The 72,089-nt window shown below is 44.6% G+C and overlaps 1 long non-coding RNA gene across 1 annotated transcript; it reads right to left on the bottom strand.

The window, feature by feature from the left end:
* Positions 1 to 27,999: 27,999 nt before the first annotated feature.
* On the bottom strand, positions 28,000 to 64,465 carry LOC147125001 (uncharacterized). Its single transcript, XR_015080985.1, has 2 exons — positions 64,381 to 64,465; positions 28,000 to 28,148 (listed from the first exon to the last, which is right to left on the bottom strand). It is a non-coding gene; the product is annotated as an uncharacterized LOC147125001 (long non-coding RNA).
* Positions 64,466 to 72,089: the final 7,624 nt, after the last annotated feature.

Below are 72,089 nucleotides of genomic sequence, written 5' to 3'. Positions count from 1 at the left end.
CTGTTTTAAAAATTAACCTTTCAGTTAGCCACTTGAAGTTGAATCATATTTACATCTCACAGATCTTCTGTTGCCATCACCTAAAGCGGAGTAACGTGCAGCAAACTGTCAAGATCCCTGTCTCCACAACTTCAGGCTGAGGTAAAACAGTGAAATAACCTGAGCAAATTGTTCATCATTCGCACTCAGGAATCTGGGAAACATTTGTCGAACCTCAGCTCCTTAATCTGCATATGCCTTCAATGCTGAGCGCATCCTTGGCATTGTACCTACTTAAAACACTCACACCCAGCCCCAAAGCCAAAACTAACCCCCACCCCCTCTCCCCGAAACTTAAAATGAGCTTTCCCCACCCGTCACCAAGCAGAATTTCAAGCTCCAGGCTAGAGGAAAGATTTAAACTCCACCCACAGTGACCAGAATTTTGTTAGTGGTGGTAGGACAGTGTCCCTGCTCCTTCACCTCCCCCGCCAACCCCGGCCCCCAGACCCTCCCATGAGAACATTTTGTGTCCTGGCTAAAGGGTAGCCCCTACTCCAAGCAGAATTTCTGGTCCTGGCTGGAGGGTAGGCCAAGTAGGTTGCCCCTCCCTGCTTAGAAAAAATTCCTGATTTCCTTCTCCTCCATTTCCCTCCTGCTGCCTTCTCCATCTCAACTCCTCTATTCAGGCTGCAGTAAGGTTTCAGGGCTTTGGTAGCACCTCCTTTATCTCATACAAGGGACCAACCTTCCTGAGTTAGACTAAGCAGTCAGCATTGGCAGGCTTGGTTATCAGAAGTGAGCCAAAATCAGTCCTTGACCAGTATCCATTTTTGTGTGCTTTCCAGGAGGAATCATTGCATGGCAATCAGGAATGGGAACCTTGGTGGAATTTGTTTTTTTTGCATTCCTTATCCCAGACTCTAAGGAATTGTTCTGTCTACACTTCTGTCCTAACTGAAGACAGACCAGGGATCAAACCTGCAGCCTTCCTGGACTGTATAGTTCAGTAAAACTAAAGTTGTGTTTATTTTTGAGAATAACATACATCAAAATAGCTTGCATTTGTGGACCAAAATAAGCAATTGTCACTCCTAATTTAGAAGATGTTTAGAAGATCAGCATCAGTCATTTGTGTCCATAGCTGGTGTCATGGATTGATTGATTGAAAGCACTGTCAGCACTCAAAGCTGAAATGGATATGCCTAACAATGTACTCTCCATAGAACAACCCAATTAAACACAACTGCTATATACCAGGATTAATAGAAGGCATTTTTCAAACATTTTTTCTGATTGTTGTTGCCTGGACAATTCCACTTGCTGATTGGCAGGGATGAAATCATAGCCATGCCTCAATGTTTCAAAGAAATCTTGTCAGAGAGATGTGATACTGTATGTATGTTTAGTAAATTACAAGCTGAACAACTGCCAAAGGTCTGTGATCTGGAGAACACTTCCCAATAAATGGGTAATATTCCCAACTTGTACATTGCAGACCTGCTGGGCTCAAAATATAAGATGGGTTGGGCAAGTAAAGAAAACAGCCAAAACACTCATCTTCCTTGTTCTTTCAACCTCATGACTGAATTCTCAGTGTGTTTTTATTCTTTAGACACAGCTCCAAAATAAAAGAATGCATTGGAAGAAGAAATTCTTAAATCTAGTAGTCATCCATGTTTGAAGAATGTCAACTTTTAATGATCCTATTTTACAGATTCATATAAAGGTTAACCCTTACATGAATATATCTCTCTCCCTCTCCCACAGCACACTAACCAGCCTCCAAGATCTACTGGATCTTTTCACTTCCATATTCTTAATTGCTTGTCCTGAGGAGGATTCACCATCATTTCTAAAACTAGAGTACTCTAATGCCTGTAACTCATGCCTTGAATGGGTAGGGGCAGGCCTGAAAATTCTGGTTGCTGTGTTGTGAGATGATTTACCGTTTGCATCTGCCCTGTGCTCAGTCTGAGACTCTACCATAAGTAAATTAAAATCCAATGCCCTGGAATTTAACTGGTCAAGATGAACTGCAGCAATGTTTTTCAATTGTATTGTACACAAAGGCCGGGAAATTCAATAAGGCCCGAAAACGGGCAGGGGCACCACGGGGCCAGATTTGCTCATGCCCGTTTAAAAGGCACAGGCAGCACATTAATTTGGTGCTGCCTGCTGATATAAATAATTTTATTGCACAGCCCAGCGACTATTGCGCTGCTGACAGGCTGTGCACTCAGCTGGCGGCCCAAGGTTGTGTTGCTGGAGTGACACTACATTTACTTAAAGCTAGGCTGTTAGTTTTGAAGGCAATCTCGAGCCCTTAAAGGTGATATGGCTTCTGGAAAAAAAATTAAAAATCATTCAAAATTAGGCAGTCTGCAGCTCTTAAAGCTGAATTGCCTTCTGTATATAAAAAAAATAATAAAAGTGCTTTGGTACTAACACAAATGGATCAACAAGCCAGGGAAAGGGCTTCCAGGGTCTCGGACACAGCACTTGAGCTTTGTGCAGGGGGTCAACACTGGAAGAGAGGTCCTCTACCCACAGGAGACCCTCCAGAAAGAAGGATGTGGAACTAGATCGCCAAAGCCATCACTACCAGCAGTGTCACCTCCACGACCTGGCTCCAGTGCCCAAAGAAGTTTTATGACCTCAGACGAGTGGTCAAGGTCAGTGAATGCATCTTCAAAAGCCATTTCCTACCAACTGCACCACTAGCCTCACACACTGCTCAATGTACAACCCCCCCACCCTTAACTCATCTACCAACAATCTCTACTAAACACGAGGCACACCTCACCCCCTTGGAGGAGACAGTGCTGGCCATTCTTGGCAGGGGCTTGGCTGAGCCCTTGAACAGCAGCAGGCCTGAAAGAATACAAAATGCTGGTATCCCCATACGTTATCCTCCTTCTCACATCTCTCTTCCCCTTCATCCCACAATCTTTTCTGATGTACAAGCTGCACATGGTGTAAGCATGCACATCTTGCTTTCCAGCCCTCCCCTCACTACAATCCTCCCCTTGTGCCTTCCTCATTTCGCACAGCCAAGAAATTCAGACTGCCCAGCCAGTGGTTGACTGAGAGGAGAGTGAAGAAGAAGAAACAATACTGTCTTCACACTCCCAGCCACCAGCTCCTCAAGATAGTCTTGTAAGCCCATCTGCAGTGTCCCCCATTGAAAGTCAGCAGCCTTCCACCAGCCATGCTGCAGCCATTGGGGTAGCACTGTGTAACATCACTAGGATAGGCATACAGATGCAAGACACTCACTAAGGGAATGCACAAGAGTGATTAGTTGATTTTTTGATGTCATATTGGATGCATATATGGATAAAGTTGGATTGGGAAGTTTGCTTTGTGATGGCCTTTATTTCATCATTGTGGCCAAGAGGACACTGTGATGGTCAGTAACAGAGGGGAAGGTAAGGTGTGAGACAAATGATGAAAGGGGAATTGGAGTTATGTTCACTGATACTGCAGACGAATGATTCGATCCTGGATATCCCAGCCAGAAAGGGGCTGTCTGGGTTGCCTCCTTTCTTCCACTTCCTCCTCTTCTGTTTCCTCCTCTTCTGCTTCCTCTTCTTTTGCTTCTGCCTCTTCTGCTTCCTCCTCTTCCTCTGCGAGCAGCTTGTCCCCTTTGCTGCCTCTGCTTCATCTCCACGTGATGTTGCAGCCCAAGGGGGACTGCAACTAGAGCCTCAGGACTTTGAGCAAGTGGTGTTCTCAGAGGCCTTCCTTTGACATCCAAAGCCTTGCAAGCATCCAGCAGCACTCCCTGCACACTTGAACAACTTTTTAAATGTATTCCACCAAGCCACTACTCCAATAAAATGTAGAAAATGTTCAAAAGCTGAAATCAAAACTTACCTGAAAGATGTATGTGTTCCTTTCGGAAGTGCTGGCAGCATCTCTGTAGTACTGCTTCACACACGTTCTTCCGTGCGTGGTTTGGAGAGGGCAATATGGAGAGCGACGACGTCCAAAATTGCAGTTGTGCGTCAATTCTAGCATTGCACGTCGATTGACATCATGATCTGCATATTTACATGTGAGAGGCAAGCCTTCTCCAAAATGGCGGCTGCCGGAAACAGGTGGAGGTGAGGCAGCCGCCATTTTTTCAACAAAACTGGCCTTAGCGGCCGGCGCTACACCCCCGAATTTCGCATCCCAAGACTTTTTGTTGAACAGCAATCCCTACCAGTGGTTGATCAGGGTCCTCAATCCCTTCTTTCTCATCTATGTGTTCATTGTGCAACTTGCAACTCTCCCTTACCTCTACATAAAGGACTTTCGAGATTCCTCTTTAAAGGAGATAACAGATTCTCGAGGTGTGTAAACCTGTTTACATTGTACTGAATTGACTGAAGATGAGAGCAAGTCTGGAATAATTTTGTAGTCCTACTGTTTCTAGTATTACTCTTTGATTTATAGTTATTCTTGTTGCTGTCAAGACCCTCGGATTTGTGTCTCCCTGCCCTTGCCCTCATTTACCATTAAGCTGCTTTCAGAATATTGTGTCCCTGAAGTAGGCTTTCCTGAACGAGTTTCATGGTGATGTCTCATGCAGGGCAATTTTCGTCATCTACCTTTTTTCTACCAGTACTTAGCAAATCTCATAATTTTTCATGATAGACATTTTTTGCACACTGCACTTATTAAATGAAGTCTTCTCCTTGCCACATTATCAGTGGCTGAACTGTTGTTAATTTTGAGTTACATCTCACCAGTACTTTCACACAAATCTATTGACTTTGCTGTCATGACGAGAGAAGCCCTGCGAATAGATACTATGATAGATTATTTTTGGAAGTTTGCCAGATCAGTAAGATCTTAGTTGAACCGCAATTGAGCCTCTTCCTCTTTCATTTTCAATTTTCTTGCTGGTGGATTTTCTCTGAGCTTTCAGATATTCACCACAAAGTTGAAATTCTGCTGTATGATATTTGTGACAAATTGGTTAATGCTACTTTAATGAAGTTGTTAACCCATTTAAAATAGGGGAGAAAGGAGTTTGATATGAATGCAATAATCAGTGTGTGACTAATATAAGGCAGCAGAATTTCAAAACCAAACGAGGTCATATCTATCCACATGAGCTTCATTCTTCCCTTCTGTCAAGAATAGCTTTTACCACCATCTGGTTCTTCAACTCTCATCCTTGCCCTCCAGCCAATCTAAGTATTACAGTCTATGGAATGCCAGCACCCTTATTTCACTTCATTTGATAATTATTCTAGATCATTTAGATATTTAGCTGCTAACTTAACATTTCAGATGGCCTTTTTGTGGGCCTCAGAGATTCAAATCTTGATGATCTTAAGATTTTTTACTCATGGCTTTGGCTTTCCACATTGTAGCCAAAAAATAATCTTGGGTGGAACTGGACCTACTTGGTAAATGACTCTTCAGATGCATAATTTGGTGATATATGAATATATACACGACTAAGACTCTCCCCAGTTTCACTTACTGGTGCATGCACTGGTACTTTTGCTTTTAGACTAAGAACCATCAGGTATGGTCATGGTCATCAGGGCTGGGAAGGGATATTAACAACATTTTGACTGCTGCAAGCAGGTAAGTTCTTGATCCTTCTATTAGTTCTAGAGGAGAAAAACTTCCCAGAAGAAGTTTTGTTTTGCTTGAATAGTTGTCGGGTTAATATAGGGCGGGGCATCTCACTGATCCAGTCTCTATTTCAGAATCTCTCATCTACTACTAGGACCTGGTCCAGAAATTGTAAAACACCTGTGGGGTACATATTAATTGAAAGCGATGATGCGTGAGCTTCGGAAGTACTGAGCAGTCTGTGGACCCTTCTAAGAGGCCGACATGATTCAAGGTTCTTTCTCATAAACACCCAAGGGAAAATCGTGGAGTAAAAACATTAGTTACAGCAATCTCTTGCTCGAAATCTGCCTGAGGAAGAAGGCCTACCCCTGCTTAAATGCAGGTCTATGTAGGCAGGGCACCTTAAAATACAAGCCTGCTGAACTCCAGAAGGCATAACCATATTGGCTCAACCTTAAAAGTGCATTGCTGCTAGCATATGTACAACAGTGCCAACAATCTTAATATACTCTTCTACAAGTACTGTGAAATGAACCTGAATAGAGATTTCAGAATATATGCCTGTATGATTTTCTCATAAAAAAAAAATTCTGACTTAACAATAAAATTGAACATGGGATATTCCTGTTTTATACAACTCAGTTCTACAGTGAACAGTACACTTACCAACCGAGCTTATAAGGAGAGTTGATGCATGAGAGGAGTTGATGCAGATTTTAGAATGCTGCAACGAATGAATAATGTGGATGCAAGCAAGCTACTTAACTTGGACAGCTGGAATACTGAACTACAGTCAGGATATAAAGTTAACAAGCGCCAAGGAAGCATTCAGATTAGAATAATTCCCCCCCCCCCAATGGTTTATGCATATGTCGAATATAAAGCAGCCCAGAAAATGAAGTAGATTAATATACACTTAGGAATGGAAATTGGGTTTTAGGGATAAGTACAAATATTAATAATTAATGCTATGTGGAACGTAGTAGTTCGTGAGACCTTTTAAAAACATGCTAAGGAAGATAACTGGTTCAGGATATATAATCCGAGGTGTTGGAGTGGTGTTTAGTTCACCTGAGGACGGTGACATTTCACAGAACCTTTCCTCAGGTGATTACATGGATTGAACAGAATCCATGATAGAGCAGATTGTGTACAGTGTGTGCAGAAAACTAGCCTGATGTGCTGTGAATGACCCTTTTGCACCTCTCATTTTGTGTTTTGTGTGCAATTCCGTGACTTGTAAAGACTAGACATTATTTTTCATTATGTTAACTTTAATACTTTGAATTGTAACAAAAGGAGGATTTTTAACTTTGGGACCCGCCGGGAGTTGGTGGGTGGCAGGGGCCAGGGTGGGGGCCGGTGGTGCTTGGGAAACCCAGAAGTCCGGTTCTCCCCGCACGCTCTGGAGTTTTAACGTGCGATGTCATTGACAGGTTCCCTGGAAGTTAGCTTGATTGACAGGCTTGGCTTCCAGTCGGACGGGGAACACTGAAGAAGAGGCCGCAACCTCCGGTAGATTCGAGACCCGACCCTGGGGGGGGGGGGCTCCGATCTCTGACCTCCGAACCCGGGGAGGGGTCTGACCCTGCTGGGGGCGGGGGGCAGGGCTGATGGTGGGGGAGCTTGGGGGGCTGGGGAGGAAGCACTCCTGCTTCTCTTGGCCCACAAGGAGTGCTCCACCAGGCTGTCCTCTCCTCACTGCCGCTGCCGGGATTCCTGGGGGCTGCGAACCCTGGCTGGCCACAGTTAAACCTACAAGGTTAAATCTGAGGCTTCCAGCCTCGTTGTCATAGTTAAAGTGCCCACCCACTGTCTGGGAACAGGTTGGCTGCCCACTAATGTTGTCGATAAGCTGCGTGGCGATCTGGAAGTCCCACGCAGGCTGCTCACCGGCTTTTCAAAGCAACAAATCATGCACGTGCAAAAATTTGAATGGGCTCGCAGTCAGTTAAAGGAACCATGCACCCCAAAAAAATTAGAGGGAACATTGCTGCCCTCCCCCGTCCCGCCTCCGTTAGAACCAGAAGTGGGTGGGTTGGGGTTCAGATTTTTTTAACACTTTCACCTCCCACCCGACCCAAACCCGAATGTTTTTGGGTTTAAAATTTCCCCCTAAAAATCTAGGAGGTACTTGCAACAGTAACCAGACTGTGACTCTCACAATTTAGGCTGAATGTATGATGGCATTTGCAAACTTTGTGAATGAGTATTGGGTTGGCGAGATCGAAATGCTTACTGTTTTCTGAATAAAGTGTATTATGGATTAGGATGGTGCAATAAGTAGACAGTAAAGACTAAATGACAGACTGGTAAGCAACAGCTGGAAGAATGAATCAGGCAGTCACTCTGTATTCACTAACTGGAGTGCAGCAGCTGCTAAGACGAGTATTTTCTTTTCATAATTGACAGAACATTTTATCCCAGTAGATTTATTTAGAATTTTCTTTTTTATTGTGCTTTATCTTGTAAGTTCTCAATATATAAACTAGTCGCTTAATTTGAATACTGTAACTTGCAGTGGACAAAAACTTCAGACAATAATGTCAATTATAATGTATCTGAATGATAATGTATTTTGAATGAAACTGTCCATTTTTACATGATTCAACGACTTCATGATAAATCAAATATTTTAGGTGGTCCGTGGAAAGCAGTTTCAATACTAATCTTTCTCGTCTGGGGCCTGGATATGAATCTTGCATTGATTGATGGAATTAAAGTCCCCTGTCTAATGGCCGTTTAAGGCCATAACTGAAATGGGTTTCACCATGGTCTCAATTCAGTTTCCAGGGGACATAAATTCACAGCAAAATTAGGCCTCAGCTTATATTAATATGATGACAATGTCACCTTCAGACACACGAAGGGAAGAGATAACGGTACAAGGAGTTACCATATTGGTACAGCAGGGAGCGCCGTTCCAAGGTTTGGGTAAAGAACATTCTTATGACAGCATGTTGAATGCAAAGTTAAGGACACTTACATGTGCACCTAAACCAAGATATATCTAACTTGGAGCTGATTGCTCGTACTGTAACAGTAAAGGATTCAGAAATATATTTTTCAAGTACTGCTATCACTCCCCCACCATAAGCATACACAACGCTTTTTAGAATTTTATTTATTAACCCTGCCATTTTCAGTCTCTTTCGGACAATAACCTCCAAAGCCTGGTTCTAATTATACTCTTACACAGCATTAAATCACAGCATCCAGGAATACAATGGCTGCATGCTCTTATTCAAGTGAACTTCCCTCACAGACGTATTCTTAGTTGTGGTCAGCAGCAGGTTCTTTTGTCTTCCACACCTTATATCTGTATTTTCTTTGCGATCAAGCAATTCAAAAACTGTTTTGTGAATTTTGTGGCTTGCAGAAGGTTATTGAGTTTAATTTTGTAACTTAAAATTGCAAAATTTTCATAATTTTTTATGCCATTGTGACTTGTGGCCAATCGCAGCCTAATTCAGTAAGACCAACCGCAGTCAACTTACACTGCAGCTGCTGATCCATGCTCGTTCCTGGCTGTAAAATTTGCATTGAGTGCCACAGATTCTTTCCAGTGACTGACTTTCATGACACCTGCCTTCTCCTCTTTCCATCAATGTACGATCTTTTGAACTGTGAAGCTTTTCTCAAGACTCAGCACAAGTGGTTGACGTGACTGACTTATCTACTGGAAGGAGATCCTTGCTATTAGAATGTCAAAATTCAATTCCTGTTAACGCTCGAGATGTCAGGGTCCAACTCAATACAGAAACACACCAACATTCCCATGCCAAAGAAAATTGATTGTAAGCATTCATAAGGCCACTGCGTTGATCAAGCTAGGCTCTGCAACTATCCACAATAGGAAAAGCGATGTTGGGCAACCTCACAATCTCTTGAAACATCTGTCATAAATTGGCTAAGCTCTTGGGTTCAGTCTCTACTATTAGCTGAGTGTCTAGAGTGCCTGATCCCAACGAGTGCACCGCTACTGGTACCTATATTGCCTCAACTGGTACAGATTCCAGCACCAACTAAAGTAGACATCTTGGTGCCAGATCGGATGTCAATCCAGTTTAACTGTTACACTGAGCCCCAGGTAATCATAGCTCCGGCCACAGGCATGCCCCAATCTTCCAGGAAGGAGAAGAGCAAGGTATCAATTGAGGAGTCCTGCACACCCCCTCCTCCCAAGAGATTTCTTCAAGGGCCTACTTACTGCAATTTCGTCAGCCCTTGAAAGTCTTCCAATGTTTGTTCATATTTTAAAATGGCTGCTGCTCTCCTTACAATGACAAAACCAGAGGTGCCCTTCTATGTGAATCACACAAAAGTGAGCAGAATTTTTATTTGCTGCATTCTATATAACATGACCACACAGCAGTATTGATATTAGTAAAAATAAGAACAGAGCATCTTCAAGAGGTGATGGTGATGAGAGGAACAAGGACAGATTTAGTAGATGTACAGATTATTTAAAATGTCAGAAGTCTAAACAGCCTGAAATTGAAGCTATCTTCAAACCTTGAAGAAAAAAATACTCATGATAGTTGGAAACCAACAGAAACAACATGACTGGGAAGGGTAGAGTACACCTGTGTTGGAACAGACTTAGATTTGATTCCCAGTCTGTGCTGAGTTAGCTGAACTCAGCCAGGCTGCAGTTATGGGCACTACGGCTATTTGATTGAAACACCCTTGGGTTAGGGAAGGAAAAATTGGCCAGGACTTCCACGCCTGATCACTGTTAAGTGTACATATGAGGATCTGAGGTGAGGACCTCCACAGCTGGATAACTAACATGCTTACTGTCAAGGCTGCCACATCAATGAATGGCAATTTGGGGTGAGGTACCAGAGGGCAAATGCAGCCCTCTGTAGCCAAGTAAGGGAGTCGGTGCCTACAGGAAAGGGGTAAATTGAAGAGAAGAAAAGAAAAATTAAATGCTCACAGTAATCTTCAATGATCATAAATGAAAATAAACTATGTGGTATTGTGGATTATTTTAATCAGATTAAAACATGGAAAGTAAGAAACGAGTGAGTTTTATAACACAAAGAAAAGAACATTCTACTCAGCATGAAGGTTGATGTACGTTTGATTCTAACGCCCTGCTCTCTGGAGGGGGTAGCCATCTATTATTTGTAGCCACTGAATCAGCATGTGCTGACTTAGCCCTGTAACTTGATATTTTCCTTTCTTCAGGTGCAAAGAAATCCATATTTTCTTTAAATTAAGCTCTGGGGAATACATAAACTTTTTTTCAATGTTCCAAGATTGAGTCCATTGTAACAAATGCACTTCTGAGGTAGCTTATTCTTTTTGCAAACCCTTGCACCTCCATTGATCACGTGTATATATAAGTGCATGTTGAAAGAGTTAAAAGGGCTAAAATAAGGGAATTTAGGAACCGAGCATATGTCCAATGTACATGTCCCATAGGGAAGTATGGTGGAATGTGGCCAAATGGTCATACTGTCAGCTGCTACCTGAATAATGTGCACAAACCGTCAGCTAATAATTGAATAATATGGTCAAACTGTCAGTTGCTACTTGAATAATGTGCATAAACCATTAGCTATGAATTGAGGAATGTGGTAAAGATAACATATGGGGCCACAGGACTATGTAACGGTCAAAATGTGCACACGGGTCGCAAAAATTTGCACCCAAAATCAACTGTATGATGTAAGCCACGACTTAGAACAAAAAACTGTATAAAAGGCAGGGATCTTAGTGATCGGAGAGCATTCATCCCAGCATGAGTGTCTCCCCTGTCGACTTGTAAATAAAGTTGCTTTACTGAACAAAGCTCCGGACTTCGAGTGATTGATTGGGAATAAGGTGGCCGTCGAACCTTTATATCAGAGGGTCCATCTCGGGGAGAAGAAGCTCTTCCAGTTTACCCTTACAACTTGGCGTAGTCGGCAGGATCTACCGGACAGGCTGAGTAGAGACATTGGGCTAGATTTTTGTGGAGCCGTCAGGTCGGGTTTCAGGCGTGTGTAGGGGGGGGGAATCCTGAATTTGGGGGTCCCGACACCATCCTGCCCAAAACCCCACCCCACGTAAGTTTCAGGGGCAGCGGGTACCCACCCTGCACTGGGACCTGCCGAAACCAGGCGGGAAGGGATTAGTGCCAATTAACTGCCTGTAGTTAACAGGCAGTTTTTAGCCTAATCCCTATTTTGAGGGGTTTTGTGTGGGTTGCCCGACGGCTCCAAACCACGCCAGGTTAGAGCAGGCGGGCCGTCGGGTTGAAGGAGTTGGAGGGGTCACGATGTCGGTGCTCAGGTGAGTGATGGGTGCATGAGTGTAAAGGTAAGTGTGTTTGGTGTGTCTAAAGTGTGTAAAGAACTTTGACTTACCTGTACTTACCTTCACAGCCTTTCTTCCTGTAGCCGTCGGGAGCCCATCACTCACACGGAACTCAAAGCTGAATGGCTGCAATCTGTCAAAAGTGACAGCCTGCAGCTTTGAGTGCTGGTAAGAGTTCTAACTGAGTCTGTGCAGAATGACTCATGGTAGAACTCAGACTGTCAGTGTTTCACAGCTTCAAACATCTGTGAAACGCTGATATTTCATCTGTCAGAAACTCTTGACAGATGAAATTGCAGTCTGTGACATCACCTGTTGCCAGGTGGCCCTTAATTGGCCTGCTGGGCAGGCTCAACAAGGTCAATCAAGGGAAAATCGCGCGGATTGGCCGGACGTCGAAGTAGGCGGGTCAAAAACCCAAAAGTTGTAGTCCCGCCTTCTTCCCGACAGGTTCGGGAAAATCTACCCGATTGTATCCTCGTATCGAAGCCCAGGACCGGAGAGCCAACGAATCTAGGCGGTGTCCGGATACGTAAGTAAAGCAACTTGGGTGCATGCTAGGACATTGTAGAAATGAAAATGTCTGAATAAGCTGAGGAGCTCGAGTTACATAGGATTGGATATAGGGAAAATCCAATCTAGGCGGAGTTAAAACCGCGTAAGCAGGGAAAGGTCCCTGAAGGTCTGGGGGCATCCTGGAGGTAACAGGTCCAGGGGAGTCCTGGAGGTAACAGGTCCAGGGAGTCCCGGGTGTCCGGGGGAGTCCCGGAGGTAACAAACGAGGGGGGAACGAGCAAATCCACCATAAAAGGATGGCGAACAAAAAGGACGCCAAAAGATCCAAATGCCCGTACTAGTTTGTATGCGATAGTATCGGATAACGGAAATTCCGATAGGGATGGGGTAAAAAGACCCCGGGGAAGTGAGGAAACCTCACAGAAATTCCCGAGCGGCTAGAAAATGACCGGGAAAAAATCGACGGATAACAGGACAGTGTAACGTAACTTGCCGTAAGAATTTGTGCGTGATAAGTATGAGAAAGTTAAGGAAAAGATAGTAAAAAAAAAGGGATATGATGACAAGTTAATAAAAAGAATGGGAAAGGAAGGTGGGATCCTGAATGGGTTCCCGACCGACAGAAAGAATGGTGGAGTAAGGAGAGCAAGAATAAGGAGGAGAAAACCATAGTGGTTCGTTGTCAGGGCCACCTGAAAAATGTGTAAGATTGGGGCCACACGGGAGAGGGAAAAAGAGGAGTTAGTGGAACAGTTAAAAAGGTAGGCGCCAAGTGTGCCGCTGTATTGAAGACAAGGTCAATGCATAGTGGAAGGAATGATAGTGAGGAGATTGATTGGGATGGTTCAGAAAGAGAAACCTAAAGTTTTACCGACATGGAAGTTATTAACGTCTGTGCTGAAACAAATGAAACATGAATGCTGAGTGAAGGGAACCTTAAAAAATGCTGGGATCTCAGTTAGTGTGAAAGTGTGTGTTAGAGTGTGAAAGTTTTCCTGACTATGGATGTTTAAGATGTTACAGTATTCCGTTTGTCTAAAAGTCATTCCTTAAAAAAAAATGCCTGTTGTGTGTTTTAGCTCCACCCACTCTTTTGTACAGAGAGCTAAAAGCTGTTTAACCCTTTGAAGACTTGTCTTGAAGGATGGACAAGCATGTGTTGTTTTAAGTTTGTTAATTGTTTTACAAAAGATAAGCTTCAGCCTTGAAGTCACAGTTGCCAGTGTGCCTGGAAGAAAATGAATTTGAATGTTTACAAGGCATGGGTAATTGTTTCTTTGTTAATGTGGCTATAGTTTCTTTCTTTTCCAAGTGATACTGGTCAGTTTAAAAAATTTTTTTTTTTGATCTGGATTGAATGGGAGTTATTGAGGTTAATTAACCTATTAAAACCAGACTTTCATTGTGGCCATGGTGAAATTCTGTTTGGTGTAAATTTGTGTAGACCGTATTGAATAAGATATTTAATGGTCTGAAACCAGACTTTAAAATATTTACAGTCTTGGATATAGCGAACAGGTTCTGGTCCATACCATTGGCAGAGGAATCACAAGGGAAATTCGCCTTTACTGTCAGGGATAGACAGTATACATGGACCAGGGTCCCGCAGGGGTTCCATAATATTCCAAATATATTCCACCATGTACTGAGTCAAGCCTTAGACGAGTTAGACCTATTAAAGTATCAGAGCGCCCTATGTTGATGACATAATGGCCCAGAACTTGGTGTCGGGGGCTTGCCGTGCGTGCAAGCCCCCGATCTGCACTCACCCTGCGCGCTGACATCGGAAGCCCGGGCCTGCTTGCATTTCCTGTCACAAGCCCGGTTCAGATGTCAGCGCGCAGTGCTTACCTGATCCAACGGCGTAGTTAGTGCGATGTGCCGGCTGGGATCAGGTGAGCACTGTACAACCAATCAGGGGAGGGGAAGGTTCATTCATGAGTTTGAGAGTAAGAACTGTCAAACTCATGAAAGCTACGGGGGCCCAAAACACTATTTAAACTTTAAATAAAAATTTAAAAAACATCCCAATCATTAAATTAAGTATAAATAAGTTAAAAAAAATAATTTAAACAATAATGTTTTTTTGAATTTTTTTTTTTTTTAATAAAAAGGGTCTACAACTAAACTTACCTTATTGTAGATTCTTTAAAATAATAAACCTGTGGAAAAAAAATCTAAATTACACTAAATCACCACTTACCTGTAAAAATAAATACTTACGTGTGCTTTTTACAAGCGTAAAGACCGGAGGCCTTTAGACATGCGCAAATCCCCCAAAACAGAGGAAATCCAAGACGCACGCGCTGCCCCCTACAGCGCACGTGCTAGCCTCTTCACCTCTTGGGTTAGAGGAGAGGAAATGCCGGTTTTCAGCGCATGCGCTGTGCATGCTGAAAACCGGCATTGCCTCCGGCCAGACGCATGAGTACCCCTTCCGTACTCATGCGTTTGGGGAGGAATTTCTGCCCCATTGATTGCATCAAAGGATGCCAAAGGACACATGGGAGCATTACTAGCCACCCTCCAGACACTTAAGAAAGCTGGCTTTAAATTGAACCCAAAAAGGCACAGGTTGGACTGTCCGAAGTAAAGTATCTATGGCATGAAATTAGCCAGGGGTATAAGGCATTCCCACAGGAACAAAAGGCAGCCATAAAAGACATGCCAAGGCCAGTGACCGTCTGGGGAGTGAGGAAAGTGTTGGGACTATTTAATTACTGCAGGAATTTTATATCAGACTTTGCAGGGAAAGCAGAGCCGATTCAACGGTTAGTTAAAGAGGGGAGACCCACCACTGATAAGATAGAATGGGAGACGGAGCAGGAGGAAGCATATAGGGCCCTTAAACAGGAATTAATAACAGCCCCTGCCCTAGGATTATCAGATTCCACTCGACCCTTCCACCTATATTGTGATTTAGATCATGAGAATGATTCAGCCGCGGTAATGCAAGATCACGGAGGGGAACAGAGACCCGTTGCGTATTATTCTGCAAAAAAAAGACCCAGTAGCGAAGGCGATGCCACAATGTGTGGCTGCAATAGATTGCGCCACCTGGGCGGTGCGAGTAAGCGAACTAATAGTGATGATGGGAAAGGTAATTTTGCATACGCAACATACATTAGTGGAACTACTCAATGCAGGAAAATTGCAGACTATATCGGATAGCAGGAAAGCTAAATGGGAAGCTATATTACTCCCCAGGGATGGAACTGTGATAATACAAAAACATACTGGGGTTAATCCAGCCACAGGCATATTAACAGGAGAAGAGCACAGTTGTCAGATGAAAATGGAGGAAGAAATAGGTAGTGGAGTAAAGGAAGACCCACTAGAAAATCCCGATATGATAATCTAGGTAGATGGATCCCGAAAGTATATCAACGGAGAACCCAGAACAGGGTGGGCAGTCGTAAATCAAGAAGGAAAGACCCTGTTAAAAGGAGCCCTTTATGGGGATAAGTCAGTACAGATAGCGGAACTTGTGGCTTTAATAAAAGCATTGGAAATAGCAAGAAACAAACGGATAAATGTTTATACCGACAGCCGTTATGCCTTCGGAGTGGTGCATGATTTTATGACACTATGGGCCAGAAGGGGGTACATGACCTCTATGGGAGAGGTAGTAAAACACGGAAAACTAATAGCAAGGTTAGTTAAGGCTGCACAAGCACCTTTAGAGGCAGCGGTAATTAAAATAAAAGCCCACACAAAGATAGAGGATATGGACTCACAGGAACCCCAGGACCAGGCCCCTATAGGGAATAGGTATGTAGATCTAGCCGCCAAACTAGCTGCAGAAGAAATGCAACCAGAGGACACGTTCAAAAGAAAATAAATATAGTCATGACAGTCAGTGGGGTACAGGAATATACTGGAGGTACAAGAAAAAGTAGTAAAGAGGAAAAGGAGAGATGGAAACAAGCTGGCACCCGACCGCAAGATGGAATTTGGAAATGGGGACCACGAAACCAGCTGGTGGCACCGGAATGTTGTAGGCAACAACTGATGGCGCTATACCATGGTCTAAAACATACTGGCAGAAGTAACATGTTGCACCTACTGACACAGTACTGGTGGTGGCCAAAGATGGGTTGGGAAGTAGCGAAATATTGCCACCGCTGTATAATATGTGCTAAGAATAATGTAGGACAGAGATGTAGAGTTAGAGTAGCAAACCAACCCAGGCCTCAAGGACCCTGGGAAAACCTACAAATTGACTTTACCGGCCCCTTAGCGCAGGACTGGGGGAAGAAATATTGCCTGGTAATAATTGACCAATTTACCAGATGGGAGGAAGCCTTTGCCACCCGAGATTGCTCTGCAAAAACAGTTGCACTAATATTGGCTACTGAGGTTATACCCCATTGGTGAGTGCCTCTGCAAATTGACTCAGACAACGGCACTCACTTTACCAGTAAAATAATGAGAGAAACTTGTAAGCTGTTACACGTAACACAAAAATACCACATACCATATCACCCCAGAGCTCAGCGATGGTAGAAAGAATGAACAGGACACTGAAAAACGCGCTGACAAAAGCCATCCAAGAAACAGGGAAGGGATGGTCGGAATTATTACCCAGCATACTAATGAGGCTGCGAGCCATCCCAGGACGAACGACCGGACTGACCCCCTATGAATTAATGACAGGGCGAGCTATGAGACTACCAGAGGATTTGGCTGAAGGGGTGGTAGAACCAGGACCAGTACAAGATAGATTAAGGCGATACTTAGTACAACTAAATCAGGAGGTACAAGCACTAAATAAAGAAGTAAGGAATCAACAACAGATTAAAGATCTTTAAAGGCAGAATGCTGGACTTAAACCAGACGAGTTGCCCAGAATATGTCAACAAGTAATGACACAAGTTATCGGAAGAAAGGGAATGGAACCCCGTTGGATGGGGCCATATACTGTATTAATGACAAGTGATATGTGTGTTTGTCTACAGGAACTGACGGGTATGCGATGGAAGCACTGGACCCAGGTGAAACCATTTAACACTAAAGACCCCCATTCTACCCTCTCCTCTAGGGGAAAGAGCTCGGAAGACAACCAAACCTCTGTTTAAATTACAGATAAACATGGATCCAGTGAGATGGATTATCATAACTACTCTGATGACAACACTTATAAGCCTAAATAATGGGCTGAAAGAAATGGACTGCAAGTTAAGATCCCCTAGTGGAGACTCCATGAGAAACTTCATTATATCACAAAGTTACAAGTGTGACAAACAAGGAAAAGGATGTTGCAGGTGTAACGGTATCTGGGTGAACTTGGATCAACAACCATGCGGACCCTGTAGAATGACAGATACCAGCAATATGGTAAGATGTAATAGACACTGGCAGGTGTTGGGCCAAGTAGGGGGAGGATATGTCCTGAGCTGCATGGACGATATCATAAGATGGACTATTGTACATGCCGTTACAACACCTCAGCCAACAACAACAAGGATCACACCACAAGGAGTAACCCTAGAACCAACAACACCCCCAATCACAACAACACCTGAAGAACGAAGGTGTCCGAAATTGACGCCTGGGCCTGAAAATGGACTGGTGTTATTTACCGAGGGAGAACAATTGTATGATAATGTGAGACACAAAATTGTACCGGTACTAATGAACTTAACCATACTACAATGGCCGGGATATTGTGAAAGATTTACTAAAATTAGAGAGTTGTATGCATATATGATAAGGAATGTAATTAACCAAGCTGCTGATGCAACAGTGGCTACTAGTTTCAGGGGACATGCTGCATTCCACCAAAGAATTAAGAGGGGCTTAGGAAATGATACACTCACGGGAATAAATATGGGGACGTCATTCATTAATGCCCTAGATATACAAGGAGTCCAGAGTAGTGTGGAACAATTACAAAGGGTAATACAACAGATTTTAGAGAAAGAAACTGGTTTGGTTCAACAAGAATCAAAGTTGGGAGAACATACGACAAGAAAATTACTCGAGGGAATCAAAGTTATAGAAGACCATGCTAGCACTATCAACAAACTAAACCATAGAGATGAGGAACAGGCAAAAGATGGGGTAGGGAGAGGCTTGTGTCGTGCCTATGGCCAATGGACCACCGGACAGTTAAAACATAATCTGGCACAGATACAATGAGGTGAGGTACCAGACTGGATTAACAGCACACAGCTCTGTGACCTGAGCCAGAATCCAGGCCCTCTGAGTGCTTGTACTCTCAAGGGGATGACCAGAGTATATCCAGTGATACAAAAATGCAAAGCAGAAATGACAGCAATGATAGGCATGGTACTCATGATACCAGTGGTGAGACGAGACATGACTCCATACCCACAGTACCAGGTAACAAACATAGGCATAGTGAGAGGTGAGACATACCTCCGATACTATCCAATTGATACCTATGCCATCAGGAAGAATGGTACTATAAGAGGAGTCTCCCTAAACGGATGCCATGGGAAAGGTACGCTTACGATATGCCCACATCCGATAGGAGAAGACCCTAAGGATGAGTGTGGCTATAAGACAGAGGGGTGCATGTTGGAATTATCACATGTCGATCACCATCACACTCGCTCAGGATATAGAGGAAGAGGGGAGTATTGTATAGCCACCACAGAGACTGAGTACCATATGTGTAATCACAATGCGTAACTTCTGCTTCACACCAAAGATCCCTGTGACAATTGGACCCACCAGATTGGTGTATGTACACTCAAGGGAGGAAATGAATCTAAATGTGCCAGATAGTCTAAAGGACAAATTGGTCAATTATGAAGATCCGGTGGGGGGCTCCGATACCCCGCCTGCAAGTGGATCTGCAAGAGATAAAAGAGGGCTTAAGTAAAATGGTGAAACAATACGTAATGTTGTAAAGGAACCTTGGGGAACTAGAAAGGGACATAGAAGTAGAACTACAGGAGGTTCCATGGTATAAGAAGCTGTGGGATTGGGGGATGGATGTCAACATCCATCCCTGGATCCGCATTACATCTCACATACTAGTTATAGTACAATTGGTTTTGGCGATAGGAATCGGAATAGCAGCATGTGCCACCTGTAAAAAATGTAGAAAACAAAAAAGAAAGAAGGAAATGGAAGAAATGTAGATGACCTTGATAAAGTAGTAATGTATGCTGTTCGGTGGTAATTGTTACAGAAACCTCATGGACAGATTCCCATCGAGCAGATGGACTATTACTACGAACGAGCGAAGGCTAGGGAGAAAGACCTGCTTAACGGATGTATAGCACTAATAACATTCATGCTTATAACCTATGTAATTGGATGGATAATATGTCGATGGAAAGGATGTAGGGGGCATAGAAATCAGGATGATAATATGATTATATAAATAAGGTGACCCAATGGGTTGGATTTGATCACCAGCCCGGCAGGACACCATAATAGGAGAAATAATCGGGTTGGTCAATGATTCAAAGGGATTAATCAGGACCAAAAGGGGGGACTGAAAGAGTTAAAAGGGCTAAAATAAGGGAATTTAGGAACCGAGCATATATCAAATGTACATGTCCCATAGGGAAGTATGGTGGAATGTGGCCAAATGGTCAAACTGTCAGCTGCTACCTGAATAATGTGCACAAACCATCAGCTAATAATTGACTAATGTGGTCAAATGGTCAAACTGTCAGTTGCTACTTGAATAATGTGCACAAACCATTAGCTACCAATTGAGGAATGTGGTAAAGATAACATATGGGGCCACAGGACTATGTAATGGTCAAAATGTGCACACGGGTCACAAGAATTTGCACCCGAGATCAACTGTATGATGTAAGCCATGACTCAGAACAGAAAACTGTATATAAGGTAGGGGATCTTAGCGATCGGCAAGCATTCGCCCCAGGATGAGTGTCTCCCCTGTCGACTTTTAAATAAAGTTGCTTTACTGAACGAACCTCCGGACTCTGGGTGATTGATTGGGAATAAGGCGGATGTCAACCCTTTATATCAGAGGGTCCGTCTCAGAGAGAAGAAGCTCTCCCGGTTTACCCTTACACATGTAGTACTTCATTTTGTGCTTGGAAACTGCCACCTTTATAAGTCCAGTCTTTTATGTGATACACACTCCCAGTTTGGACATCTCCACCTTTTTCGATGAATATGTTTTTTTAAAAATTGTACCACAAACTACAAAACAAGATTGAACAGTTCTACCATAGGCCAAAGCCCAGCTGGACATATTGTAACATTCTTGACCCATGCATGGTACACATATTCCAATCATACCTCTGAATCCTTCCCTCTAAACAATTCGCCAAACAGAAACAGAAAAGATCATAGAAATAAAGATAGGTGCTCTTCTCCATCCTTGGTTAGTTTAATTGACTTCTCTGCCCCTTTACAATTAGAGTTGATACCTGCAGTCTTGCTGTAAGATTCTGTAAGAACGCTGGGTTTCAGTATCCTGACAAATATATGCCAAGGAACCAGACAAATGGTTAAGTCCTCACAAGGAACCGCCTGGGGTTTTGCTACCCAATTTAGGGGTGAATGATGTCCAAGTGTGGCTCATTGAACCATCTTACATTTAACCAGTTTGGATGTAATCTTCCCAACCCTTAGTGAATGAACTAACCCTTTTGAAAAAGTCCGGTCATGTACTAACAAATATTTATTGACCAAAAATTGCAACTTAAAGTTAAACATTTGAGTATGCGAGCAATTAATAGTTGTAAATAGACGTAATCAAGGTCATCTACCGGTTTAAATAGTAAATCATTTCTGGACAGAGTTATTTAACAAATGCGTAACCGAGTTTACACAGGCAATTCAGTATATCACTGTAGATCAGCATTAACGGACACTGAGTATTAAGTATAACAGCAATCAAAGTATGACATTATTACAATTGGTAGGGTTATTTTAGGGTTAAATCCCTAGATAGCCAACCTGTCAAGTGGTTCAGTGTCTGGAATGCACTGCCTGAAAGGGTGGTGGAGGTAGATTGAATCGTGGCTTTGAAAAGGGAATTGGATAAGTACCTGAAGGAAAAAAATTTGCAGGGCTACAGGGAAAGGGCGAGGGAGTGGGACTAGCTGAAGTGCTCTTGCAGAGAGCCAGCATAAGCTTGACGGGCCAAATGGCCTCCTTCTGTGCTGTAACCATTCTATGAGCTAACCAGTCTGCCAAATAGTTCAGCATCTATATGCATGATTAGTAAGGTTCCAGAGCTTATACAACCTTGGCCTGTAATTTCCGATAGGAGGCAACCTGCGTGCGGATGCCTCCTGTCGTTTAAAAACCTACGCTCTCATCTGAGGGCTCCCGAGGTCCGGACTCTTCCCATCCTGGGCCTCTCCTGGTGTGCACACACAAAGGCCCAGGTATCCCAGGGGTGCAGGTAGACCTGTCAAAAGTAGGAACGGGGATCACTGAAAAAAGACACTACATTAAATAATTTTTTTTGAATCACGTTTTTAAAACGAGTTAAAATTACATTAAATTGAATATTTTAAACAAAAATTTAATTTTTTGAAAACGATAATTAAAGTTTTTTACGGGGCTAAAAATAAACATCTTTTTTAAAAGTATTTTTAAATGATAAATGAGTGGGAATTAAAAAAAAAAACTTTTTAAAACTCTTATGCTGGTAAAAGCAGGCCTTACCACTGCTTTTACCAGGCGTAAGATTTTTAAGTGATTTCAGCGGGCGGAGGTTCTGCAGAAAGCGGAACTCTCCACCCGCAGAGGCCCTTCTCCAGGGTAGGTGGAGGATCTGTCAAGAGGATTCTTGACAGATCAGAAGTGCCTGTTTTCAGCACATGCGCTTCGCATGCCTGAAACCGGCACTTGCGAGGCCCTTTCGGGTGTGTACACAGCCCGTACACACCCATAGGCATCAGAAATTACGGGCCCTTGTCTTTATGAGTGGAGTAGTTGGGCTGATCTCTTTCTTTCCCTGTGGTCCAGATGTTAGCTTCTGGAGTGTTGAGTCCATGAACCCGCTTAGGTGACTGGGCTTTCTGTTCCCCTAGGATCTTTGGATCCGGCTGAACCCACCTTGCACACGATCTAACTGGCTCACCTCTCGCCTTTCTTGATCTCAGACACTTGTACAATTAATTGACAACATTTATCTCTGTCAGTAATCTCTGATTCTTCATTCTTAAAGGTACCTTGTAGTGGTAAAGGTACTTTTACATCTGCTGGGCAAATATTCTTACAGGAGAAGACAAAGAGAATCTTCGAACTACCAAGAGAAGCTAAGAAAGACAACGCAAGACTCTGCTTCTCTTAGTTCTGACTACCAACTACTACTCCACAAAAACAAAGAGCATCTGCTACTACTGAGTGAATGGCTGCAAAGTCCTTTAAGGTAATTTTATACCTTAATATCACTCCCTGCAGTCTCCTGAATTTTCAACCTTCCCACAACATTTTGATGTCTGTGTTCTTACTGTTCTTACTTTTGAAAGCCGATCTCACGGACCAACAGAGTTGAAAGGGTTTTCTACTACCATGGTATGAAATGTCTTTCTGAATGTTCAGTTAAGGTAATGAACACCTATTGTTGGGTCTCTGAGGAAAAAAATCTTTCAATTAGCATATTCATTAGATTCACAACTCAGCATAGAGCTGACTTAAGAAATTAACCTTTTTATATAACAGGTGGCTTTAACTCAAAGCACATTTTAAAATAACTCATATCTAAACCCTTTTCAATGGAAAGGTGACCAGACTCCGAAAATGTGACATTAGAGTATCAGCTATTTTGGGGCATTTCTTTGCACAGGAGAAATGGCATAAGAGAACCTCATGAGATCAATGAAATTTCTGCATTCATGGTAGTAATTCAAATACATTTTTAGATCCGAATAATAATATGAGTGACTTAAAATCAATTTTAATATGGAAAATCTTCCTAATGAGGAATTATTAACATGCTCGTATTACAGACAAAGCTTCTTTTTTCAATTTGTGCGTACCTCGGCTCCATTGCTCATGAAGCATAACCTGTCTCTGGCTAAAATCATTTCTTGGATTTCTGAAACTGTGTGCCACCAATGCAAAATGAAGCATCTACTGACATACACAACTCTCGCTCTCGGTCTTATAAAGTTGCAGCACAGGTAAACTCAAAATGCTTGCACTGTTTCCCAATTTCAACTCCAGGCTTTGCTTTACACTACAGACCTTGTTGTGGTTTTGTTTTCTCTTTAGGAGTGACGCAAGGTTTCCTAGCTGGTTTATCTTACCTAGGAATGTTTGAGATGTTCATCAGCAGACCCATGTTGGTGATTACATGCATCTACTCAGGGTCTTCCTTAAACTCCTGACTAGTCTTTAGCATGTCCTAAATTTCACATTAATCTTTGAAAAATCACACTAGTCAGTCAGTGTCTTTCCTCGATCTTGGAGCTTCTCCAAGACTTCCTTGAGTGAGTGGCCATGTTCTGTTTGAGTCTTCACAGAAATTCATTCTTTGCCATTCTGTTTCAGTACTATACCAATACCAGGATAACAGTCTCTGGGTGTTTATACATTAGAAACCACATTTACCCACTCCTCCTTGGCAAATTCTTCTTTCACCCTCCGTATAAATGGAATGGATATATAAGGTAGGGATGTGCAACCTGCAACCCATAGGCCATATGCAGTTTCCAAATCCAAGGAAACTGACCCTTGAACACCACAAAACTCAGTCCAATTTGGATTTTTATTTTGTATTTGTTAGTTTGTCCTGTTAGAATTATGTGGACCAGAGATTTGTTTTCAGCACTGTTGCTTCACTTGTGGAAAAACCCTAAATCAAAACACCAAGATCTGTTGGTATCAGCGACGTAAAATATATGCAAATTAATGGGAACATAGATTGAAACTTTTTATGTGGTCTTTGAGGCTCATGGTATGAACCACAAAGCCAAAAGCTTGGCTACTCCTATGGACATAAGAACATAAGAAATAGGAGCAGGAGTAGGCCAATCGGCCCCTCGAGCCTGCTCCACCATTCAATAAGATCATGGCTGATCTGATCCTAACCTCAAATCTTCTATCACTCTGCATCCACCCGAACCCATGTGATCTCCCGGGAGAGGCGAAAAACCAGATAAAGACCCAATGGCCAATTTCGGAGAAAAAAATCTGGGAAATTCCTCTCCGACCCATCTAGGTGATCGAAATTCTTCCAGGAGATCACTCTGTCCCTATATTTTCTACAGTACTTACCTTCTGTAAAGGCGATCTCCACCCCAGCCAGGAACAGGAATAAAACCATCTCCTGAAATCTAACACAGAATTAGAACACAGTAGGAGCAGAACAAGGCTACACGGCCCCTGGGCCCACTCCACTACCCACAGGGCCATGACCATTCCGAACCTAGACTCATGTCCAATTTCCTGCCCGCTCCCCGTAACCCTTAATTCCCTTTACTTCTAGGAAACTATCTATTTCTGTTTTAAATTTATTTAATGATGTAGCTTCCACAGCTTTCTGGGGCAGCAAATTCCACAAACCTACCACCCTCTGAGTGAAGAAGTTTCTCCTCATCTCAGTTTTGAATGAGCAGCCCCTTATTTTAAGATTATGCCCCCTAGTTCTAGTTTCACCCATCATTGGGAACATCCTCACCGCATCCACCCAATCAAGCCCCTTCACAATCTTATATGTTTCAATAAGATCGCCTCTCATTCTTCTGAACTCCAATGAGTAGAGTCCCAATCTACTCAACCTCTCCTCATATGACCACCCCCTCATCCCCGGGATTAACCGAGTGAACCTTCTTTGTACTGACTCGAGAGCAAGTATGTCTTTTCTTAAGTATGGACACCAAAACTGTACGCAGTATTCCAGGTGCGGCCTCACCAATACCTTGTACAACTGCAGCAATACCTCCCTGTTTTTATATTCCATCCCCCTAGCAATAAAAGCCAACATTCCATTGGCCTTCTTAATCACTTGCTGCACCTGCATACTGACTTTTTGAGTTTCGTGCACCAGGACCCCCAGATCCCTTTGTACTACAGTACTTTCCAGTTTCTTGCCATTAAGATAATAACTTGCTCTATGATTTTTCCTGCCAAAGTGCATAACCTCACACTTTCCAGTATTGTATTCCATCTGCCAAATCTCTGCCCACTTACTTAGCCTGTCTATGTCCCTTTGCAGGTTTTTTATGTCCTCCTCACTCACTACTTTCCGTCCCATCTTTGTATCATCTGCAAACTTTGATATGTTACACTCGGTCCCCTCCTCCAAATCGTTAATATAGATTGTAAAGAGTTGGGGACCCAGCACTGACCCCTGCGGAACACCACTAGTTACTGGTAAGGAACAGAGATGGAGAAAGGCTTTACAGAAGGTTTTTGTTTGGTTTGACCCTCTCAAGAGCTTGTCCAGCCTTTTGAAATGTTTTAGGGTATTTGCCAGTGTAGTCAACTTTCCCCATTTCTACTGCAGCTAGTCTGGTCATTAGTTCGAAGGTTTGAATCACTGGGTAGTCTAATAGCATATATAACATAGATTCCTTATTTTACTATTTCCTTATCAGGCACATTCAGGAAATGATGTTTGGGTCCATACAGTATTTTGATCAGTTTCTTATGTGCAGTTGCTAGCTTTAACAGGTGCTGGAATTGTGAAATGACTGTCATATTCACTTTTTGTTTGGGAAATCAGTTGGGGCATTATAAAGGAGCAATCTCATTGTCCAGGGTTTTACATGTTTTTCTTGTATTTCACCCAGGAATGCATACTCTTGTTCACTCTGTTGAATGGTGCCAATGGTTCACAAATTCCAGCGCAAGCCTAGAACTGCCTCCTCTTCTGACTTGTATGGCACCTTATGTTTCGGAGGTGGGGGGAGGTAACACAAATCTGGGTGCGGTGATGAATGTCCAGAGCTGTTGCAAGGTTCTCTCCATTTCTGGCTTTGCCTTAGAGGCTCCTTTGGCTGGGTTCTTTTTGTAGTCTGTGCCTTCAGCTGATCTACATTTGCTTTCCTACTTGCTTATAGCTTCTAACTACAACCTGCTGCTTTTAATAGCTGTTCTTTGTCTTGCCTGTTGTATTGCCTTCTCGAGTATAACGTCGGGAACAAGCTAAAACCCGTGCCAACAGTTGTTCATCTTCCAGGCCTTCTATGATGTTGTCACGAGTCATTTCATTGTGTAGTGTATGTGTTACTCTCAAAACTATTACGTAGTACTGGGCGAAAAAGTAACTCTGCAGATCCCCTTTTTGTTTTCATTGGTTACAATTTGCTATACTGAAAAATGTGCTTTTATGCACAATGAAATGCTTTACAAATTTTTCAGTTCTTTCTTTCTCGCACACACTTTCTCTCTCATTTTCTCTCTCTCCCTCTCTTTCTGTCTCTCTCTATCTCCCTCTCTCTATCTCCGTTTTCTCTCTTTTTCTCTCTTGTGGAAGGCAGATTATTATCTGAACGGCAATAGATTGGGAGAAGGGGAAGTGCAACGAGGCCTGGGTGTCCTTGTGCACCAGTCGCTGAAGGTAAGCATGTAGGTGCAGCAGGCGGTTAAGAAGGCAAATGGTATGTTGGCCTTCGTAGCGAGAGGATTCGAGTACAGGAGCAAGGATGTCTTGCTGCAGTTGTACAGGGCCTTGGTGAGACCACACCTTGAGTATTGTGTGCAGTTTTGGTCGCCTTATCTGAGGAAGGATGTTCTTGCCATGGAGGGAGTGCAGCAAAGATTCACCAGACTGATACCTGGGATGGCAGGAATGACGTATGAGGAGAGATTGGGTCAATTAGGCTTATACTCGCTGGAGTTTAGAAGAATGAGAGGGGATCTCATTGAAACTTATAAAATTCTAACAGGACTAGACAGACTAGATGCAGGAAGGATGTTCCCGATGGCGGGGAGTCCAGAACCAGTGGTGACAGGCTAAAGATAAGGGGTAAGCCATTTAGAACTGAGATGAGGGGGAATTTCTTCACCCAGAGAGTGGTGAACCTGTGGAATTCTCTACCACAGAAGGCAGTTGAGGCCTATTCATTAAATATATTCAAGAAGGAGCTAGATATATTTCTTAAGGCTAAAAGGATCAAGGGATGTGGAGAGAAAGCAGGGACAGGGTACTGAATTTGGATGATCAGCCATAATCTCATTAAATGGCGGAGCAGGCTCGAGGGGCTGAATGGCTTACTCCTGCTCCTATCTTCTATGTTTCTATGTTTTCTCTTTTCTCTCTCTTTTCTCTTTTTCTCTCTCTTTTCTCTTTCTCTCTCTGTCTCTCTCTCTCTTTTTCTCTCTCTCTCTCAGCTTATATGAACAGTAAATCTCCTCTTCTTCCCCCCCATCGTGAATATCAGTGAAGAGATCTGAAACGAATCATCCTTTTCATATAAAGCAGAAGCTTTATCTGTACTGCTCAAATATTTGAATAAACTCAGCTCATCCCTTAGGCTTTTTGAAATAAATGTCTCTGGGGTGGGTGGGGTTAATTGAAGAGTTGCCATTTTCTCTGCTTGCACTTGGTGAGTACATCTATTTTGCTCCCGTGCAAGTTCAGTTCTGTTTTCGATCTCTCTCACATGTGGTCTGGTGCATCTTAGTTTTTTTGTTGTGTTCAGTTGCCACCATGTGTTGTTAGATCTTTTAATCAAACACAGACAAGTAGAATAACTTGGAGTAAAAATGAATTTTAAAAATACAAAGAAAAGAACATTCCATTTATGATGCAGCTCCATGCTTACTCATTCCTGATTCCCTTCTGTCTGGAGGAGGCAGCTCTGCTCTAGCATAACAAGAGAATGTATAATTTGGATCACCTGAAAAAATGATATCCTGTTGTCACATTATCAGGCTTTGCCACAAGAAAAACTGCCTTGAAATGTCATAATTTGTACTTACAAAATATTTGTATTTCTCACTATACCTTAGTTCTAACTTGATATTAATATATGTAACGTAAAGATGCAGCGCACAATAATTAACGTAATTGTCTTCATTTTGCAAACACGGTTGTGTGTGACCGGCCCCATTTGCTGTACTTAATATCTCTATCCTATGAAGCTAGGGATGGTCACTGCTGGAGGAGACACATTAACATCTCCTCTGACAGATTTTGAGTTGGAGAGGCGGTACAGTGACACTCACTGATGTCTCTGCTTTGGGGACAATAAGTATTTCTGCCATCTCACCAGCAAACAAAACGACTTTTGTTGTCACTTTGAAAGATGTGCCGCTTGGATTTGAAAACACCGCAGGCACAGTGTTGACTAGAGGGCCCTTATCATGTCTAAAAGGTTCGAAATCAAATAATAGAGGATTTCACAAAGCAGAAGGGTGGTCTTCAGCCTGTTGAGGCCCATGTGGATGACATTCAAAATGTCTGCTCATCCTTACAGCTAAGACTGCAAGGCTGTCAGCCATTCAGACTACCACTCAGAGCTAAATGTATTCCAGTGCCTATGTAAGTAAAATCATGATAGAGGGCATATTTCTTTCCACATCAAGGCCAGTTAAAACAGCCGTAAGAACAGATTGTAAATCATCTTTAATGTATGTGTAATGGACTGAATTTCATGATGTAAGGCATTTTTGCAAAGGGGACTGAGTACACTTTGGTTTAGGACATTGCTCTTTCTCCTGTGGGACCGGAGTTCAATCCAACCAGGTTGCTGGGATAAAAGTAATTCCTCTCTGCCAGTAGTAAGTACGTGAAAAGAATGCAAGGACCCAGAGGTGCTCCAAGAATGGTGGGTGTGAGTAGAGGAAAAATCTCACACAGCTGCAGGGAAAAGAGTGCTCTTGAAGTTGGGGTGAAGATACAATGTTAGGGCAGAGCAGGTGTGTGAAGTGGGAATACTTGATGTTAAAATTGTGTCAGAAGTGAAAGTCTTCCTTTTCTAAGCATTGACACCCCTTGGATTTTTTAGAATCATATTCTCTCAAAACTTTAATGGAGATTCCCATAAGCGAACCTTGTCCTCTCCAAACCAGAAGCTGTAGCTCCTCTATACTTTGTCCTCACCTGAGGGGCAGCAATCATCCCAAACTACAATAATATGCTTCCTGGTTTTAGCTTGCGCTATACTACCAAATATACTTCATAGCGAGAGGGTTCGAGTACAGGAGCAAGGATGTCTTGCTGCAGTTGTACAGGGCCTTGGTGAGACCACACCTTGAGTATTGTGTGCAGTTTTGGTTGCCTTATCTGAGGAAGGATGTTCTTGCCATGGAGGGAGTGCAGTGAAGATTCACCAGACTGATACCTGGGATGGCAGGAATGACATATGAGGAGAGATTGGGTCGACTGGGCTTATACTCGCTGGAGTTTAGAAGAATGAGAGGGGATCTCATTGAAACTTATAAAATTCTAACAGGACTAGACAGACTAGATGCAGGAAGGATGTTCCCAATGGTGGGGGAGTCCAGAACCAGGGGTCACAGTCTAAGGATAAGGGATCAGCCATTTAGGACTGAGATGAGGAGGAATTTCTTCACTCAGAGAGTGGTGAACCTGTGGAATTCTCTACCACAGAAGACAGTTGAGGCCAATTCATTAAATATATTCAAGAAGAAGTTGGATATATTTCTTAAGGCTAAAAGGATCAAGGGATATGAGGAGAAAGCAGGGCCAGGATACTGAATTTGGATGATCAGCCATGATCTCATTAAATGGCGAAGCAGGCTCGAGGGGCCGAATGGCCTACTCCTGCTCCTATCTTCTATGTTTCTTTTCTCTTGGAAGTGGAAGATATTACCACCTAGACCAAAGATACATAGTCCTAATAAACTACTATCTTAATGTATACAAATAAATAACAATATGAAACAATAATTAGCATATACTGACAGTTAAAAATATATAAGAAATGACTCAATTGACCTTCAACAGCAATTTGTATTTATATAGCGCTTTTAACGTAGTAAAACATCCCAAGGTGTAACACAGGGGCACCTTAATGGAGGAGAGAGAGGCGGAGACATTGAGGGAGGGAATTCTAGAGCTTAGGGCCTAGGCAGCTGAAGGCATAGCTGCATGACATTAGATTGAGTACAAAGAATCAGTAAATTCAACTTGTGCACCAACAATGACAATAAAGTTGATTATGATTATGATTATGATTATTATTATTATGATTCAGCCTGTTGCATACTCTTTGCAACTGTTCTGTATGAGATTATCCCTCAAGCAGAGAATGATGCTTAACCTCTCATTCCAATCTAGTGCCAATTTTTTGCCATAGTGTTTCAAACCCCTGCTTTTAACCCGATAGGTGACAAAACCAACACTCTATTAACTTATTGATGTTGCAGTTCTCAAATTCAAGGATACCTCTTACAAAAGCACAATTAACAGCTTTCATAAGTACAGTGGTGAATAGGCAGAAAGGTGTGAACACTTTTCATGTCTCCTTCAAACCTTCACAAAGGAACAAACCAGTTCTTTGCTTCACAGGAATAATGCAACCAAGGAAACAAACCAATTTGATCTTGTGATCAAAGACACATTCTTATCCTCCAGTAAATTAAATAAACAATTCAACCTTGGCTACAATGATGCAAAGCTGTTTGCATTTCAGTCATTGTATTAGCAGAATCAAGATTTACAATTAAATCTTATTTCAGCACCAAGGCCAGTTCAGTAAGAGCAGATTATAAACCATTCCTTATGTGGGTTAAACTAACTTGTGTAATGGTCTAAATTACTGCTAAGTGGATATCAGCACATTATGCACGGCATTAACGCAATTTTTTAAGGAGACTGGCTGCTCAGTGGTTCAGCACACTGTCCTTTCTCTTCTGGTGTCAGCCATTGCTCAGTGGCAGCACTCTCGCCTCTGAGTCAGAAGATCGCGGGTTCAAGGCCCATTCCAGAGACTTGAGCACATAATCCAGGCAGACACTCCAGTGCAGTACTGAGGGAGTGTTGCTCCAAGAACATGGATGCAGTGCAGGAAGAACTTTAATGATCTGACATGAGTTATCAAAGTGAGTGAGTTCATCTTCAAACGGCATATCCTACCAACTGCACCACTAGCATCATCCAGTGCACAATTCACTACACCCCCCATCACCTACCTACGAACAATCTCTATCAATCAGGACTCAACCCTTCAATTCATATTCTTTACCTCACCCACAGACACATAGAACTGTTGCTCGCCTCACACTCATGGCTCGGACACACTGGCAGCTAATCAACCATGAGATCAGCTCTAACCAACTAGGGATCAGGCCATCTTAGACTGGGTATTATGTAATGAGAAAGGATTCATTAGCAATCTTGTTGTGTGAGGCCCCTTGGGTCGGAGCAATCATAATATGATAGAATTCTTCATTAAGATGGAGAGTGAAGTAGTTGACTCAGAGACTAGGGTCCTGAATTTAAATAAAGGAAACTACGATGGTATGAGGCGCGAGTTGGGTAGGATTGATTGGGGAATGTCACTCAAAGGGTTGACGGTGGATAGGCAATGGCAAACATTCAAAGATCGCATGGATGAACTACAGAATTTGTTCATCACAGTTTGGCATAAAAATAAAACAAAAAAAGTGACTCAACCGTGGCTAACAAGGGAAATTAGGGATAGCATAAGATCCAAGGAGAGCACATATAAATTGGCCAGAAAAAGAAGTAAACCTGAGGATTGGGAGCTGTTTAGGGTAGGACAAAGGGATTAATTAAGAAGGGAAAATAGAGTATGAGGGTAAGCTTGCCGGGAACATAAAAACTGACTGGAAAAGCTTTTATAGATATGTGAAGAGAAAAAGATTGGTGAAGTCAAGCATGGTCCCTTGCAGTCAGAATCAGGGGAATTTATAATGGGGAACAAAGAAATGGCAGACCAATTAAATACATACTTTGGTTCTGTCTTCACAAAGGAGGACACAAATAACCTCCCAGAGATGTCGGGAACATAGGGTCTAATGAGAGGGAGGAACTAAAAGAAATCAATATTTGTAGGGAAATGGTGTTGGGGAAATTGATGGGATTGAAGGCCGATAAATCCCCAGGTCCTGATAATCTACATCCTAGAGTACTTAAGGAAGTGGCCCTAGAAATAGTAGATGCATTGCTGGTCATCTTCCAAAATTCGACAGACTCTGGAACAGTACCCATGGATTGGAGGGTAGCTAATGTAACCCCACTATTCAAAAAGGGTGGTAGAGAGAAAACGGGGAATTGTAGACCGGTAAGCCTGATATCGGTAGTGGGGTAAATGCTAGAGTCCATTATAAAAGATGTAATAGCAGAGCACTTGGAAAACAGTGACAGGATCGAACAAAGGCAACATGGATTTACAAAAGGTAAATCGTGCTTGACTAATCTACTGGAATGTTTTGAGGATCTAACTAGTAAAATAGGTAAGGGAGAACCAGTGGATGTGATGTATTTGGACTTTCAGAAGGCTTTTGATAAGGTCCCGCATAAGAGATTAGCGTGTAAATTTAAGGCACATGGGATTGGGGGCAAGGTATTGACTTGGATAGAGAACTGGTTGGCAGACAGAAAGCAAAGAGTTGGAATAAATGGGTCTTTTTCCGAGTGGCAGGCAGTGACTAGTGGGGTACCGCAGGGATCGGTCCTAGGACCCCAGCTATTCACAATATATATTAATGATCTAGACGAGGGAACTAGATGTAATATCTCCAAGTTTGCAGACAACATTAAGCTGGGTGGGCGTGTGTGCTGTGAGGAGGATGTTGAGAAACTCCAGTATAATTTGGACAGGTTGGGTGATTGGGCAGAAGCATGCAGATGCAATATAATGTTGATAAATGCGAAGTTATCCACTTTGGTGTCAAAAACAGGAAGGCAGATTATTATCTGAATGGCAATAGATTGGGAGAAGGGGAAGTGCAACGAGACCTGGGTGCCCTTGTGCACCAGTCGCTGAAGGTAAGCATGCAGGTGCAGCAGGCGGTTAAGAAGGCAAATGGTATGTTGGCCTTCGTAGCGAGAGGGTTCGAGTACAGGAACAAGGATGTCTTGCTGCAGTTGTACAGGGCCTTGGTGAGACCACATCTTGAGTATTGTGTGCAGTTTTGGTCGCCTTATCTGAGGAAGGATGTTCTTGCCATGGAGGGAGTGCAGCAAAGATTCACCAGGCTGATACCTGGGATGGCAGGAATGACGTATGAAGAGAGATTGGGTCGATTGTGCTTATACTCGCTGGAGTTTAGAAGAAAGAGAGGGGATCTCATTGAAACTTATAAAATTCTAACAGGACTAGACAGACTAGATGCAGGAAGGACGTTCCCGATGGCCGGGGAGTCCAGAACCAGGGGTCACAGTCTAAGGATAAGGGGTAAGCCATTTAGGGCAGAGATGAGGAGGAATTTCTTCACCCAGAGAGTGGTGAACCTGTGGAATTCTCTACCACAGAAGGCAGTAGAGGCCAATTCATTAAATATATTCAAGAAGGAGTTAGATATATTTCTTAAGGCTAAAGGGATCAAGGGATATGGGGAGAAAGCAGGGACAGGGTACTGAATTTGGATGATCAGCCATGATCTCATTGAATGGCGGAGCAGGCTCGAGGGGCCGAATGGCCTACTCCTGCTCCTATCTTCTATGTTTCTATGACAGCCGCATCACCCCCATATTGCAGGACACTCACTGACACACTTCTGTCTTTTTTGCAGGAGAAGGTGGTGCATAACAGCAGGCATCAGAAAACACCTGGACAAGAATAAGCATGTCTGCATGTTTTAACCCCCATGGAGGAGTTAGTGCTGGCTATCATGAGGTTGTGGCCACTGGTGTGGCTAGAGGGATCGACGATGAGGGTATCTGCATACCTAATCGCCCTTCTCTCATCATACTTCTCTCTCATCCCACAATCTCTTCTTACTCATAAGCTGCAGATGGTGTAAGCACAAACTTCTTACCGCGGCAGAGCGGGGCTATAAAAGTCCCAGAGACCAGGTAAGGCCTCACAGCGTCGGCGGGAATCTCGAGCGGCAGAGCGGGGCTATAAAAGTCCCAGAGACCAGGTAAGGCGTACCAGTCTCCAGTCTCGGAGGGAAGGAGAGTGGTAAAAAGTAATCCAAGTGTGACGTCACCAGAAAGCGGGTAAGTGATTGGTTGGTGAGTATTTCTCCCTTTTGAAGCTTAATCTCTTTGGTTTATATTTTCTAAGGTGTGATATTCACCATCTAGAATCGGGGCAGAGGGTATTTAAGAATAATATTAATAAATGTAATTAATTACATAGAATGGGAGATCAGGTGATGTGTTGCTGCTGCAATATGTGGGAGCTGGTGAACACCATTGATGCTCACGGTGATCACATTTGCAGTAAGTATTGGCTGCTCGAGGAATTCCGGCTCCGTGTTGAAGAGCTGGAGTCCGAGCTTCAAACACTGAGACACATCAGGGAGGGGGAGAGTTACCTGGACTCTGTGTATCACGAGGTATTCACACCAATTAGATTAATTAATTCAGATGTAGTCCGTGGCCAGGGTCAGGATGGTGTGACTAGAAGTGAGGCAGGTACGGGGATCCAGGAGGTAGTGTTGGAGGAGCCGCAGCCCTTGCACTTGTCCAACAGGTTCGAGGCTCTTACTCCCTGTGAGGTTGGGAACAGGGACTGCGGGGAGGATGAGCAACCTGGCCACAGCACCGTGGAGCAGGGGGCCATTCAAGTGGGGGGAGTTAAAAGAAATGTTGTAGTGGTAGGGGATAGTATCGTTAGGGGGATAGATAGAGTTCTTTGCAGCCGAGAGCGAGAGTCCCGAAGGCTGTGTTGCCTGCCCGGTGCCAGGGTTAAGGACATCTCCTCTGGACTGGAGAGAAACTTGGAGTGGGAGGGGGAGGATCCAGTTGTCGTGGTCCATGTTGGTACCAACGACATAGATAGGACAAGGAAGGAGGTTCTGCTGAGGGAGTTTGAGCAGCTAGGGGCCAAATTAAAAAGCAGAACCACAAGGGTAATAATCTCTGGATTATTACCTGAGCCACGAGCGAATTTGGCTAGGACAAATAAAATTAGAGAGTTAAATGCGTGGCTCGAAGACTGGTGTGGGAGAAATGGGTTTTGCTTCCTGGGACACTGGCACCAGTACTGGGGCAGGAGGGAGCTGTTCCGTTTGGATGGGCTTCACTTGGCCAGTGCTGGGACTAGAGTCCTGGCGGATCATATAATTAGGGCTGTAGAGAGTATTGTGTGCAGTTTTGGTCACCATACCTGAGGAAGGACGTTCTTGCCATGGAGGAGTGCAGCGAAGATTCACCAGGCTGATACCTGGGATGGCAGGAATGACGTATGAGGAGAGATTGTGTCGATTGGGCTTATACTCACTGGAGTTTAGAAGATTGAGAGGGGATCTCATCGAAACCTATAAAATTCTGTCAGGTCTGGACAGACTAGATGCAGGAAGGATGTTTCTGATGGCCGGGGAGTCCAGAACCAGGGGTCATAGTCTAAGGATAAGGGGTAAGCCATTTAGGACTGAAATGAGGAGGAATTTCTTCACCCAGAGAGTGGTGAACCTGTGGAATTCTCTGCCACAGAGGGCGGTGGAGGCCAGTTCATTAAATATATTCAAGAAAGAGTTGGATATGTTTCTTGAGGCTGAAGGGATCAAGGGATATGGGGAAAAGGCGGGGACAGGGTACTGAGTTTGGATGATCAGCCATGAGCACATTGAATGGCGGAGCAGGCTCGAAGGGCCGAATGGCCTACTCCTGCTCCTATCTTCTATGTTTCTATGTTTTTATGTTTAAACTAACTAGTGGGGGGGAGGTTCCTAGAGAGCAAATAATAAAAATGACAACAGAGAAGGTCATAGACTTAGGTAGCAGTGGGGAAATTGAGAACCAGAGCATGTCAGGAAGGGGCAGAAGGTATGGAGTAAAAGGTAAAGTAATAAAAAGGGCAAAAGCAGGAACTAAGTGTCACAAAACATCTTTGAAAGTTCTCTATCTGAATGCACGTAGCATTCGTAACAAAATAGACGAGTTAATGGCACAAATAACTACATATGGGTATGGTCTTGTGGCCATTACAGAAACATGGCTGCAGGGTGACAATGCCTGGGAATTAAACATACCAGGTTATTTAACGATCAGGAAGGACAGGCAGGAAGGAAGGGGAGGTGGGGTGGCTATGTTAATAAAGGAAGGAATCACTGTAATACAGAGAAATGATATTGGGTCAACAGATCAGGATAATGAAACAGTTTGGGTGGAGGTAAGGAATAATAAGGGGAAAAAAACACTAGTGGGCGTAGTCTATAGGCCTCCAAACAGTGGCAACTCTGTTGGACGGAGTATCAATCAGGAAATAGTTGAGGCTTGTAATAAGGGAACATCTATAATTATGGGGGATTTTAACTATCATATTAATTGGACAAATCAAATTGGGCAGGGCTGCCTTGAGGATGAGTTCATTGAGTGTATTAGGGATGGGTTTCTTGAGCAGTATGTAACTGAACCGACCAGGGGGCAAGCAACCTTAGATCTGGTCCTGTGTAACAAAACAGGATTAATTAAAAATGTCCTAGTAAAGGATCCCCTTGGAATGAGTGACCATAACATGGTTGAATTCCATATTCAATTAGAGGGTGAGAAGGTTGGATGTCAAACAAGCGTGCTAAGCTTGAATAAAGGAGACTGAAGGTATGAGAGCGGAATTGAGTAGAGTGGATTGGGAAAATAGATTAAAGGGTAAGACGATACATGATCAGTGGTGTACATTTAAGAAGTTATTTTACAACTTCCAAAAAATATATATTCCACTGAGAAGAAAAGGGTGTAAAAGAAAAGACAGCCATCCATGGCTAAGTAAAGAAATTAAGGATAGTATTCGACTAAAAACAAGGGCATATAAGGTAGCCAAATCTAGTGGGAGGATAGAGGATTGGGAAAACTTTAAAAGACAGCAAAAAATAACAAAAAGATTGATTAAGAAAGGGAAGACAGATTATGAAAGTAAATTAGCAAAAAATATAAAAACAGATAGTAAGAGTTTTTATAGTTATATAAAAAGAAAAAGGGTGGCTAAAGTAAATGTTGGTCCCTTAGAGGATGAGACCGGGAAATTAATGGTGGGAAATATGGAGATGGCAAAAACACTGAATGAATATTTTGTATCAGTCTTTACAGTAGAAGACACTAAGAATATCCCAACACTGGATAAACAGGGGGCTATAGGGGGGGAGGAGCTAAACATGATCAAAATCACTAAGGAAGTGGTACTCGGTAAAATAATGGGACTCAAGCCGAATAAATCACCTGGACCTGATGGCTTACATCCTAGGGTCTTGAGGGAAGTGGCGGTAGGTATTGTGGATGCATTGGTAATAATTTTCCAAAACTCCCTGGATTCAGCAAAGGTCCCGGCAGACTGGAAAACTGCTAATGTAGTGCCCTTATTTAAAAAGGGCAGTAGGCAGAAGGCTGGAAACTATAGACCGGTTAGCCTAACATCTGTGGTAGGTAAAATTTTGGAGTCCATTATTAAGGAGACAGTAACAGGGCATTTGGATAATCATAATTTAATAGGACAAAGTCAGCATGGTTTTATGAAGGGGAAGTCATGTTTGACAAATTTGCTGGAGTTCTTTGAGGAAGTAACATATAGGGTGGATAAAGGGGAACCAGTGGATGTAGTGTATTTAGACTTCCAAAAGGCATTTGACAAGGTGCCACACAGAAGATTATTGCTTAAGATAAAAAATCACGGGATTGGGGGTAATATTCTGGCATGGATAGAGGATTGGCTATCTAACAGAAGGCAGAGAGTTGGGATAAATGGTTCATTCTCAGACTGGCAATCAGTAACTAGTGATGTTCCGCAGGGGTCAGTGCTGGGTCCCCAACTCTTTACAATCTATATTAACGATTTGGAGGAGGGGACCGAGTGTAACATATCAAAGTTTGTAGATGATACTAAGATGGGAGGGAAAGTAGTGAGTGAGGAGGACATAAAAAACCTGCAAGGGGACATAGACAGGCTAAGTAAGTGGGCAGAGATTTGGCAGATGGAATACAATACTGGAAAGTGTGAGGTTATGCACTTTGGCAGGAAAAATCGTAGAGCAAGTTATTATCTTAATGGCAAGAAACTGGAAAGTACTGAAGTACAAAGGGATCTGGGGGTCCTGGTGCACGAAACTCAAAAGGTTAGTATGCAGGTGCAGCAAGTGATTAAGAAGGCCAATGGAATGTTGGCTTTCATTGCTAGGGGGATAGAATATAAAAATAGGGAGGTTTTGCTTCAGTTGTACAAGGTATTGGTGAGACCGCACCTGGAATACTGCGTACAGTTTTGGTGTCCATACTTAAGAAATGACATACTTGCTCTCGAGTCAGTACAAAGAAGGTTCACTCGGTTAATCCCGGGGATGAGCGGATGGACATATGAGGAGAGGTTGAGTAGATTGGGACTCTACTCATTGGAGTTCAGAAGAATGAGTGGCGATCTTATTGAAACATATAAGATTGTGAAGGGGTTGGATCGGGTGGATGCGGGGAGGATGTTCCCGATGATGGGTGAAACTAGAACTAGGGGGCATAGTCTTAGAATAAGGGGCTGCTCTTTCAAGACTGAGATGAGGAGGAACTACTTCACTCAGAGGGTGGTAGGTCCATGGAATATGCTGCCCCACAAAGCTGTAGAAGCTACATCATTACATAAATTTAAAACAGAAATAGAAAGTTTCCTAGAAGTAAAGGGAATTAAGGGTTATGGGGAGCGGGCAGGAATTTGGACATGAGTCTAGGTTCGGATCGGTCATGGCCCTGTGGGTAGCGGAGCGGGCCCAGGGGCCGTGTAGCCTGATCCTGCTCCTATTTCGTGTGTCTAATTCTGTTAGATTCAGGAGATGGTTCTGTGATAGTGGATTGGCGGTTAGGATCAGATCAGCCATGATCTTATTGAATGGCGGAGCAGGCTCGAGGGGCCGATTGGCCTACTCCTGCTCCTATTTCTTATGTTCTTATGTTCTTATGTTCTCCTCTTCCCTCACCACAACCCAAACCGTGCCCCCTTTTCATTTCAGATACTAAAACTGGAGGAGGAAGAGGAAGAAGACAGTGAAGATGAAGAAGCGCCATTTCTCGATCTTACACCCCCCGCCACCAGCTTCGAGACTGATTCTGCGCATACTTGTGTGTGTCAGCTGTAGTTCAGTTGGTAGCACCCTCGCCTCTGAGTCAGGAGGTTGTGGGTTCAAGTCCCACTCCAGAGACTTGAGCACAAAATTCTAGGCTGACACACCAGTGCAGTACTGTGGGAGTGCTGCACTGCTGGAGGTGCTGTCTTTTGGATGAGACATTAAACTGAGGCGCCCCGTCTGCTCTCTCAGGTAAATGATCCCATGGCACTATTTTGAAGAAGAACAGGGGAGTTATCCCCAGTGTGCTGGCCAATATTTATCCCTCAATCAACATCACTTAAACAGATTATCTGGTCATTATTACATTGCTGTTTGTGGGAGCCTGCTGTGTGCAAATTGGCTGCCATGTTTCCTACATTACAACAGTGACTACACTTCAAAAGTACTTCATTGGCTGTAAAAGCACTTTGGGACATCTGGTGGTCATGAAAGGTGCTATATAAATGCAAGTCTTTCTTTCTTTTCATACTTTAGAGGCTGAGGTAGAGGAGGGATCTGCATGTGGTGAGACACTGAGCACAAGTCCAAAGGAGCCAGGGTGAGGGGAAAGGATAGCGCATGTGCCAGCTCACCAGAGGCCGAGATCGCACGTTAGTTCTGCTGCAGAGGAGTCAGATGAGGACTTCGTTGGACCAGGCTACAGAAGATGGGTGTGTATAACCAAACGCTTGGTGCACTGGAAAGAATGCCAGAAAGCTTGTGCACAATGTCGAGCATGGAGGAGTCCAGCACCAACCTGGCACAGGGCTTTGTGCAGAGCTTGGAGCCCATCCTTTCTGACATGAATCTTCATCAGCGCACCTGCAGAACCCACCATGATGCAGCATCTGGTGGCCAGAGCATCCATTGCAGAACAAACAGCATCCATCAAATGTCTGGATGCTGCCTTGCATGCTCAGACTGCTGCCATTTTGCCTCTGGATACCAGTGTTCAAAGGGAATTCCAGGGTGTCCCAGCAGTCCATCAATTTGTTCTCCAACAGATCAGTAGAATTGCGGAGGCGCTGCCCCGGGAAAGTGGCAGTGGCTCCATGGAGCAGGAACCCGCTTTCCTTTCTCTGGAGGACAGCATTCCTACTCCCATCCTTGCCACTCTGCCAGTACCCTTGCTGTTGTCTGTCAGCCAGCCAGCCCAGACTGCTGCCGCCCAGGCCGTAATGGTGCTGTCTGGAGCCGGGCCTTTTAGGACCAGAGCTGCTCGAGGTCACCCTCCAAGGTCATCTGCAGTCTCTTCAATTGAAGGTCACCACCCATCCTGTAGCCACTTGGAATGCACCTCGTAAGAGCACCAGGGGAGGCAAAGGCACAAAGAAGACAGGCACTAAGGGGATGCACAAGGGTGAGTAGTTTATTTTTGTATGCAATATGTAATGATTGAATTTATAATATTGGATCGGAATGTGCTTTATTTTTGTGTTGTCAGAAAGAGAATGATGTGATGGTCAGTGATAGAGGAAAGGTAAGGAGTGTGATACTGTTGGTGAATGGGGAGGTGTGTTTGAGGTTATTGGTATCGCTCATTGTTAAATCTGTGAGTTGTTCAAGTAATTAATACTGAGACTTAATCAGTAACAATAAAACAGGTCTTTACTGGTTAGAGGTAGGGACTATACATAGGTCTTTACTTCATGCCCACAGGCGGGAACTGAGGGGAGATCAGTACCCACAGTACTATTTATACCCCTATGGCCAGGAGTGGTACTGCGTATCACTACGCCCAACAAGTAGTGCAGTCCTGTCCATAGGTTCAAAGTAGCACACATATTACATACACAACATTCCTCCCTTCCTAGCTTTACAGTCATCTCCCCATTTAACATAACGTAATAACATATATACATATATAACTTCAGGTTTACATAACAGAATAACATAGATACATAGATAACTTCATGTCAAAACAGATCACAGATTCAGTCTCTGCGGAAAACAGTTCACAGATTCAATCTCTGTGGTGGAGTCGGTTCACGTTGCTGGAGTGACTCATTCAATAGTCCTTCCATGGATTTAACAGTTTGAACTTCCGAACTGAATTGGCTCCGTTCGGAGGGACCACGTGTGTGATCTGGTAGAGGTAATAATGGTTCAGATGGGTCATCTTCTGTTTCGACTTTTCCTTTTCTGCTTCTTGGAGACTCTCTGGGCTCCACTGTCAGCTGCCAGCTGCATGCGCAGTTCCTCCTTCTCTCCCTCCTTTTTCCGTAGTAGAGCCACCTTCTCCCGATGTTCCGTAGACTTTCGGTGCTCCTCCATGATTTCTGTATGGTGGGAGTCGAAGTTACAAGTTGGGCAGGACAGGACATAGTAATATTCGGTGTCATCCTGATCTAGGCCAGCGAGAGGGTCTTCTATTTCCTCCATACCCAGCTGGGCGTTAGCCAGCTTTTGTTCCAAGTCCAGACATCTTTCCTGAAGAGACTTCTTCATGCGTACCTCTTCATCCAGCTTTTTCTGGGCTTTCAGCAAGTCGTTTACTAATGACCTCATTTGAGATTTTACTACTTCAACTTCTTTTGGAGATTGATTGATCGGACTATTCAATCCCTCTACCGGAGCAGCTGTTTCAGCGGTCTGTTGTTCTACGTTGACGTGAGTCAGCGTACTTTTGGCATCCAAGGGCTGCTCTGTTGCAGTCATCTCAGTCTGTGTTGCCACCTCAGCTCTTCCAATAACCTTTGAGAGCTCCGAACCCCTTTCGTTTGAATATTGAAGTTCGTGTTCAAGTTTTTCCCATTTCAGAGTCCTGTCCTTCAGCATATGCAGGAGTTGGCTGACCGTTAACTCCTCTGACGTCAGACGTTTTGTGTGCTCCTGCTCCATTTTCTCCATCAGCTGCTTCTGTTGTCTTTCCAGATTCTCCAACTCTATATCAAAGAACTCTTTCGTTGCATTCAACTCTTGCTCACAACGGCGAAGCATTTGTTCTAATTGCTGTTGTAGTTTGAAATGGAGTTGAGTTCGAGCCCGGTGTCCCTCAGAAATGGGTACATCAGTAGACTTGCCAGACTCAGAATCCACAGTTAAACTATGTTGTTGTTGCTCAGTGGAATTCTGTGCTGAAACTTTGTCTTTTGCACCTGAGTTGGGCTTACCATCATCCGTTCCAGAGTCTGGGCCGACTATCTTCACCGAGTTCTCACTCGTTATTGTTTGTAGGAAATGCCAGTCCATATTCATTTTCCTAATCCACTCCCGTCCTAGTAGTGGAGGACCTCCTTCAGATATCACATATAAGTCCATTATTTGACTGTCTTCGCCCTTGTGGACCACTGCAACCTCTATTTTCCCGATGGGGTACACTCTTTGCCCCGTGTATGTTTCCAATATAATCCCCGTATCCTGTAGGGGAATATGTTGGAATAACTTTCCGTAATCTTTCTTATTTATGACCGTCAATGCCGATCCAGTGTCCAATTCCAGTTTTACTTGGACTCCTTCTATCTGAAGAGTGACCCAAATTGTCTGGAGGTCTGCACCCTTACCAGCGTTGAGTACTCTTAAGCTAGCCAGTTCATTACTGCTAGCGTCTGAATCGGACTCCTGTTCGGTCACCTTGTGTACCTTTGCGTATTTTCCTTGCGGTGACTTCTTGTTGCTGGTCTTCTTCGCTGACCTGCATACTCTAGCTATATGTCCAAGCCTACCACAAGTTCTACATTCTTCGTTTTTAAACCAACACTGGTTCTGATCATGCGTTGTCTTTCCACAACGATAACATTTGCCAGAACTCACACCCAATTTGTGTGCACTGAGCTCCGGTGACCGTAGCTGCATTACTGCCGTGCCTCTCGCTGCGGCTTCGTGTGCTGCTGCCATAGTGACCACCTTCTCAAGCGTCAGCTCATTCTCCTCGAGCAGTCGCTTTTGTGTATCCTGTTTAAATAAACCACACACAAATTTGTCTCGAAGTGCCTCTGTCAGTCCCGTTCCAAACTGGCAATATTTCGCTAATTTACGCAATTCCAGCAAATAATCAGCATTGCTTTCATGCTGTAGCTGCCTTCTGTCGTAAAATTTAAATCGTTCCGCTAGCATCAGCGGCGTGGGGTTTAGATGATCTTTCAGGACAGTAACAATCTCATCGAACGTCTTATCCGCCGGTTCATCTGGTGATAACAGGTGTTTCAATTGCCCGTATGTCTTCGCACCCATTAAATTTAATAATGTTAGTGCTTTATCAGCCTCATGAATTTTATTGGCCTTACAATAATTTTTAACTCGTTCAACATATATGGCCCAATCTTCGATGTCACTATCAAAGTTGCTAATATTCCCGTGTTTAGGCATTGTAGTACTTTATCAGATTTGCAATTTCTCAGATTTTTTTTTTTACTGCTATCCAAGATGGCGGCTTCCCGCTCTTGCCGTCGTCCTCTGCCCACAAAATGGCGGTTTTCCCGTGCTTGGCGGTCTTCACCCGTCCCCCAACGCCGTCTCCCTTCAGCCCCCGAGTGCGGCCCTTATCTTCGCCGCGATCGCCCGAGTGCAGCCCTTATCAGCGGATGCGATCGCTGGATCGCGAAGCGGCTCTCGGCTCTTATCAGGAGATGTGATCGCTCTGTTGAAACGCCTCCCGCTCGAAGCGGCTCTCGCGCCCTATTCCTCCAGCTCCCCCAGCCCCGTTCGTGCGGCCAACGCGGTCGACTGCCTGTCGCGTTGCTGCCCGGCTCAGACAACGGCTTACCCACCACCAAGCTGGAGAAGAAGCTGACGGTCGCCGATGGAGGCTCCGAGGTCAGGATGTCTTCCAGTGGGGTGGAGAGGGTGGAAACCTCTCTGCAACGTCCTGGCTGTGGACGAAGCTGCCGTGGAGTGACTGCCGCAGGGTCCGAATCAGACTCGTCGCCAGTGTTAAATCTGTGAGTTGTTCAAGTAATTAATACTCAGACTTAATCAGTAACAATAAAACAGGTCTTTACTGGTTAGAGGTAGGGACTATACATAGGTCTTTACTTCATGCCCACAGGCGGGAACTGAGGGGAGATCAGTACCCACAGTACTATTTATACCCCTATGGCCAGGAGTGGTACTGCGTATCACTACGCCCAACAAGTAGTGCAGTCCTGTCCATAGGTTCAAAGTAGCACACATATTACATACACAACACTCATGAATTATTTGATCATGTAGAGCCTGGGCAGAAAGGGGCTGTCTACATTGTAGCCTCCCTTCCTCTTCCATTTCCTCCTCCTCTTTCTAGTGCTTCTGCTCCTCAGCTTTTCGCCAGGTTGTGCAGCATGCAGCATACTACCACAAATCTTGATACCTGCTCAGCTGAGTGCTGCAGGGCTCCTTCAATGCGCTCCAGGCAGTGGAAACATTGCTTGAGGATGCCAGTGGTGTGCTCTATAATGTTCCTTGTGGCAGCATGACTCTCGGCCTGCTGTGAACTTTTGTGTGGGTTCTGAACCAGAGTCATGAGCCATGTCATGAGTGGATAACACTTGTTGCCCAGTAGCCAGCCTTTGCTGTGCTGTGGTGGGTTAAATACAGGTGGCACAGCGGACTGATGCAGAATGAAGGAATCGTGACGGCTGCCAGGATAATGTGCATTCACCTGCACGATGTGCTGCCCGTGGTCGCATACCAGATGCACATTAAGGGAGTGAAATCCTGTTAGGTTCATGAAAATGGCCGAGATCACATGAGGCACACACAAGGCAATGTGCGTTCTGTCAAATGCACATTGCACCATGGGGAAGCCTGCAATTTGTGCAAACCCTCATGCTCACTCTGTCTGCTTGTCTGTCTCTGACAAGAGGGAATGAGATGAAGCTGTCTCTCCATGTATAGAGAGTCTCAGTGATGTTCCTTATGCAGAAGTACACTACAAACTGCGAGATGTTGCTTATATCTCCAGCGGCAGCCTGGAAGGAGCCAGTCACATAAAAGTTAAGAGCCTCGGTCACCTTGGAAGCCACAGGCAATGCTGTCCTTGCCCTGCTTTGAGGTTGCAGTTGTGGCTGTAGCAGTTGACAGATTTCAGTCACAACCTCTTATGAAGCAAAGACATCTCAAACATTGGTCCTCACTGAAGTTGAGGTAAGAGAATTGCTCCCTACGGCCTCCTGCTGAGAATCCTTCTCCCCCTCCTCCCTCTTCTAGCAGCTTGCCTTGCTCTGTGTGGCCTCTTTCTTTGCTCCCAGTCATGCTCAATTACAAGAGGAAGGCCTATTAGGCCACCCATGTCAGGAAGCAACTTGTTTTAGCACAGGCTTTTAAATGAATGAAAAAGTACTTCAGCACCAGCCAGACCACTCCCTGTAGACTATTCAAACTTTAGCCAATTATAGGAAAGCTCCAATTACATGTACAATTGCGCCAGCAGCCAGAGGAAATAACCCAGCAACTAACCTGTAAGTAGTTTGTGATCCCTTTAAATAGTGCTGGTGGGGGCGGGGGGGCAGGGGGGGGGCGCGGGGGGGGGCCTCCCTGTCAATCTGGGCGTAGTTACAGCCTGGTGGGGGTGAAGAAGTTCAATCACTAGCTGCACGGGCAGAAATTCACCCTACTGACTGATCATCAGCCCCTGGTCTTCATTTTTAACCCAAAGAAGGGCGTTCCGGTGATGACGGCGCAACGGCTGCAAAGATGGTCACTTTTTCTAGGGGCACATCAGTACAACATAGAGTACAAGGGTACGAAACAGCATGGAAATGCTGATGGGCTGTCGCGCCTACCGTTGCCTATGGTAGAGGAAGCACCTGCAGTGGACCCTGTTGAGATATTCCATGCGACCATAGTTGAATGTCTACTTGTTACGAACTCAAGTATAGAGAAGGAAACCCGAAATGACCCGACACTCTCTCGGGTCTATGATTTGACGGTGAAGGGATGGCCAGCACATGGCGACTCACTGTTGCCAGCATTCTCGCCAAGGAGAGAACAGCTGTCAGTGTGCCGGGGGACCTTGATGTGTGGATCCCGAGTGGTAATTCCACCCAAGTTGAGAGATAGAGTGCTCAATGAGCTTCATGAGGGTCATCTGAGAGGGGTAAAAACGAAGAGCCTAGCCAGGGCGTTTGTGTGGTGGCCGGGAATCGATAAAGAAATCGAGGATATGACCAAGAGATGCACAGGATGCCAGAAGGTCCAAAACGCTCCACCACTGGCCCCGCTACATCCATGGGAGTGGCCCTCATCTCCATGGCAACGGGTACACATTGATTTTGCTGGTCCATTTATGGACTCAATGTTCCTAATCGCTGTGGACGCCCATTCAAAATGGCCAGAGGTCATCAAAATGTCCTCCACCACCACGGAGAAAACTATTGCAGTCCTACGGACCATCTTCGCCAGGAATGGCTTGCCAGAACAGATTTGCTCCGACAATGGGCCACAGTTTGTATCAGAGGATTTCCGAAGGTTTCTGAGGAATAATGGGGTGAAGCATTACACATCTGCCCCATATCATCCAGCCACAAATGGATTGGCTGAGAGGTTTGTTCAGACCTTTAAAAAGGCCATAAAGGCAATGCATAATGACGACATACCACTGCAACACAAGGTGGATAATTTCTTGTTTGCTTACCGGAATGCGACACATGCAGTCACCAACCAAGCTCCAGCCATAATGTTCTTCAACTGAAGGCTAAGATGTCGCCTGGATTTGCTCAAACCAAACATAAGACGAGATGTTGAGGATAAGCAATTCCAGCACATAAATGAGAAGCCAACCAGGAGCTTCAAGATAGGGCAACCAGTCTTGGCCCGCGACTACTGAACAGAAAAATGGCAGCCAGGAACGATATGCACACAGCAGGGACCACTAATGTACACAGTGGACGTTGGAGAGAGCATCGTGAGACGCCATGCTGACCAGATTCTAGAGTCACAGGAACAAGCCAAACCCATACCACGAGCAGATGCACCTGGTAATCAACCCGAAGTACAGATTGCGTCTACCTCAGAAGCAGTGGTATTGGGAGCTGACGAACCAACCAATGACAATGAGCCAGAATCAACTCCGCCGCAAGAACAGGATACTCGAGAAAGGCACTATCCAGTCAGGATCAGGAAGCCTCCTCAAAGACTGAACTTATAAATGATTATTTCAGTTGATGTATATAGTGCAGAGAAAATTGTAATTGTAATTAGTTATTATTTAGTTGTTAAATGAATGTTATGTACTGTTTATCTAAAAGGGGAGGAATTGTTGTGTATGTGCCTTTAAGAGAAGAACTGATTCTATACTGCAGTACTGGCAGTGACCACCCCTGTATATAAAGCCATAGCAGGCTTCTGTATTTCAGTCTTGAGTTCCCCTCTGTTCAGTAAATACCTGTTTTATTGTTCTCCTGCAGTCCGAGTATTATTGATACCCGGACACTACAGGCATCAAATCAGCATTGCACTCTGATTTGCGTCACTGCACTGCATGCTGCTGGCGGTCATGAGGTGCGGCGCACAAACCCTTTTACCAAGATGGCGTCATGCGCACGTCCTGTCGGAAGTGTGCGTACGCACCTTGGACCCCATTTTCAAGCATTAGGTGGCCGTGTAGTGCCTAAAGATGGGTGCGCTACACAGCCCAAGTTAGTCCCCCAAATCTCTAAGGCCTGCTTGAAGAATCCGTTAATGCATATGCACATATGAAAAAAAGTCAGAAAAAGATTAGCTGCTCTATGGGGCTTGTCACATACAGTCGTGTTGCAACTAAGCAAAGTAATCTCCTGGGTGAGGCAAAATAGAAAAAGTTAAATAAAAACTCTGGGTCAATTCAGGGAAAAATAGAATTCTGAGAAATTCATCTCCAACCTCCTAAGATGCTAAAAATATATTCCAGGTGATAACAATGCCTACAACATACCATACCACCCTCCCCCACCCCCACCCCCACCTTTATGTATCCGCCTCCTCCAGGAACTTGTTCAGTTCCCTTTTGAATGTTTGCAGTAAAAGTGCATGAGATGCCAACGGTCGACGACCCTGACATCTAACTTAGTTCTATGCTTATGTAACTTGGTTCTCCCATACATATCGAATTTAAATAATTAATCCACGTGGACACTGTCTAGTCCCTTTAAAAAAAAAATACTTCAATCAAATCACCCGAAGTCTACACGTTTCCAGAATAAAAAGATCCAGACCTCTGAGCCTATTGTGATAAATAAGGGGCTTTAAACTAGGTGTTGATGAAGTTCCCTCCTCTGCCCCTTTTGCAGGGCTGCTTTATATCTCCCACCATGTGAGGGAACAGAATTGGACACTGTATTCTAGATGAGGCACAACCAAGGACTTGTACAAGGACATTATAGTACTTTTTGTTTTATATTGGATCATCCTAGTTACACATCCGAATACTCTCTTTGCTTTTGCTATAGCCTTTTGGCACTGGTCATGCATGTCTGGAGACTCAAACATAATAACACATAGGTCTTTTCCCCACTCAACCGACTTTAATTCAGTACCCAGCATGGTATACACATACTTGGTATTAGCCCTACCCATGTGCATAAAACTACATTTATCTACATTAAATGTCATCTGCCAGACACTGACCAATTCCTCGATCGCATCTAGATCCAACTGTAATTTTTGTTTGCTCATCCAAGGTTCCCACACCGGCATAAATCTCCATGTCATCTGCGAACCTGCGGACAGATGCCAGAAAACACTTTTATCCCTGAAGGGAGGCAAGGAGGTTGGATAGCATTTCTTTTTGGTACCATATTCGTGTGAGCTCTCTTTTTAAAATTCTGTATCTTCAGGCACTGGTGAGTGCTTAGCAGATGTGGATGGTAGTGGTGGGTGCTGAGGTTGTGGGGGTTGTTGTAACACATTTGTCACTTCAAAAATACTGGAGACAATGCTCAGGATCTCAAGTGTGACTAAAGGTGCCTGTCATGAATCTTATCCAACACCAGGTTATAGTCCAACAGCTTTATTTGAAATCACAAGCTTTCGGAGCGCTGCTACTTCGTCAGGTGTCCACCCCAGTCCAATCTCCACATCATGAATCTTATCATGACTCATGAAGTAACACTGGGCGGCCAGCTGGTGGCGCCATCCAAGGAGTATAAATACTCGGGCGTGGGCCCAGCTTGCTCAGGATGTTTCTGTAACCAGGAACTAGTGATTGTGACTAGAAATCTCATGGTTTTGAAACAGTTGATTAAAGCCTTGTTTTATACTCAAACCAAGCGCTCAGCAGTCTTTTTACATCAATTTATTCAACTGAACCTGCTCCACGCTCTGAGTGGTCTTGGGAACAGACGGCTACGACTCAAACCGTTAAAGGGAACTCAGACAAAGTAATCGATCCATCATGGACAAACTACTCAGACCCGCCCGTCTCGACCTGGACCCAAATTCACTTACAGCTGCTAAGGTATGGAAACACTGGTATCGTACCTTTAGCAACTTCCTCAGGGTGTGTGGTGAAAATGTTCCTGATAAATTAGAGATACTTGTGAATTATGTATCCCCTCATGTGTTTGACTATATCGAAGACTGTGTAGACTATGACGCCGCTATCCAAATACTACAGCAACTATATGTTAAGTCCCCAAACAAAATTTTTGCTCGGCATCTACTGGCCACAACTCGACAACAACCCAGGGAATCACTTGATGAATTCCTTCAGAAACTTCGCAGGCTCAGCAAGGATTGTAATCTTAAAGCTGTCACAGCTGAGCAGTGCCAGGAGGAGTTAATTCGTGATTCCTTTATTAATGGGATTGCATCTCCCTTCATACGTCAGCGTCTGTTGGAGAATAAAACCCTTAAGTACCAGGGATACTCTCTGGACTTAGCAAAGAGGAATGCAGATACCTATCTTTCACCACGTGCATGGGCTGCTGCTATCATTTTTAGTGACTACTTCGACAGGTCTCAGGCGGAAGCCCTCACTGATGATGGCTCCCACCTGGCTGATGACAACCCTACCCTAGAAGCCTTCACTGATGACGACACTGCCCTAGAGGCATCTTGGCAATCTGGAAGGAAGTGTTTCTTCTGTGGAGGTGCATTCCACTATAGGAAATTTTGTCCTGCTCGTAACGCAGTCTGCAATCATTGCAGTAAGAAAGGTCACTTTTCTAAGGTATGCCAGTCAAGAGCCTCTGTTAGTAAGAAAGGCCACTTTTCTAAGGTATACCGGTCGAGAGTTCCTGTTAGTTTTACAGCTACTATTGATAAAAATGCTCCTCCCCCAAGAACCACTACTAAGGTTACAGCTGTCAAGGATAAAACTGCCCCTCCTCCTATCACAGCTGTTTTTCCCCAAAGTCTGTCCCATGCAGCCATGAAGGTTTCGGTAAATGGACACATTTTGAGTGCACTAATCGACTCATGCAGCTCTGACAGCTTCATTAGCGAGCGGGCTGTCAGTTAGGTAAAACTGTGTATTTACCCCTCGGACAGGGAAATTGCAATGGCTCTGAAGACACTGACCACCAACTCTTCCGGCTTTTGTCTTGTCGACGTTATTCTCAATGGCCGCACTTATTTCTCCACCTGGCTCGGGGTGCTCGAAATCCTATACAGTGATGTGCTCCTGGGACAGGATTTCCAGAAACAACACAAAAGACTCATTTTCGAGTTTGGAGTGTCAAAGCCGGAGCTTACTATTTCCAAAGTACCGTTTTGTGCGCTTTTGGCGGCTTCACTCGACGAGCCCTCCTTGTTTTCCAATCTTTCCCCCCAATGTAAGCCCATTGTCACTAAATCACAACGTTTCAGCCAAGATGATCGATCCTCTATCGAGGCAGAAATCTCTTGCCTTCTAGCTGACGGTATCATTGAGCCATGTTCATCTTCCTGGCGGGCTCAAGTCGTCGTTGTTAAAAATCCTCTGAAGCAACACAAGAAACATCTTTGCATCGATTACTCGCAAACTATTAACCAGTATACCGACCTGGATGCCTACCCACTACCACGCATCAATGACATGGTCAATAACCTTGCCAACTACAAGGTATTTTCAACTTTTGATTTAAAGAGTGCATACCATCAAGTACCGTTAAAGGACCCTGACAAAAAGTATATGGCCTTTGAGGCCAATGGTCGGCTTTATCAGTTTTGTCGCCTTCCATTTGGGGTCACCAATGGAGTAGCCGTCTTTCAATGGGCAATGGATAGCCTAGTCAAACAGAAGAGCTTAACAGACACTTTTCCATATCTGGATAATATCACCATTGCTGGTCATGACCAGAAGGAGCATGATGCCAACCTCCAGAAATTTTTTGACATTCTCCGTCGTCGCAACTTAACCTTAAATGAGTCCAAATCTGTGAAATCAGTACCATCAGTCAACATCCTTGGCTACTTGGTGGACAACGGTGTCATCAAACCGGATCCGGAGCGACTTCGTCCGCTTCAGGAGCTTCCTCCCCCTACGAATCTCGGCTCTCTTCGTCGGGCACTCGGCATGTTCACCTATTATGCGAAGTGGATACCCCACTTCTCCGACAAGATCCAGCCCCTGCTTCACATGAAGTCATTTCCGTTGGAGGCAACGGCTATTTCAGCTTTCAGCCTCCTCAAGCGACAACTGGAAAAAGCCACGCTTCGTTCCATCGATGAAAATCTTTCTTTCGTGGTCGAGTGTGATGCATCGGAGGTGGCGATCTCGGCTACCTTGAATCAAGGTGGTCGACCTGTTGCATTTCTGTCCAGAAATTTGCAGGGTAGCGAGCTCCATTATCCTCCTGTCGAGAAGGAGGCTACGGCCATCATCGAAGCGGTACGTAAATGGAGTCATTTTCTCGCTCGTCGCCATTTCACGCTTATAACCGATCAGTGCTCCATGGCCTTTATGCTGGATAACCGGAAATGCACTAAGAGCAAGAATAACAAAATACAACTCTGGAGAATGCAATTGGCTGCCTTTGGCTACACCATACATTATCGACCCGGCAAAGAGAATTTGGCCCCGGATACCCTCACGCGTGCATTCTGCTCTTCTATGTCAACTTCGACTCTTGTGGATCTTCATACTGACTTATGCCATCCTGGCGTTACCCACATGTTGCACTTTGTGCGATCTAAAAAATCTCCCATTTTCTACGGAAGATGTGAAAAGAACTTGCTCCACCTGTAGAATCTGTGTGGAATTAAAACTGCAATTCTTCCGTCCGTCGGATGGCTCACTCATACACGCTATGCAGCCCATGCAGCGACTCAGCATTGACTTTAAAGGGCCATTGCCTTCCTCAATGTGAAACACCTACTTACTTACTATGGTGGACGAGTATTCACGCTTTCCCTTTGCTTTCCCCTGTCCCAATATGCTTACTTCCACAGTGATCAAATGCCTCGATCAAGTCTTTTCCCTTTGCGGTACGGCCAATTTCATCCACTCTGATCGGGGTCCCTCCTTCATGTCAAGCGAACTCAAAAGTTATCTTTCCCAACGTGGAATCGCCACAAGTATAACGACACCATATCATCCCATCGGTAATGGACAGGTTGAGGGATACAACGCTATCATTTGAAATGCTGTTCGTCTTGCACTGAGGTCACGCAACCTACCAGACCAGCAGTGGGAAACTATGCTCCTTGACGCGTCTCTTCTTTCTACGTCCACCAATGTCACTCCTCACGAGCGATTCTTCAGGTTCCAGCATCGCTCCACTCATGGGACGTCCCTAATGTCATGGTTGGTAGCTCCCGGCCCCGTGCTGCACCGGAGATTTGTCCGATCTTCCAAAAACGAGCCCCACGTCGATGAGGTGGAACTAACGGACGTTAATCCCACATACGCGCACGTGCAGTACCCTGATGGCCGGGAGTCCACCGTTTCACTCTGAGATCTGGCTCCCTGTCCAACCAGTCCCACGGACCCAACTGGTAGAGGAACCCATGGTAATGATGCCGACGCTCTGCGCTCCTTTGAGGATGACGCCCTACGGGGGACATCAAGGGATCTGCCGGCTACTCCACCAGATCAACTCGGGGAGCCGAGCGTTTCCCAGGGGATGGCCACCCGAAGCCAGGACGCCGGTCAATCCCTGGCTACCAAACAAGATGACGCCAGCTCTGCGCCTGTGGGGACCCGGAGTCACGATCTTCCCAGTCTTCCACAGGTCGATCAAGGCGACACGGGCTCTGTTGATCTACCAATACGGACCAAGTGATCCAGGGACCAAGGAGATGTGCCTTCCAGCCACAAGCGAAGATCTAAAAGACTGCAGCTATTCGTGGTCCGTCTAATCCACTAGAAGGAAGTCATCGTACTTTCAAAACTTTCAGGCGGAAAGAATGTCATGAATCTTATCATGACTCATGAAGTAACACTGGGCAGCCAGCTGGTGGCACCATCCAAGGAGTATAAATACACGGGCGTGGGCCCAGCTTGCTCAGGATGTTTCTGTAACCAGGAACTAGTGATTGTAACTAGAAATCTCATGGTTTTGAAACAGTTGATTAATGCCTTGTTTTATACTCAAACCAAGTGCTCAGTAGTCTTTTTACATCAGTGCCATTTTGTGTTGAATCTTGAATTATAATGATATGTTGATATAATGATATTGGCAGGATAGGCGCACCAACGTCAGTGTTCTTGCTCAGGCCAACATCCCCAGCATCGAAGCTTTGACCACGGTCAATCAGCTCCGATGGACGGGTCACATTGTCCGCATGCCCGATACGAGACTCCCAAAACAAGCGCTCTACTCGGAGCTCCGGCACAGCAAGAGAGCCCCAGGTGGGCAGAGGAAATGCTTCAAGGACACCCTCAAAAGCCTCCTTGAAAAAGTGTAACATCCCCATCGACATTTGGGAATCCCTGGCCCAAGACTGCACAAAATGGAGGAGAAGCATCCGGGAAGGCGCCGAACACCTCGACTCTCTTTGCCGGGAGCAAGCGGAAGCCAAGCGCAAACAGCGGAAGGAGCGCACGTCAACCCAAGCACCCCACCCACCCGCCCCTTCAACCACCGTCTGCCCCACCTGTGACAGAGACTGTAGGTCCCGCATTGGACTCATCAGTCACCTGTGAACTCATTTTTAATGTGGAAGCAAGTCATCCTCGGTTCCGAGGGACTGCCTAATATGAAGAAGAATGATATGTTTTGTTACGTAAATTGAAAGGGATACATAGTGATACTGCCTAGAATCAATGAAGTTTCCCATCCATAGCTCCGTCTCCTGGTGTTGGCCAGTTGTCCTGTGAGCCTGACGACTGTGTGCAGTTTTCTTAATGTAATTAAATATTTAAGACATTCATCCAAGTACTTCTTCCATAGGGAGGTTGTATTCAATAGCTTCAATGGTTCCTCGGGTTGGCAGGCAGGAAAGATTGATGTTTGGTCCTGAAGGTGTTTGGTCCCCTTTTGAATACCTTGTCCACTCTGATCTATTTCTGTTCAGTAAACCATGCTTTTCTCTGTCTATTCAATTAGCTACCACTTTCTTCAAATTTGGGCTGTCAGTATTGCTGTGCAGTAATCTGTATTGATCTGACTTATTAAGCTGATTCAGTTAAATATATTATTGCAACAATGTTCTGAATTGTTGACTTAATTTGCCATTGGTGGTAAATTACCATTGGGAAAAGTGGACAATACCATTCTTATGGATCAATATTTGTACATAGTTATTGCCAAAACTGTGTTACTGCCTGTGTTATTACAACAATTTCTCTTAAAGGAGCCATTTTATATGAAAACTAATATGTAAAATTACTGGTCCAAAACAGCCTGCATTAGAAAGAAAGAGAGATTTGCATTTATATAGTACCTTTCACGACCACCGGACGTCCCAAAGCGCTTTTACAGCCAATGAAGTACTTTTGAAGTGTAGTCACTGTTGTAATGTGGGAAACGCAGCAGCCAATTTGCGCACAGCAAAGTCCCACAAACAGCAATGTGATAATTGTTGAGTCTGAGTGTCCCAGATATGCTTATTCTAAATCACTGGACACAGACAACAAGAATAACTTAAACAGGTCTTTACTAATCGAAGGTCAGGGCTGAACTGCTTAGCAAATTACTACACAGAGTTCATATACCGGTGTGGTCACCACCGGTACTACAATATACAGTAGCCAAGAGAAAGTAGTCCATCTCTTAAGGTGGTACAGGTTACATACACCACAATTCCTCCCTTTTTAGCTTAACAGTGTACATCCCAATTTAAACATAACATGGATAACATATATACAACTTCATGCAAAACTGTTCAAAGATTCAGTCTCTGAGGAGGCCTCCTGATCCGAGTTGGATAACGCCTTTCAGGGGTCTCTGATTCTCGTTGCTGGGGTGACTCATCTAGTTGATCTCTTATGGATTGGACATCATCAGGTACATTGGCGTCTGAGGTAGATGCTTCAGGTTCACTAACTTCTTCCACTGGTGTCGCTGTCGTAGTCATGGGTTCGACCCTTGTTCTCGATTCTACAAGTTGGTCAGCATGACGTCGTATTACGTTTTCACCAATATCCACCGTGTACATCAGGGGTCCTTGTCTGGCACGAATTGTTCCAGATTGCCATTTCTCATTCTTATAGTCCCGGGCTAACACTGGTTGTCCTATTTCGAAACTCCGAGTGGTCTTGTTATTTATATACTGGAACTGTTTGTTTTCGACTTCCCTCCGCACATTTAGTTTTAACAAGTCCAACCTGGACCGCAACCTCCTGTTATAGAACATCGTGGCAGGGCTTTGATTTGTCACTGCATGAGTGGCGTTTAGGTATGCCATTAGGAAATTGTCCACCTTGTGTTGTAGTGGAATCTGGTCTTCGCTCATGGCCTTTATCGCCTTTTTGAACGTTTGTACAAATCTCTCGGCCAACCCATTTGTAGCCAGATGATATGGGGCAGAGGTATAATGTTTCACCCCATTCTTCTTCATGAATTTCTGGAATTCTTCTGACACGAACTGCGGTCCGTTGTCTGAACATATTTGTTCTGGCAATCCATTTCTTGCGAATATCATTCTTAGAACTGCGATCGTCTTTTCCGAGGTAGTGGTCGCCATCTTAATCACTTCTGGCCATTTAGAATGTGCGTCTACCGCAATTAAAAACATGGAGTCCATGAATGGACCTGCGAAGTCAATGTGTACACGTTGCCATGGGGTTGAAGGCCATTCCCATGGATGCAGCGGTGCAATTGGAGGTGCATTTTGAACTTTTTGGCACCCTGAGCAGCTTTTAGTCAGATCCTCTATTTGTTGGTTGATCCCTGGCCACCACACATAAGCCCTAGCAAGGCTTTTCATCTTGACTCCCCCCAGATGACCTTCATGCAGTTCCTTTAGAACTCTCTCCCTTAATTTAGGAGGAATAATCACCCTTGTTCCATACATCAATGTTCCTTGACAGACGGACAGCTGTTCTCGTCTGGCTGAGAATGCCGGTAACAGTGGTTCACCATGAGCTGGCCATCCCTTCACTGTCAATTCGTAGACCTGAGACAGTGTCGGGTCGTTCCTGGTTTCTCTCTCAATACTTGCATTGGTGACTGGTAAACATTCGATGATGGTCGAGTGAAATAACTCAACAGGGTCAACTGTCGGTGCCTCTTCCGCTGTAGGTAGTGGCAGGCGCGACAGCCCATCAGCATTACCATGTTGCTTTGTACCTTTGAATTCAATCTGATATTGATGTGCCCCTAGGAAAAGGGACCATCTCTGGAGCCTCTGCGCTGTCATCACTGAAACATCCTTCTTAGGGTTAAAAATGGAAACCAACGGCTGGTGGTCTGTCAGCAGCGTAAACTTTTGCCCTTGCAGGTAATGATTAAATTTTTTTACTCCCCACACAAGGCTGAGAGCCTCCCTATCTAGCTGAGCATAGTTGCGCTCAGCGGAGGTCAATGATCTGGATGCGAACGCGACTGGTCTTTCCAAGCCATTTGGCAACTTATGTGAGAGCACTGCCCCAATACCATATGGAGAAGCATCACAAGCTAAACGAATAGGCAGCGTTGGGTTAAAGTGAGCCAACACCTCCTTAGAGATGATGAATGCCTTGCTTTTGTGAAAGGCCCGCTTACAGTCCTCGCTCCACTTCCATGGCACTCCCTTCTGCAAAAGAGCATTCAGCGGGTGTAGCACCGTGGATAAATTTGGCAGAAACTTATGGTAATAGTTAATCAACCCTAGGAACGACCTCAACTGGGATACATTTTCCGGAGCGGGAGCCTTCACAACAGCTTTGATCTTGTCAGATGACTTGTGAAGCCCCTCCTGGTCAATGACGTGACCACAGTACGAGATTTGCTTCTGAAAGAACTCACATTTCTGGCGATTAACTCGAAGTCCATATTCTTTCAATCTGGTCAGCACCTGTTCCAAATTTGTAAGGTGTTCCTCATCATCATCTCCTGTAATCAGAATGTCGTCCAGGTAGCATTGTGTGCCTGGAATTCCCTGTAATACCTGCTCCATGGCCCTTTGCCAAATCGCTGGAGCCGATGCCACTCCAAAAACCAGTCTATTATACCGATATAAGCCCTTATGCGTGTTGATCGTGAGATACTGGCGTGACGCTTCATCAACTTCCATCTGTAAGTACGCCTGCGCCAGGTCTATCTTGGTGAAGTGTTTCCCACCAGACAATGAAGCGAAGATATCCTCAATCCGTGGAAGCGGATATTGCACCGTGTGAAGCACCGGATTAACAGTGATCTTGAAATCGCCACAGATGCGAATCTTCCCCGGTTCCCCCGGCTTGTTACTCGATGAACGCTTCATGACGGGAACAATGGGCGTAGCCCATTCACTCCAGTCCACCTTTGACAGTACTCCGGAATGTTCTAGTCCCTCCAGCTCAGCTTCCACAGCAGGTCGTATTGCATAAGGTACCGGTCTAGCTTTGAAAAATTTCGGGTTTGCATGTTCTTCAACCTTGATGTTTGCCGTAATTCCTTTCAGTGTTCCCAGTCCCTGCTGGAACACCTCTTTAGCATCATCCAATATTCTGGACAGTCGTTTAGGTTTGACATCGTCCTTTTTACCGGAATCTACAGTTAGTGCTTTTAAGGAATGCCAGTCCATATTTATTCTCCTGATCCATTCCCGTCCCAGTAGTGGTGGACCTCCCTCAGGTAACACATATAAGTCCATTCCTCGGCTTTCTTTACCCTTGTGGACCACCTTTACCTTTATCTTTCCGATGGGGTATACTCTTTGCCCCGTGTATGTTTTCAATACAATCTCCGTATCCCTTAGGGGAATGTGTGGAAATAACCTTTTGTAATCTTGCTTATTCATGACCGTCAATGCCGATCCAGTGTCCAATTCCATCTTCACTTGGACTCCTGCTATCTGAAGTGTGACCCAGATAGTTTGGTGGTCTGCTGTGTTACCCACATTATGTATTCTTAGACAACCCAGTTCCTTACTGCTGGAGTCTGAATCCGTCTTCTGTTCATCCGAACTGTTCTCTGTCACCTTGTGTGCCTTTTTGCACTTTTCCTGCGGTGACTTTTTGTTGCTGGTCTTCTTTCCTGACCGGCATACTTTAGCTATGTGACCTAGCCTGCCACATTTTCTGCATTCCTGATTTTTGAACCAGCACTGGTTCTGATCGTGCGTTGTCCTTCCGCAACGATAACACTTTACTGCACCCAATGCCATTCGATTGGTGCTGAGTTCTGATGACCTTAGCTGCATTTCCGCGGTGCCTCTTGCTGCGGCCTCGTGCGATGCTGCAATGGTGGCAGCTTTATCAAACGTAAGGTCCTTTTCCTCTAGCAGTCGCTTTTGAGTTCCTTCTTTTAGTAATCCACACACAAATTTATCTCTCAGAGCGTCTGCTAGTCCTGTACCAAACTGACAGTACTTTGATAGCTTGCGCAGTTCAATTAAGAATTCAGCGTTGCTTTCCTCTTTCGGCTGCGTTCTTCTGTAAAATTTAAATCGTTCCGCTATCAGCAGCGACGTGGGGTTTAAATGTTCTTGCAGGATATTAACAATGTTCGCGAAAGTCTGGTCCGCCGGTTTATCTGGTGTTACAAGGTGCCTCAATAACCCGTACGTCTTCGCACCCATTGAGTTTAATAAGGTTATTGCTTTCTTATCATCTGGTACCTCATTTGCTGTACAATAAACTCCAATGCGTTCTACATACGTGGCCCAATCTTCAACATCGCTATCAAAAGCAGTGATGTTACCGTGTTTAGGCATCCTTGAGAGTTTCTTTAAATATTTTATTTTCCCAAAATGGCGGCTTCCCGCGCTTGTCTTCTTCCCCCGCCTACTAAAATGGCAGCTTCCCGCGCTTGGCGGCTTTTCCCGCGCTTGTCTTCTTCCCCCGCCGACTACAATGGCGGCTTCCCGCGCTGTTGCCGTTCTCGCCTCCCAGCGGTTCTTAATTTCCCCGACACTGCTTTTGTTCCCCCGTGCTTCTCGTGGGCATTAACGCTTCCCTTGTTGTTGCGCCTCTCAGCCCCGATTGCAGCCCGGCCCTTTACACCGGCTGCGGTCGAGTTCTCCGTGGTTCTCGTGGCATTAACGCTGCACTTGTCGCTGCGCCTCTCGGCTCCGATTGCAGCCCGGCCCTTTACACCAGCTGCGGTCGAGTTCTCCGCCCTTTTTCCTCCGGTTTCCCTCCCCTTCTCCACTGACAACGCGGCCGACTTTCTGCCCGTGTCGTTAGATCGGCTTACCCACCACCGTGGTAGAAGGATGATCACTGCCTGTTGCTGATGGAGGACTTCGTGGTCAGTAATTTCAACCCGGTTTCTCGATGCCTCCCGTGCGATGCGGTGCTCCGCAGGCTGATGAGGGCGGATGCCTCTTCTCGACGCCCGTTCTGAGGACGAAGCTGCCTTGGATGCAAAACTGCCGCAGGGTAAGATCAGACTCGTCGCCACTGTTGAGTCTGAGTGTCCCAGATATGCTTATTCTAAATCACTGGACACAGACAACAAGAATAACTTAAACAGGTCTTTACTAATCGAAGGTCAGGGCTGAACTGCTTAGCAAATTACTACACAGAGTTTATATACCGGTGTGGTCACCACCGGTACTACAATATACAGTAGCCAAGAGAAAGTAGTCCATCTCTTAAGGTAGTCTCTTCAGGTGGTACAGGTTACATACACCACAATAATGACCAGATAATCTGTTTTTGGTTATGTTTATTGGGGGAGAAGTATTGGCCAGGACACCGGGGATAACTCCGCTACTCTTCTTCAAAATAGTGCCATGGGATCTTCTATGTCCACCTGAGAGAGCAGACGGGGCCTCGGTTTAACGTCTCATCCGAAAGACGGCACCTCTGAAAGTACAGTACTCCCTCAGCACTGCACTGGAGTGTCAGCCTAGCTTTATGTGCTCATGTCCCTGGAGTGGGACTTGAGCACATTTGATAAAAGTACAGGAAACTCTTTGGTATCCGGCACTGACGTGTTGCCGGTTGATCAAAAATTCCGGATGACGGAGAGGGTTATCTACCGAGGCTATTTTTAACAAAGAAAAATAAAAAAAATCAAGAAATGTGCAGTATACAGTAATTGGGTACTCACCTACAGAATGTTGTGTTAAATGGATGGTGGAAGATGCTTGATTAAGTACAGTACTGCCAGTTGAGTGTAATGCAATGCAATGACTACCAGCAATGTGGGAGACACACAGTACCCCTGTAAAATGGCAGATCAGAAGAGACTACCGGCAGCGCAGGAGAGTCAGACTCCTGTTACACAGGGATATTGAGGTGTTTCGACTTCAGACAGCGCCAAGAAGCCGAGTAGTAGCAGTTTGGAGAACTATCCCCACTGACTAACTCGGCCACCGTGGGAGACTCGGACACATTGCCGGTTATTGAGGTGTTGTTATCGGAGTGAGAATTTTGCCGGATAATAGAGAATTCTGGATATTTAGGTGCCGTTTAAACGAGAGTTTCCTGTAATAATGGCCTATCTTGTGCTTGCTTTCTTACAGACTGCTAACCATCACTTCATCCAAACCCCAACCATAACACCTGAAAGCAGGGAGCAATAGCTGATCTGATAGCTCAGTTAGTAAAGCCAGTACCTAGCCTGTAACTATACCACATAAACCAGGAAGGACACAACCTCATTCCATCGTCTGGGTTGGCTTGGTTGATTTCAGCTAGAGTGATGGGAGGGATGGTATCATTGGCTTCAGTGCCCTTGGATTTGGGAGGGGAGATAATTGCTAGGGTTGTTGTCCATGGAAAGTGCATTTGTGTGGATGTTGTGTAAGGACAGGATTTGGCTCAGGTGTGATGTCCTGCTATGGACATCGTCTACACTCAAAGTGCTGGCTCAGGTATAATAGCCACACGGATGAGGTAATGGAAGGCTATCAGTGCCCCTGGAGCTGTACCCTGGCCTGCCTCCATGCCTACAGGAGAGGAGGATGGGAATACATTTAACCAAAGTACAGAGTGAGGAAAGGCAATTTTCTCTATTGAGCTCACTCTTTTCATCAGCAATGTACAATTTATTCTATGATGGAGTCTACCCCATCTGTTTAATTTCATGAGGGCAGGTTCAGCAGAAATACTTTCCAAAGATAATCGAGCAAAACTCCAGAATATGTATGCATCTCCACTGTTGGCCAAGGGACCACAGAGTGACTTCAAGTAGAACAAAGACAACTGTCAATTTCCACTCTTGCATATCTTCTAATGAGGCAATCACCCTATCTCAATTAACTCCACCAGCACTGAATCTTCAGTAAAAGCACTGAGCTATTTCATCCCCTCACCCCCCCCCCCCCCCCGCCCCCGGTGACCTTTTCTTCTAAAAGTTCACTTGTTAGCAGAATTCTCAAGAATTTGTACTGGGTAGCTAATGATGTTTCACACCAGCTCATGCAGAAACTCACCCACATAATTTAACTTGTTAGCTAAAATTTCACCATTGACACTTCATTTTTTCTTCCTGTGCACTCAAATCTTCCTTCTTTGCGTAGTCCCCAGATGGCACTGCATTAAAAGTTTGGAATATACTGAATACATAATGATAGACTTTTTCACTGAGCAGGGCTTTTTTCCAATATTCGTGATTGTCCTATCTCGTTAATGTGGAAAAATGGTATAATCTTGTACATCTTAGGCCATATTTATAGTCGCAGTTTTCCTTTCCTTCCCAATGGAGAATCACATTTTTGGATCTGCCTAGCCAGCAAAGAGCCATTTGTTTGAGGTCAGCCAAGGTAGCCTCAGCTAGCACCCTTCCACTGAAAATCCCTTCGATCCGCAGACTTTCTGATCCTGGATACCAATCTGGAGGCATCCGGGCTGGGAAATGTCAGTGTTGCCCAACAGCTGAGTACACAGCAGTACCTAATGAGTACTGAATTATTCTGGGTTGGGTACTTTCCAAGGATGGGAAATTATGCCTGTGGATTTCCCGACTGTGCTGCTCGCTGAGTTTCCTGTAGCTCGTGTCAGCTGTGATGCTCCCTGCTGAGAGGAGAGTCCAAATGATGGGCCTCCATGGAGAGAGAAATGACAGTAGCTATAGGTATGTTATATGGTGGTCCATTTTTTTCACATTACTTGGATCAGGGAGGGACAGAGGTACCTTAAAACTGGAAGTACTCCCTCTTGAACTTTCCTTCTTTAATTCACTTAACTCACAGAATATTGCAAACTAAATGTTCGAAAACATTGCATGAAAATCTTCTGTAAATTTCAGTCGTAATGTACAGCCTTAAATGCCATTAAATGATGGGAAGTCTGTTCAGAAAGCTGCAAAGGAAACTAAGCAGTAAAAAGGGTAATAAGAGATGCAGGATTTGATTTGCTTTATTCAAGTTAACCGTGTTACTGTTAAACCCAGATGAGATCTTTCAAAGTGCATCTTTTCTTTTCTGCAGTCATCCAAAAACAATTCTGTCAATCCTCATTCATTATTACCAGAAAGCAGCAGTACAGAAATGACGAGGAGAATAAGACATTTATTAATTCACAGTATTCTTAGGATAAGGTCTACACGGCCACAAGTAATTCACCCACAAGTTAAGTTGGAGGAATGGTGCATTTTGTAGGGGGAAAGTGATCGAAAATGTAGAAGGGAAAAATATAAGCATGTTAAAGTAGCCATTGGATTAATTTTTAATAAACCTGTAACATAAACATAGGGCTGAGATGACATCAGCTTCTGGATCTTTCCTGGTGCATTTTACATTGTTATCTGAATCCTGAAAATGTGGTCATTACTCTATCCAAACCATTTTTTAATAGTACATTATGACCTACAAATTGGGCTGTGTAGTGCCTGTTTTTCAGGCTATATGTGGCCTCCTAAGTTCACAAAATGGCGGGCTCCCACTTCCGACCAGAATATTGGGTAAGGACTGTAGTGTCCGTGTATCAATAACACACGGACTGCAGGAGAACGGTAATAACAGGTGTTTACTGAACAGAGAGTATGCTGGAACTGAAAGTACAGAAGCCTGCTACAGCTTTATATACAGGTGTGGTCACTGCCGGTACTACAGTATAAAAGCAGTTCTCTCTTAAAGGTACATACACAACAAGGACAAACAAGGGGCGTCCCTTACCCACGCCTGTAGCAGGTGTTAGTCCCTTTGTACATGCAACTAAGCCCAATAGCTGCTTGAGGTCCCCGCTGCAAGATTGGTTTGCCCTGAGTGCAGGTACTCGGGGAAAACAACTCTACAGAACGACTGCAACACAAAAGGTGAGTTACTTACCTCTGACAGTTGAGCTGGGAGGAGGAGTATTTCTCCAGACACTGCAGGGTTGCTGCTGATGTCACTGTTCCCACCCCGAGGCCGTCAATGCACCCCCGCCACAAGTCCTGTGATCCCTCCCCCCCACAAGTCCTGTGATCCCCCCCCCCACAAGTCTTGTGATCCCTCCCCCAAGGCCGTCAATGCTCCCCCCCACAAGTCCTGTGACCCCCCCCCCCGAGACCGTCAATCCCCCCGCACAAGTCCTGTGATGCCTCCCCTGAGGCTGCCAATCCCCCAAGTCCCGCTACACCCTGCTATCCTCCTCCCGAGGCCTATGATTTGCCTCCCAAAGGCCAGCATTACCTGTGGTCCACTGCAGCGCAGGCATATACCTGATCTTCATCCACTCCTCTTCCTTGGGCTCCTCCCGCATTGCTGTCTTCAGTCTAATAAGAACATAAGAATTAGGAGCAGGAGTAGCCCATATGGCCCCTTGAGCCTACTCTGCCATTCAATCAGATCATGGCTGATCTTTGACCTCAACTTCACTTTCCCACCCGATCCCCATATCCCTTGATTCCCCATGAGTCCAAAAGTCTGTCTATCTCAGCCTTGAATATACTCAACGACTCAGCATCTACAGCCCTTTGGGGTAGAGAATTGGCCTGTTTTTGTGTTGTACACTCGATTAGACGATGGGAAATAATTGAACTCGCGCAGATGGGGGAGCCAGGGTGTGAGGAAGAGGAAGGGGTAGAAGGAGAGATGATGGAGAGGGGATTGGGTGAGGGAGGGGGGAAGAGGAGGGGGGCAGTGGGGGAAAAGGATGGAAGATTCTCGGAAGGGAGGAGGGGATCAGCAATATTATCTCAGTGGGGAGAGTGGGTTAGCTACCCATCCCTTCACTAGTTCTGGATTATATTCTCAGCAGGGTTGTGATAAGCAGCCCTTTCCTTTACCAGTACCTGCGATCCTTCGCTCCAGGTTTGGATGGGGAGAGTATCACACCCTTTCACCAAGTAACCTTCTCATTGTGGTGTTGGGGTGAGTGGAAGTGGGGGGGGAGGCAGTGAGGTGATATGCAGCTTTGTCTACCTGTACAGGACGTCCTTCTCGGCAGTGGTGAAGAGGTGTCAATGGGGCACCTCCACTGGTCCTGGACACCTTTTTCAATGGGTGGATGACCTTGTCTGTCCCAAATTTATGTTTACTTCTCAAGTGAGGTGGGGGGAGGGGTTGAAGTGGCAGACGACTCGCTGAAGTCATGTTGAGGATCTTGCAGGCACCGATCTCCACAGGCCTAATGGGTTAAGGATGGGAATGACTATTGCCTAGTTATGGATGTTCCTGCAGCAGGCTTCTTATATTGGATGTCCAGTCTGTTCCAAATACTTGACTGAGAGGTTAGAAATCTTGTTCTTAGTGAAGATCAAAATTAATTATGAGCATTTACATTTTTATTACTTTGCTCCTCTTTGGGAAAGACTTAACTTTGGCTCAGAGAGTCTGTGATAAGGGAAAACTGATTCCTCGTTTTCAATCCAATGGCTTTGTTACAGAGATGGAGGTTAACACTCATCTAACGTGATGTGAATGGATTTCAAAACACTGCCAGTCACAGCGCCATCTTCAGGCATAACAGGCACTACTACAGGTAAGTGCTATCATGTTCACAATGGATTTTCACGTTGACAAAGCCTGACATATTTTTGATCCATGTTGAGATGGAATGTTATGACCTATACAGCAATTTTAATATATAATAGATTAGGAGAAGTTAATGATCACACCATTGCTATAAATGTCTGCCACGACAGTCTTCTGAACATGCTAGCAGCTGTTATGTCAAATAACATCAGAAATTCAAAGAGGTCTGCGGATCACACACCAGAAAGGGGCAGTAGTAATGAAAAACCATTGCTATATCGTTAGGAAATGACACAACCACTATATGTTCCTTCATCACCAGCGCATGCTGTAAAAATATCAATTTTTTCTACATTTATAAGGAAACTCACACTGTTTTCTGGGGACTGATTCTGTTCCAGCGCTGTCCCTTTTACAGAATCTCTCTTATCCTGCCCTTTTATCTTTCACCTCTTACTGTGTTCCTGCACATATAGATCTCATCAGCCATTACATCGTTCTCCCCCTGGACAGGTTACCAGAAAAATGACGCTGTAAATGCTAAAAGACATTTAATAAAATGGTACTTTATATTGCGTTTTGCTTGTTATTTATGATTTATGGCAAGAGTGCCATTTTCCACAGGATTATTTCTCCTTGCATTCTACTCCACGGCTTCATCAGAGGAAACCTGACGTGCCAGAAAGCTGATTCCCCAGTTGTGTGGTCTTTTGAACCAGCACATAAATCTCAAACAGAATGATTGGGGGGTGCTGTGGGAGGGGGGGTGGTGGGGTGCGAGGATATTGCACCTTGCTGCTGTAGCACAGATGCTCACCTGTATGTAAATATGCAAAGCCTTGTGTGCTCAGCATATCCCATTTGTGCAAGAGACGAATGACATTTTGCAATGTCACAAAAGTGAAGCAGACTGAGGGGAAATCAAAGTACCTGGAAGTAGTTCTTTCAGAAGAAGATGGTTTATCTCGATTCCTTGGAAACAAAGCAACCATATTTTTTTATAAACAACATCAGTGGTGCCTAACTCCATGTGGGGCTACATTATAAGAAATTATTTTTTTCCCTGGTACGATAGATAAATCATTTTGAGTTGGCTGGAATTTTCTTTAAGATTTTTTATATTTTATGAACATCAGTATTTGCTTATACTTGATGTATGTCAAAACAGTATTCATTACAAGCTGCTTATTCCCTCACCTACTTAACTGACCATGAAAAAAATGCCAGTCTCTTCCGAGGAAAGAAAGAAGTTTAAAGAAACGTACTTAATAAAAAAATAACAGATGGTTTGGTATGAATCAATGATATTTACGGGAATTTGGGCCCAAACCAATACACATCAACAGCAGACTACCGGTTATTCTATTTACAATGGGATATATTTTCCGATCGGAGGGTTCTCGCGTGCGGAAGCCCCCGATCTGGAAAAAAATCTACAGACTTACCTGAGGGCTCCCGAGGCGCAGATAGTTCTGATGCTGGGCCTCTCGAACTCCAAGTGCGCAGGGCCCACGTATCCCAGGGGCGCAGGCGGTTCGCAAGCATCCCTGGGATCACGTGGGCCATGGGGAGCCAATCAAAGAAGGGAATCTCCCTTCATACACTTGACAGATAGTCCTGTCAAATATATGAATGGAGATCACCCCCAAAAACACTTCAAAACATTAAATAAGTATTTTTTTAAAAATCACATTTTTAAAATTAGTTGAAATTACAATATTATTACATATTTTAAACAAAAATTTAATTTTTTGAAAAAAAGAATTAAAGTTTTTTACAGGGCTAAAAATAAACTTACCATTTTTTAAAAGTATTTTTAAATGAGTGAAATTTTTTAAAAACTTTTTTTCAACTCTTATCCTGGTAAAAGCAGGCCTTACACCTGCTTTTACCAGGCGTAAGATTTCTAAAGATTTTTTGCAGGCGGAGGGGCTCCAGAAAGCGGAACTATCCGCCCGCAGAGGCCCTTCTCCAGGGCAGGTGTCCAATCTGTCAAGAGCATTCTTGACAGATCGGAAATGCCGGTTTTCAGCGCATGCGCTGTGCATGCCTGAAACCGGCATTTCCGATGTCCCTATGGGTGTGTACACAGCCCGTACACACCTGTAGGGATCGGAATATCCGGCCCAATATATCTCTGTTAATGCCAGTTTCAATTTATCTGTTGAGAAGAAAAGTTAACAGTAATAACGACCATTAATAAAACTTGTAGACAATGCGTATATGTGACAATTAAATCTTGCACAGAATACAAGCTACGAAGTAACAATACTGTCATGATTGCTAACTTTAATCTGTCCGCCATACCTCCTTGATCATCAACCTATTCATTCCAGGAAGCACCCACTATGTAAGATGGGATGTTTTCCCCTTGCATTTCCTTTTTCTCCTGGATGCAGTGGTCCATGCTGGGGTACTGTTCCAAGGACACTGTCAGACCTGTGGTACCTCACGTCAGCGAGCTAGTCTAGTGTGGAGGCATCACTGCCTATTCAAAAAAAACACAGAGAAAATGCTGGAAAGACACAGCAAGTCAGTCAGCATCTGTAAAGAGAAAAGACTGTTTATGACATTTCAGGTCTGGATTCTTCATCCAGCATTTGCGTTTTTTCTGCTTTATTTTGTTGCCCAGTTCAATCCCACCTTCTCCTAATGTCCTCCACGTGCACGCACTTTCCAGCAAGTCTCATTGGATTGCAGTTCAGAACATGAACCACTTGGCTGATTTTCACCTCACCGAGTCTTTAGACCGATTGTAGTACACCACAATGAGCCGAGCTGAGCTCGACTAACCTGGCACAGGCACAGGATTGGACTTTGGGCTTTCTTCATCTGTAGGACTCAGTACCACTCCACATGCTACATTTCCAATTAGTATTAAACACTGTGCACTGCTTTACAGTTTAAGACTTGGGAAAACCTACTAGCCCTAGCTCCATGTATCCACTTGATGCACCACGTCCTTTGGTTCTTACCAGATCCATAATTGGACAGGGCACAGGATGGAATCTGGATGTAAGGTAAGGATCATGGATTAGAAATTCGGTATGGCCCCGCCAGGTCTTTTGCGCCCGAAATTTTGCGCTCGCCAGGATTCCCGTAGCGCCCGCCTAAAATTCAGTTGCCAAGACGGGCCAAGACGGCGGCGGGCGCTATTGCAGGGTTTAGCCGCCTTGCTAGGGGCGATGAATGTCACTTTCAGGCGTCCAGCTGCTGCTGCGGCACCCGATGCGGTGCGGCAGGCTGGGGTACTGCAGGCCTCCTCCTTCTCTTAAGGAGGAGCTGCCTGCAGCCGTCAGATCGCCGGTGGATTCCCCCGGCAAATGAGCCCGGCACCACGGAGAAGTGCCGGGCTCACGGGACTCAGACATCAATGCCGCGGGGGGGGTGGTGCAGGAGTCTGGGGAGGGAGGTGCGGGCAGGCAGCCGCCGGGAAAGCGGCCGGCCGCCGCTCCACCTTTATGCGCCGGCCTTTTGGAGCTGCAAGACCCCGTTTCACAAAGGCTGTTTGCGGCTGCCACGGGCGAGGCGGCCGCAACTGAATTTGGCCATCGGGCCGGAATAGCATTGCAACCGGGGCGCTGCGCACACCGATGACGTCATCGGTGCCGGCGCGGCGCTAACGCCGATGTTAGGGTCCATCTGAATTTCGGGCGATAAAAAACTTCAGGCGCAAACCACTTTATAGCCAATAAGTGGGCGCAAACGCAACTGAATTTCTAGGCCCATGTCTTGTTATTTGAAGTTGAATAAAATCCATTAATAACTAATGAGTTTAAAATTCTCATCCTTGTGTTTAAATCCCTCTGTGGCTTTGCGCCTCCCTATCTCCAGTGCTACAATGCCCCTGACCTCTCCATTCCTCTGATTGTGACCTTTTGTGAACCCGCTTCCCTTTGCCCACTTTTGACAGCTTGTGCCTTAAGCTGCCGAGGCCCCACATGTGGAATTTCCTCTCTAACCCACTCTACCTCCCTTTCTCCCTTTAAGACCCTCTTTAAAACCCAACTTTTTAACCAAGCTTTTGGTCACTCTACTTTTTTGGCTCGGCATCCATTTCTTTTCTTCTGCCTACATGAATCACCTTGGGGCATTTTTCTACGTTAAAGGTGCTATAAAATTGTAAGTTATCATTGTCATCCTCAAATCTTTAGTTGTAGAACTGTGAGTGAGAAAAATGTTGGATCGGAAATTCGACTTGAGCAGGGCCGCAAAATGGGCGGCATTGTATCTGAGGCCAGTTATATGTCCCGCCTGATATTTAGTTCCATTGAAGTCAATGGCACTGAATATTGCACAGGACGTATGATGGGCACCAGAAGCGATACCCCCATGTTTTGTGTCCTCACCCAAGTCGAATATCACCCCTGACATTGTCGAGCAATTTACAATGTTTTGATAGCCCAGTCAAAAATCAGTCAGCCCAGCTTAAAACCAGACAACTGTACACCTCAATAAAGTTTACTGACAACCAATTTAGGCATGTGCATCCCTGTCCATGACAAAAATGTGTTCGGCAAATATAAGTTTCTGAAAATATACAGGTTCATCACAAAAATGTTATTCTATCATTTTTCCATAATGCTGATGAACCTGCTGTGCATTTCCAGGGTATTTGATTTTAGATTTTCAATTTTTCTATTTTATCTGCTAAAAAATGTGTTTGAGTACGATGTCCTTTCATTAAAAACATTCCTTAAAGGTATTAATTGCCAAAAGGTTTGAAAAACTCTATTTTGGAAGTTCAAATTGCAATTAGAATTATTTTTTTACCCATTAAGAGTCTACAAAGTATAATGGCAGTCACTGCCTGGCTGCAGCTAATTGTTGCCATAGTAACATTGTTAATAGACGGATCTGCTGCTGCTCCACCCTGATTGGTTAGAGGAACTGCCAAACATGTGGGGAGTTGCAGTGTTGACCTGATTGTTCAGGTCTAGAATCGGGCTTTTGCATCATGCACAACAGAATACCTTATAACGTAAAGAAACACGGGAGAAGGTGCAAAAAAAGATTTACAAGGATGACACCAGAACTGAGAGGTTCTAACATCAGGAAAGACTGTAGAAAAGAGAAGGCTGAGGGGCGACCTAATAGAGGTCTTTAAAATTATGAAGGGGTTCAATTGGATAGACGTAGAGGAAATGTTTCCGCTTGTGGGGGAATCCAAAACTAGGGGTCATAAATATAAGACAGTCATTAATAAATTCAATAAGGAATTCAGGAAAAACTTCGTTCCCCAGAGAGTGGTTAGAATGTGGTACTTGCTACCACATGGAGTAGTTGAGTCGAATAGCACAGGCACATTTAAGGGAAAGCTGGATCAGTACATGAGGAAGAAAGATATAGAAGGATATGCTGATGGATGTTAAGTAATTAAATTAGGAGAGAGACTGTCTGTGTGGAGTTTGCACATTCTCCCCGTGTTTGTGTGGGTTTCCTCCGGGTGCTCCGGTTTCCTCCCACAGTCCAAAGATGTGTGAGTTAGGTTGATTGGCTATGATAAATTGACCCTTAGTGTTAGGGGGATTAAATACGTGGGGTTACAGGGATAGGGTGGGATATGTGTTGGTGGAGGGGTTACGGGGATCGGGTGGGATATGTGTCGGTGCAGGCACGATGGGCCGAAATGGCCTCTATCTGCACTGTGGGGTTTCTGTGATTCTGTGAAATAAGAAATGTGTGAGAAAACTTTAGACCAGAAGGACAGGTTAGAGTGTATGGCCCAAATAAGCATTCTTTATACAAACACACGGAGTATAAGGAACAAATTGAATGAACTGCAGGTACAAATTCAACTTGGAGGGTACGCCATGGTAGCCATTACTGAGACATGGCTGCAAGACGGTCATTGAAACATAGAAACATAGAAGATAGGAGCAGGAGTAGGCCATTCGGCCCTCGAGCCTGCTGCGCCATTCAATGCGATCATGGCTGATCATCCAAGTTCAGTACCCGGGCCCTGCTTTCTCCCCATACCCCTTGATCCCTTTAGTCTTAAGAAATATATCCAACTCCTTCTTGAATATATTTAATGAATTGGCCTCTACTGCCTTCTGTGGTAGAGAATTCCACAGGTTCACCACTCTCTTGGTGAAGAAATTCCTCCTCATTTCTGTCCTAAAAGGCCTACCCCTTATCCTTAGACTGTGACCCCTGGTTCTGGATTCCTCGACCATCGGGAACATCCTCCCTGCATCTAGTCTGTCCAGTCCTGCCAGAATTTTATAAGTTTCAATGAGATCCCCTCTCATTCTTCTAAACTCCAGCGAGTACAAGCCCAATCGACCCAATCTTTCCTCATATGTCATTCCTGCCATCCCAGGTATCAGCTTGGTGAATCTTCGCTGAACTCCTTCCACGGCAAGAATATCCTTCCTCAGATAAGGCGACCAAAACTGCACACAATACTCAAGATGTGGTCT

Source organism: Somniosus microcephalus, chromosome 1 (assembly GCF_052327205.1).
Source record: "Somniosus microcephalus isolate GS21.2 chromosome 1, FLI_Smic_1.0, whole genome shotgun sequence".
Classification (NCBI taxonomy): Eukaryota; Metazoa; Chordata; class Chondrichthyes; order Squaliformes; family Somniosidae; genus Somniosus; species Somniosus microcephalus.
This window is presented reverse-complemented; position numbering and strand designations above follow the sequence as displayed.